Below are 72,089 nucleotides of genomic sequence, written 5' to 3'. Positions count from 1 at the left end.
AAAGTGCATGAACCATTATATGACCCCTTTAAAGCAACATTAAGGAACTTTCCTCTTCAGTCCTCTTCCTCTTTGGTCCTCCTACAGTTTGGAAGCGGAATTGTCCATTACTGCTGTCGTAAATAATTTCTCTGCCTGCAGCCGACCGTCGCACGTGCACTGTTTATCCATCACCGGAATGAACGATGTCCACAGACAAGGTAGAGTATGTTGCAGGATTTCATGAAAGCATGATGTATTGTGACATCAGAAACAAAGAAAAACTAAATAATGACTATTGTAACGCTTGGCGTAAAGCAAGTCAAATTTGTAGTTTTCTTTTACTTTTTCTTATGTCTCATTAGAACTACAGAAACGCGACCCGATCTGGCAAACTTGCATAGTGTGGTTATAGCCGATATTGAGCTGCAAAGCGGATCCAGAAGTGCCGTTCACCCTGTTACAACTTGATGAACCACTGATACGATTTTGGAAACATTATTTTAAGGTAAAAAATGTTCCTTAGTGTTGCTTTAAGAGATATAATACATTCATTGTATAGTCAAGAAATGAAGAATATTTTGCTAGTTTGATGAAATGAACGGCTGCGTTCTAAAAAGAAAAAGAAAAAAAAAACATGAGATTTGTGCATCATTTCTACACAGTTTCTATTTTATCTCTTTATAGACCATCTCTTACCTCAAATCTGCTATGGGCTGAAATATGTGCCACCAGAAACTGAATTTGAATAAATTATATTTGAATTTGAATTGCTAAACTTGTACAAGTTTATTTGCGCTCGATTGCTCTTCCTTCATCCTCCAACTACCCGGATGTCTGTCACAGTAACTTGAAATTAAATTTGGTGATCTGAATCTGAATTGTGAGAACTGAATGTGAGGATATATAGAGAGTTGAATTTTCAGTGAGGATTAAATTGTATTGGACTTCAGTTCCAAACAAATAAATTCAATTTCAAATTATACAATTCAAATTCAGTTTTTCAATGCAATTATTCAAATTAAACAATACAATTTCAAATTATGTGATTCATATTCATTTTTTCAAGGCAATTATTCAAGTTTAGCAATTCAAATTCAAATATAATTTATTCAAATTCAGTTTCTGGTGGCACATATTTCAGCCCATACCAGCGCAGCCAATGTTTACAGCCTTGTCAGGGGTTTTCCTGCATTGATTTTTTTTTTGGCGGCCGCCAAAGCAAATTTTTTGTCCCGCCAAAGCCTTATTTGATCGGTGAGTTATGTAGAATAGAATGAATGACTGCTGAGCCTGACAGGGCGATAACGAGCAGCAGAGAGAGCCCCGGCCGCGCGCGCGCACTCTCACGTCTTCAAACAACACGAGCGCTGTCTTGCTCCCTCTCCCTCGCGCATATTAATCAGTCAGCTGACACGATAGTAAAAGGTCGGAAGACCGCAGTTTCACATGGAGCATTTGGAGATTTTTTCTAGTGAATTACCGCGGGGTGTGAATTGTGCTAAAAAATTGTTTGCCTTATCTTCTCTAAAAAGCGTTCCGCCCATTCAGCTGACATAAACCACAATTTCAGTAAATGAAAAAACCTATCCAGTGATGAAATGTTTTCTGTGTTGGCACAAATCTTGTGCGATGTCCTAAACACCCAAGATAATCAGTGTGCCGTATATGCAAACGAATGATCCTTTGAACCATTCACTTTAATGAATGGTTCAAACAACTGATCTGTCCAACACTGAATTGGTGTTAAAAAAAAAAAAATCGGTCACATTTTACAATAATGTTCCCTTTATTAAAGGTGCTCTAAGCGATGTCTAAGCGTTTTTTAGGCCCAAACTTTTTTTTTCACATACAGCAAACATCTCCTCACCATCCGCTCGCTGTCTGTCCCCTGAACACACTGTAAAAAAATGCGGTCTCTGTAGACACCACAGGCTCCACAAACGGCAAGAAAAACCAATTGGGCTAACCCGCACCACGAAACATAACTGCTCCAGCCAATAACCGACAAGAAGGATTTGGGGGTGGGGTTTGGGGGGTTAGTGCCATAGACAGTATATAAACTGGACACAGCGACCCCATTGGATTCAACGGAGACAAGTGAAGTCAATTAGAAGCTCTCACTTCCTGATGGCTGAGCGACTGCGCAGAAACTGAGCTTGACGACGTAGATGTGATGTGAGCAACCCGTCTGTCTTCTAGTAGCTGTGACGAGAGAAATCTGAATCATTCCCTTCCGAATCTCACAGAGACGGAGAGTGTGAGTAGGAGCTGTCCATGAGCTAGCAGCAGGAGCAACTTTTGCTAAGTATTCCGATCGCCCTCGAGCTTCTCCTCCTGTCCATACGGTAATCTCTCTACTGTGCGACAGAGAGTCGCTTGGTTATGACGCAATCGTCTACGGGGCCATAACGTAAGATACAAGGTAATAGAGCTTTTTATACATTGTCGTGTTTCTTTAGAAATAAATAATGGACAAATGGAGTCTTTAAACGCCTCAGATGTAAAGTTATTCGCTGTCAAAGTGACGCCAAAATGAATGGGAGTCAATGGGATGCTAACAGCAGGTGATGGTCCGCTAATCAATGGCGGCGCCCGGGGAAACTTCAAAATAATATGAAACATTGCCCCCCTGGTTGGTGCGCAGATGAGGAGGAGGGAGGGTCTAGCTAGCCTCCATTTTGTTTGACAATACTTTAAACGCCAACAAGAAGTGACGTCACCCAACATCACTTAGAGCAGCTTTAAACTATAGTTAACTACATTAGTTAACATACTATTAATAAACTGCACTTCTACAGCATTGTTAATATTCATTTTAATATTTAGCCTACATTATTGAAATCAAAAGTTGTATTTGTTAACATAGTTAATGCAGAGGGGGGGGCATCTATAGATCATCTCGTCCCAGGCAAGACTGTCAGCTGGCCTGGTATTACTGTAATTATTTCAGCAACAACAGTGATTTGAAACATGTATCTTGCATTGTTTGCTGTTGAATGAGCTGATTGTTAAAAGTACTAAACTGAAAGAAGGTCATACTGTTGTGTTTCTGTGATTAAACCAAATGTTCTCATTACATATTACAATAATCTTGTGTTTGAAACAATGATTATGTGGACTGAAAAGTGTATAACTGTAATAAAAGCATGAGATCAGGTTTTGAAAGAATGACTAGCTGCGTTACAAGTGTGATCAGTTTGGATTTTTGTACTAAGAGTTTTGAAAATTTACACCTTACTTGTGAAAATAGTACCACAGCGAATAAAAAAAACCCTGTAATTTTGTATCACGTCACATGTATTGGGGTGTACAATAGTGATGATGATGTGATGTGGAGTACCATTCATTCACATTAATAATTGCATGACAATTTGTAATATTCTTATTATTATTATGATTTTATTATTAATGACGCTTATTGTTATTTAGAAAATGAATGTCGTTATTATTATTAGTATTATTATTATTATTATTTAAGAGAAGAAGAATGTCATTTTTATTATTTTATCAGTCTGAATTATTTTTTGGTCATTGAAAGCCTTTCATTACTGAACCCAGTCCGTGCGCACCTGCCGGGCCTAACCCTGAAACTTCAGGTAAAGTGCACAGGCTCGCAACTGAAGGAATACATATGCCTACAAATCAAATGCTTTGGTAAAGTCACACAAATTAAACATTGAAGTCCATGTTGCACAAAAATAAACACTGAAGTTTATAATTACTATGCTGCTGTTGTTTTACAGTGGGTCATAATATATCATATCTTTTAGTTTGTCAGTGCGTTTTGTGGTGTTAGGAATTGTTTTTCTGCGCATTTCCACACTAACTCAAAACGCGCGTACATGTACACCACCTCCTGAGCTGGCGTAGGATTTGAGCGTGCCGTACGCCAACGTCCATATTGATAAATCTCAAAGTCACCGTGGTTTTGGGTGTACGCCAGGTGTACGCTGGAAATTTGGTGTACGCACTTTTGACAAATAAGGGCCACTGTCTCTCCGTGTTTATCTCTCTGTGTCTCTCAGTTTCTCTGGAACCAAAAGCGGAAAGTGAGCAGGACTAAAGTTTCAGTTGTGTGTGTGGAAACTGAAGCTCATCTTGTGTTCGAGTTTGGTGGGTGGAAACTGAAGCTCATCTTCCAGATTACTGACTTTAACCCTCGCCTGCCTCGTGTTGTTGCTCTGTATGTTGTTGCAGAGATGATATTGTGAAACACTTTAAAGTTACGGGTAATTGTAGCTTACTGAACTTTACCTCACTGTTGTTGTCGCCACTGTGTGTTTAAATGCACTGGATGCCGTTTTATTTCTGTAAAACCCCTTTCTCCTGTTTTTGGCTGTTTAGGGAGTTAGTGAACATTTCTGTTGTTCATTTCTTTTCTCTGACTAGACAGAGTATTTTTACTTTGTAACAAAGTAGTCCAGAGAACTTTTGCTGTTTCGGCCTTTCCTCCTCCTGAAGAATATTTTACTTTCTTTTGAGTTGCTTCATTTATACTTTTTTAATAAACCTTGTTGAACTGGGGTTTACTGTCAGTCGTTCGGGACAGAGGAACGGCACACTAACTCAACTCAAATCTTTTTACTTTTTCACTGTTTCTCCTTCACCTCAGGCAAACATTACATCTGGCGTATAACAACAGTATATAACTATACATAATAAAACTCTTTAATTAGCATCTTTTGCAGCGATTTTTGTGTGAGCATCAGTGAACACCCCTGACCACTCGTGAGTTTCACGTCGTTGTAAACTAAAGTTGAATGCGTTTTAGGAAGGATTGACTTTAGGAATTTGACTTTAAAAAATATGCAGAAACCCTGTGTGTTGTAGTTGTGTTGTAGTTGTGTTTAACTCTAGTTGTGTTGTAGTCGTGTTTACTGTTTTGCAGCACAAGTGCATTGCAGTGCAAAATTTAGTGAGTGAGAATGTTTGCAGAGTTTTGCAAAAAGAGTGCATGAGCTGGAGCGTATATACAGAAACCAGACCGGAGGTGTTTTTGTTTCATCTCTTGTTGTCAGCTGTGTTTGCAGTGTGTTAGTGAGTTCATCCTGTGGTTGACAAAACACTAGCACTAGTTTTCTATCCAACATGAACATATGGTCATAACGCAATGACTGGTTAGTATTTTAACAGTCATTGTGCTATGAATATATGTTTATGTTGGATAGAAAATGTCTCAGGTTACCACTGTAAAGCTGGTTCCCTGAGAGGGAACTCGAGCTGCGTCGAGACGCTGTGGGAACGCCCCTGCGTGATTGCGTCGTGAAGAACGTGTATAATCAGTCCAATGGAGAAGCACACCGGAAAACAGACCGAATAGGCCCGAAGCAAGTCGATCACAGGCATGCAGGGAGTATGGCAGGGCGACACAGTGTCTCGTTCCCTAGTATCTTGGTCTGACGCCTCACTGTGCCACGAAGGAAACGTTACTAAAGGGTGTCTCCCCAAGATAAGTTGTACCTCTTAAAGGGATGTGGTAAGCAGCTACGGCTTTTTTTTTTGTTCCAAAGAAGGATGGAGGCTTACATTCAAACAGTTTGTGTCACAAATTCAGTCAGAGGACTGGTTCGATAGATTTGAAGGATGCGTCCTTCCATGTAGCCATCCGTCTAGTGTAGTCACGACACTAGAATTTCACGAGTTCACACTTACATATAATTTGAATGGGTAAGTTTAATGCGTATATGGCGTGCTGTCCGGAGGGAGGGCTCCGAGCTCGGAGTTCAGCCCGAACCCAGAGTACTCCCCCCGTATGTAAGTGTTTAGTACTAGAAGTGTGGAGAAGGGGTGGTGGAGGGATGCTGCAAAAACTGTTAATGGAATGAGGTGAGACTGCTGAGTATTTATACCTCTCACCATGATTGCTGAGTGCTTTCCACTTGTGTTAATTATCTGAAAGTGCTCCTCCCGAACCTTGTTAATAAAACATCATTTCGAACTTCGATACGATACCTTGAAAAATTTCGATATTCAATACCATTTTCACTTCCTGGTGTGGAGAGCACCAGCTGGACCCAGTTATCTGCCCTGTCGTTGCAGTGCTGGAGTTTCTGCAGGAGTGTTTCTCTGCATTGAGAAGCTGCTTTAAAAGACAGATCTGAGGACAGTCGTTATCTCTAAGAAGGCTTCGACTAAGTCCTGACTCCTTCTCCTCGGTGCCCTGAAGCGGTAAACTGTCAGGGAACAATCAAACTGGCAGCGCTGCGACCCTCCTCAGTCGCTTCCCACAGGGCACCGAGGAGAAGGAGGCAGGACTTAGTCGAAGCCTTCTTAGAGATAACGACTGTCCTCAGATCTGTCTTTTAAAGCAGCTTCTAAAGGCACTTTACACAATAAAAAATAAATAAAAAGAATACACAGATAGAAATGCAAAGCGTATAAAAAACAAAAGAATACACTGGAATATAAAATAATTAAAACCATTAGAAAAAAGCTAACCTAAAAAGTGAGTTTTTAGATTGATTTAAAAATACTTCGATTTTGTCACGGTTCATGAATTCACTGTCTCTCTCTCGTCTAACGTGCTGTTGTGTGTGTGTGTGTGTGTGTGTGTCTGTGGGCGTGGTCACTGATCATCAGTGATCAGTAGCGCCAGCTGGTTTCAATTGTGTGTCCCTTTATAAGCTCAGTAACTGGTGTCTCATGTTGTCAGATCGTTGTGGTTTTCCTGGTGTGTTTCCCGTGCCTGTTCCTGTGTTCCCGGTGCCGTTTTGGATCTTCCTGTCTTTGTTGTGTCTTCCTGGATTTCTGCACTCTTCACGGAATCATCAAGCACTTCACGAGGGATCACCACTGGATTACAGCACCAGCACCAGTTGCCCACCGAGGTCCCTGCGTCACCACACCACCAGCGTTTGTGTCCGCCCATCTGTCCCGCTGTGTTGGCGTTCATCTGTGTGCTGAGTTTCTGACCATCTGTGTGTTTTCAATAAAGAGTGTTCTGGACAGTATAAACGACAGTATAAAGAGCGTTGTTGCATATACATCCTGTCTGTCATCCGTTACAGATTTTGCACGTTTATTATGATAAGGAAGTGTGTTCCAGTAAGACAGAGCCAATCTTCGATCTGACACACACATAAAAACAAACTCAGCAGTCAGAGAGACAAGATCTAAACCAGATTAAATCAGTCTCAGAAACCCCAAAGACAGTTTCCAGTTGGTTGAGTAAGATGTGTCAAATTGACGGTGTCAAAAGATCAAGAAGGATAAAGATGGAGAGAGAACCAGAATCTGAAGCTATTAGCAGATCAACTGTGAAGTTAATGAAAACCAGACTGAAGCGGCTCGAAAAGATTATTAACAGTAAGATGATTGTGTAGCTGCAAAGCCACAACTCGTTCTAGTGTTTTTGCCAGAAAGGGGAGGTTTGATATGGGGCGATAATTATTTAAATTGTCCAAATCAACATCATGCTTTTTTTGAAAGGGTCGAACTCGCACTCTGTCGATGACGCAATGGGGAACTTCTCCACATGAACCGGTGTCTGAAAAGCTATCCCATCACGACAATTTATATTGACCGGCGACAGTCTATGACATCATCATTAGTGCGACCCGGAAGTGAAAGAGTGAATCTCCGGGGACTGTTTTGTCTTTACGCTTCAAGCTGAAACTTCAAAAGGTAATCATGGCTTGTGAAAAACTCTTCAGGAAGTGTGTGGATCTGTGTCTAAGATATTTGACACCTGATGACACACACAACTTGTGTTTTTACTGTTTGGGCTCAGATCACGTATGATCAGTTCTTGAGGGAGCTGATGTGCCACCGTGAGTTTTTCCCTTGAGAAAACTCCGCTCTGGTCTGCTGTCTTCTCGAGGGAACAGGACAGAGTCCAGGACATCTGTACCAGTCGGTTCAGGTCCCGCTCGCGCTGAGCAGAGACTGGAACCGTGGGGTTTCAGAGGGAGCTCGCCGAGGAGTTTGAGAGAGTTGTTAATATCTCACGCCACTCAGAGACTCACGAGTTTGAGCTGCTGGATGAGCATGTGTTGTCACTAACATCCTCTGATCTGACAGCGAGTGCTCTACTGGATATAAACACAACCAGTCCAAGAGAAATGGAGATGATGATGAGGGTGAAGAGGATTTATAACCCGAACCCCCTCAGTCTCCCTGCCCTGCGGATGATGAGTTGTGAGTGTTATGTAACGCGCTCAGCGAGGCTTCAGCTGCTGTAGGAGTGTGTGAGGGAAGAGACCGCTCATGGCAGACTTGACAATCGGTTTATTTTCAGCCTTAACGCTCCAGCTCCCGTGAGTCTTCCATTAACATTGATCTCGCTTGCTGATTTTTATCAAGAATCAAGTGCAATAAAATATTAACACACTAAACTAACAGTTTAGGTAATTTTTGTATTTATTATTTTTTACAAGAAGCTTGGAACATGTTTACAAATCTGTCCAACTCCAGGAGAGAATAAAGTAAATCCAAACATGTACTATATAAATAAAAAATCCATTCATTCACTTTCATCTTATATACAGTAACAGTGCATGTCTTGTTAAAACTTATTATTTGTTGAAAAAGGAACATGATGGAGAATATTTATCAGGCTAGATGAATCACACTGCTGCTTTCTGAAAGGAGAAACACAGAAATATAACACAAAGATCAATATAACGTCAGATTTCTGCTTCAGTTTTCACTCTATTTCTCTGTATTTGTGTGTGTCTCACCTTTTCTGTGACTCTAAAACATCACAATGAATCGGTGAAACATGAGAAACTGTGAATGAAGAACACAAACATCAGATTATAGCAATTCCTGCTCAAACAGTGACAATTAATAAATCAGTGTCACTGATGGAAAGAGGCTGTGGGGGGTATTGTGGGGGTGGGGTAATGTGGGCTGGTGTGGCTATAGTGCCAGGGCTGTATTAAATAAAATTAATATTAAAGGGGGGGTGAAATGCTATTTCATACATACCGAGTTTTTTACACTGTTAAAGAGTTGGATTCCCATGCTAAACATGGACAAAGTTTCAAAAATTAAATTGTACGTTTGAAGGAGTATTTCTGTGCCAAAAATGCTCCTTCCGGTTTGTCACAAGTTTCGGAAAGTTTTTTTCTCGAGTATGGGCATGTGTGACGTCAGACAGGGCGGAATTTCCTTATATGGGTCCTGAGGGCACTTCTATCGGAAGAGCGCGGGCGCGCGCGCAATCGTAGACCAGAGCAAGAGAGCGGAAAGCAGTTCGCCCATCATCACAGCGCCAAAGCCCAGTTCGACGCCGGATTTGCAGATCGTCTAATACTTAAGGATGCAGTCCCAATGATAAAGGTTCACGGTCGTGCGTTGGAACCATGAGTAAAACTGCTTGTCTGCTTCAAATGTCTGTGTGTTGTTAGCTATCGGCGCGTAAGCACAGCCCACACGGCACGCCTCCAGCCGCTCGTTTTTTTCTGGAAAGACTCGGAACTGCCTATCTTTCTTTTATAAATATAATAAAACTAAAGACTTTTTGGAGATATGAAGGATGCAGTACTACTCTACAGGTACTCAAGATTAACATGAGATTGACTGAAAATGAGTGTTTCACCCCCCCTTTAAATAAAATAAAAAATAAATACATTTTCCAGGAAAACAGATCAAAACAGGGCAATAATTAAGGTGAATTAGCCAATATGACTAAAATGTCCAGGTGGACACTGTCAAACGGCAATCAAGAAATGAACTGATGACTTTAACCCTCGGAAGTACACACTGCAGAACATAACGCAGAATTTAGCAGTCAAACTCATTCATCGTTGATTCAAACCTTTTTCAGCAGCTGTCAGGGTCGAGTAGAGTGCAGTCTGGACAGTGTAAAGTCTGGTTAGGCTAGTGTGGACACGACCATGGACACGAGTCGTCCCATATTCGATTTCAATTCAAGTCATTCAACTGTGCTCTCCTCTCAGTTATATTCACCATCGAGTTAATCTCCCACCACATGTGTACGTTTTTAGAGTTGCTCACTATCTCACTCTTTACTGTAGATACAACTTACTGTTTATTAGGCAATATCACTTTGCATTAGCATCACTTAAATATACAGCTAGCTACAGCTTATCATGTGTGCTAAAAGTGTGTGCTCGTCAGTGATGTCATGATGACCGATTTTATGGACTGCATGCACACTTTAGTTTAGTTTTTTTTAACCAATTAGACTTTAAAATATAGATGTTTGAAAACCGCCGAACTGACTTCAAACCAGCCCAGATTTTGTCCACCCGCCCAAACCCTTTTTTACCTGCACAATCAAATTCAAAACCGCCCAATCTGGCAACACTGAACACTGTAGATGTAGATGAATCAAAATAGAACCATGATCAAGTAAATTAGTATTGTGATACTTGGTGCCACAGTGACACTCTTGTTTCAAAAAGTATTGCTCTACCACAACACTCAATATGCGGTCCCACGGTGAGTCATTTTCCCTGTTGCCCCTACACAAATATGAGGGTTCCCCGACCTGACTTATCCCACTTTAACCACAAATAAACAAAATATAAACTTCTGACCACAAAGTTGCTTGTTGCTTTTCCTATATATACTGTATAGTGAATGAAAAGTAATAGTTTAGAATTGATGTGACACATTCAGACACCAGAGAAGATGAAACTCTGAAGATGATGAAATATGAAAGTTTGATATTAAACATCATAAATACTCACAGTTTGGTTTTCCGCTATTAATGCTGCTTTTTCTGACTAGACTCGGCGTGTTTTTCTGTTTTGGTTCATTAGATTGTAACGTTTTGTCATTTTTATTCCCCATTCTTCTCTTTCTCTCTTATCACGTTTCATTATCCTGTAGTGTGTGAAGCTCCACACATGTTCTCCATGCTGTAATTCCTCATATATTCTGACTTTGGTAATTTCTGTTCAAGAGAATACAGTAGTTCAGTTCAGAGTGAAGTTTGACATCAGTTAATGATTGTTGAGCAATACAGGTTTACATTTCAGTTTCACTATAATAGAGACATTAATGTCTGGATATCTTTGTCTATGGAAAAATCGGTAACACTTTATTTTAGAGTGTCCTTGTTACATATATGGCATGTACTTACCATAGTAATAACAGTAAATTATGCATAATTACATGCAACTAACCCTCAACCAAACCCTAACCCTATAGTAGGTATACATGTAGTTGCTTAATATTACACAGCACTTAAAAAGATCTAAAACTACAGATTGGTGTCTACTGGTGAATTTAAAGGCATCATAAAGACAGTGGTAATGAAGGCTTGTGATGTTTTTTGTTGAGAGGATACTATGTTCTAATATAGTATTATTATTATTATTATTATTATTATTATTATTATTATTAATGTTGTCTTCCTGTATGGCTGCTACCTTGGCCAGGTCTCTCTTGTAAAATATTACTATATTACTTCCTGGTAAATTAAAGGTAAATCAAATAATAAAATATATAATTACACGGTAACAATGACACCTTAAAATAGAGTAACCGAAAAATCTCTTTAGAGAACAATTAAAGACGAAGTGTTTTAATCACCTTGTGATGAGCAGAAGAGAGGAGACATCCAGTGCAGATCTGAGATCAGACATCAGCTTTTAGCGGGAAGGTTAAACCGCTCCTCTGGTAATACTGATCAAACTGATCAGTTTCAAAATTATGCACCCACAGTCACACAGTCAGTTACTGAAACATAACACAAACATCTCAATACTTCCTGTTAACTGATTTGACTTAGCAGAATTTCTCAGTGAAATGAACTTCCCACCACATCTCCTGAGATCATCATCACAACTTTTGAATTCCAGGAAATGCTGAAGACGCTCTTTACTGAACAACACCACATTAAACCAAAAAGGCTCACATTTAAAATCTATATAAAATCTCTCTATATTTCTCCTCTGCTCTTGCTGGTCTCCTAATCTAGCTTTCTAATAAACCTGATATTATATTATATTAATATTGTGGCAAATTACTTGTGATATTCCTCATTTGTAAGTGGATAAAAGCATCTGCTAAATTAATAAATGTATATCTTAAAGTACTGTATATTTGCAGTATTTTGTCTGTGCTGTGTTTTTATTTAGTATTTTGTTGTATTTATTTTATTGATATAAATACAGTGTGTTTGTAGTTGTGTGTATCATGACTAACTGATCTACAGTAAATATTGATTTATTTCTCCTGTTTTAAGATATAATGGATATAGCAACAGAATGTCGAGTCCCATTTGCTTATAGAGTCAATAATGTGACTCGAACTCTCAAGTTATTTTATTCCATATGATTTCATAGTTCAGATCATTATCATGTCAAATACATACATTTAAGTTATAAACTGCAAATAAAATAAAAAATAATGCTTATAAATGTTGAAATGTGAGGTACTCAGATATGATCAAATGAAATAAATGTCCATTGTTTTTTTAAAATGATCAGTGCAGGAGTTTAGATTCAGTCTTAATTTTATCTAAAGCTCATCAAGTCCTTTATGGCTTATTTGAAAACGACAGCCGAGTTTAACAGTCCTGATCAGTGATGAATTTTTTTTTTTTTTTTTAATAGATAAAATGTAAATTCATGTCCCAGTTATACCTAATGTTGTTACAGTTTTCTGGTTTGATAAACATTTACTTTACATTAAAAATATCTAAATTAAAAAAAAAAAACAATTTAGTATTTTTACATTAACTGTTAAATGCAATTACTGTTCTATTTATTAAAATCAAGTATAAATTTAATCAAGTTAGTGCTTGTAAGCTTTTTTACATTTATTCCAAAATAATAACTAAACGCAGCAACAATTTAAAAAATATATTTTTTTTATTTGTGAATCAATATAGCCTACAGCGGTTCTTTTTAATAGTCAACTTATTTCAGATAATCAGTCATAAAGCTGAGTAAACTCTTATCACAGACACGAAGATGAGCCTTTAATTTCCCCGAGCTGATTCTGAGAATCGCCTCAGTCATCCTGTTCTCAGGCCAGTTCAAGCTTGACATACAGCAGTGATATATCAGTGGCTGAGATGTTTACTTATTTTTAATTAGTCTTCCCATTAAATGCAAAATTTTCTTCATTCACGAACGCACATGAAAACAAAAGGTGGGATTTATCGCATTGAGGTTAGACTTAAACTAGTGCTCAAAACATTTTTGTAAACTGAAATAAAATTTCAACATAAATAATAATACATTTTATTTATAATGCGCTTTTCTCACACCCAAAGCGTAAAAAGTAATAGAAAAAAACAACACACAAACACATAATATAATAAGTAGCTAATTGTAATATGTGCTGAAAATGTTTGTCTTTTATGGGTGGTTTGGCTTTTAGCAGTGTTCATCGCCATAGTAACTAACATCCGCGGCTAACCTGGTCCGGGTCAGGTGATGTTCCAGGTGAGAGATCTCAAACCGAACTTAGACCAATCAGCTGTGAGCAAAGTGTCACATGTCTGATGCGATTAAGTCACTCCACTTGTTTCTACTCCAAATTACAGTAAAGGTCAGTACATAGCAAATGATTTTTAAAGGCTTTTAGTGACGCTTATTTAGAATAATTTTGTATGATTTAGATATTATGTAATTATTATACCCTTAATTGATCACACATTTACAGTTTTAGTTTATCAATTATTATTATTACTCACAGTTTAATTGAATAAATATATAAAGGTAATATAAATACACTTTAGAATCAATAGATAAAGCTATAAAATGACCACATGTGAGCTTAAATGTTCAATTCTCTCTATACTGTAACTAACTTTACAACTTTTACTTCCACTGATATAGCAAGACATTTTCTTTCAATTGTCCTCTTTCATAGACAGCTATTTTCTTCTTTCTCTGTAAATTTGTTTAAATTCATAATATTTTTCAATCTAGTAATATTCAGCAGAAGAGAGAAGTGAATCGCGCTGCTTCTCTCGCGAGAAATGAATCTCAGTTTCTCTCTTTCTCAGCCTGTGATTGGCTGATAGCTGCTGATGTCACTCCTAAACTACTAAACTCAGGATCAAAGCCTTGTTGACAGAGAGAGTTGATGATCAGCATCATGGTACCAACAAAGCCTGGTTGGATTGGTTTGGTTTTGTCAACTCAAACTAATTCTGTAACCGTGAGTGTGTTCAACTTCCATCATGGTACAGGCCCCTGGTGTAAATGCCCGACGGGGATTTACGGGGATTATCCGTCGAGATGGATTTAAAATGACTACATTTTCAAGTCAATCTGTGTTCATTTTGACCACGAAACATGCGCTGTCACTTTAATTCAGCTTTTGCAGCACAGCAGAAATAGACTCGTGTGGAAACGATCTCTGCACTGCTGTATACGCAACATGGGTACGGAAAAAAATACGCACCGCATACGGAGTATAGTACTCAATATGTTTAGACTGGACCACATGTATTTTTAAAGGGAACTGTGAACATTGTTCGCCTCAGAGCTAGAAAATGTGCTAAACTAGTGAAAGGTCAAAAGGGTATTTTGAATATATTTTTTTCTGTAAGTTTATGCTAATAAAGGACGAGGATACGTCCAAAGTTTGACCTTAGCTATATTAGAATGACAGCCCATAGTTATAGGGCGGGTGAATTTCGGGTGAAGACTTTTACGTGTTATTTTTGCCTTTGGACTTACCGTATGTTGTATCAGTTTGGTTATTTAAGAAATTCATAATAAATAATAATAAAAAAGATACCCTATTGAAATATGTGTGTTGTGTGGTTTATTTAAACTGCAAAGGTAAAGTATAAATTAAAATGATTGTGACCGATGTGAAGGGGGAGGAGAATTGATACGTGCGTCAGGTTTAGTCGATAAAACTCTTACACCCGTGTATCCTCGCTCATGACTCCTCAGGAAGCCTCCTGGATCCTCGACTCCTCGCGGTGCAGTTAGAGAATTGCAGTAATGGAGATTGCTTGGGTGCGGCCGCCCCAGGGCCCCGTGCCAATTAGGGGCCCCTCAAACCCCGCCGATCTTGCGTCACTGGACAGGAACGGGGCCCTGGCAAAGTAACATATTGCAGATTATCAGCTGAAAAAACCTAATTACTGCATTAGCTAATGTTGAGATAATCCAGCTCTTGTTATGAAACGTAACAGTCAGGCATGAGGTGCGAATGTATAATGTAGAGAATAGTTACGAATAGTTACAAAAATGGAGAGAAAATATAAATGGGGCACATTAAAAAGAAGAGAACGAGAAGAACGAGATAGTAGGAAAAGTGTGGTAGCATCGTGTGCTCCTCTCACATCGTACTTATCATCATCATCATCATCCACAACTCAAGACTGTTAGATTTATTTGTTCTGGAGGATCGTTAAGCAGACAACAAAATGGTAAGAAAAAAATCATCTTAAAACATTTATATGTTAGTTATGAATAAGTCACTCACTCAGAATGTTATAAACCAGTTGTTTTTCTTAAAGTTTTCATCCCAGTTAAGTTTTCATGTAAGGCAAGGCAAGGCAAGGCAAGTTTATTTATATAGCACATTTCATACACAATGGCAATTCAAAGTGCTTTACATAGAAGAAAAAAAAAAAAAAAAATAAGAATAATTAAAACAGTTTAGAAAAAAATTAAAATAAAATACAGTACAGTACAAACAGTCGGACGAACATTGGCACAGTGCTCATTCAGTAAATGCATAGCTAAACAGAAGTGTTTTGAGTCTGGATTTGAATGTGACTATTGTAGGAGCACGTCTGATCTCCTCTGGAAGCTGTTCCAGCATAATAGCTAAAAGCAGACTCGCCATGCTTAGAGTGAACCCTTGGTATTTCTAGCTGATATGATCCTAGTGATCTGAGTGATCTGTTGGGTTTATATTCAGTGAGCATATCTGCAATGTATTGAGGTCCTAGGCCATTGAATGATTTATATACTAGTAATGATACTTTAAAATCAATCCTAAATCTAACTGGGAGCCAGTGTAAAGACCTGAGGACTGGTGTGATATGTTCATATTTTCAGGTTCTGCTCAGAATCCTGGCGGCAGCGTTCTGTATGAGCTGACACTGTCTTATGGTCTTTTTGGGAAGGCCAGTGAGGAGTCCATTACAATAATCCACCCTGCTGGTGATGAAAGCATGCACAAGTTTCTCTAAGTCTTGTCTGGAAACAAAGCATCTAATTCTTGCAATATTTTTTAGATGATAGTATGCTGATTTAGTTATTGCTTTGACATGACTACTGAAACTAAGGTCTGACTCTAGTGTCACACCAAGATTCCTGACTTGATGTTTAGTTGTTAGACCCCTAGAGTGAAGGTATGCGTTCACCTTGAGAACTTCATCTTTGTTTCCAAATGCAATGACTTCAGTTTTGTCTTTGTTTAACTGAAGAAAGTTTTGACACATCCAACTGTTGACTTCATCAATGCATTGGCACAGGGAGTCAATGGGGCTGTAATCGTTAGGCGATAGGGCTAAGTAGAGCTGTGTGTCGTCTGCATAGCTGTGGTAAGCAATTTGGTTCTTTCTCATTATTTGGCTCATTGGGAGCATATACAGGTTGAACAGGAGTGGCGCAAGAATTGAGCCTTGAGGGACTCCGCATGTCATGGATGTCCACTCAGACTTATGATCTCCTATACTCACATAATAACCTCTCCCATCTAAGTATGACCTGAACCATTTTAGGACTATCCCAGAAAGCCCCACCCAGTTTTCCAGCCTGTCCAGAAGTATGTTATGATCGACAGTGTCAAATGCAGCACTGAGGTCGAGTAGTACCAGCACTGATAATTTGCCTGAATCAGTATTTAAGCGAATATCGTTTATTATCTTTATGAGCGCTGTCTCTGTGCTGTGGTGCGGTCGGAAACCAGATTGAAAATTGTCAAAGTATCCATTCGAGCATAAGAATTTGTTCAGCTGATTGAAGACAACTTTTTCAACGATCTTGCCTATGAAAGGAAGATTTGAGATCGGCCTATAGTTGCTTAACCCCCTGAGGTCGGCGCGATAGGCTCGTTTTTTTCCGTATGAGTGCAAAAAAAAAAAAAAAAAAAAAAATTAATTTTTATCTTATATGCTTGTGTTATACATCAATCTATCCTGTTAAGTGTGTATTATTTTTGTGTACACTCACAATAAAAACAAAGTGTTGTGCTTTTCGCCAAATAAAGAAAAATAAACATGATGCGAGTTCTGCCTCCTCTCTGTCAGTGTAGTCCATTCTGAAACGCGTCCGAAAATGAACCATAACTCAGCGAATACTCAGTCAAACAGGCATACAGACACACAGGCATGAAGCTTGAATTCTCTCCTTTTAAATGAAGTAATATATATAAAAAACAAATATTCTCAGCTTGTGAAATCTGTATTAAAAGAGAGCGATTCCAGTCGAGCTAATTAGATCTCATTCACATGTAATGTGACCCCGCCCCGGAGCGCGCGCGCTATTCAAACGCAAATGTCTGAGGCAATCCTGCAAACTGTGAACGCCCCCATATCAGCTCGAGGAAACACATCAGATCATTGTACTTGTTTACACAGTCTCGCAGCGCTGTGAGGAATAATACTATAATGGTAAATTTACCTTAGATGTACGAGGAGCAACAGATCCGAGGCTATGGAATAATGTAGTAAGTTTTTTTTTTCATTCTCAAGTGCGGCGCGTATCTGTGCATGAATGAATGAATGAACGGCAGAGATGCCGCTGTTTACCACAACTGGCAAAAGACGGTTTAAATTTGAATCGTTTCTGTCTGTAAATGTTTCGCTTTTAGCAAACTGTATTGCTATAGGCAACTGAGTAAAATTCGAGTGAAATATGTTGAAATAAAATGCATTTGTATAAGCAACGTATTAAACTGCAAATTAACATTTATATTTCTTATTATAAAAACGAAAGTTACTATGTTACAGACATATGAAAGACAACATTTCATTGATTAGTTTTGAATAGATTATACATTTTCACTGTAAAATATCTGCCACCTCAAATAAGCTTTTGTTTGACAATTTTTGCTCATATGTTAAATATAGTATGTTTTGTCAAAAATAAAGTAATCAAATAATATGTTATAGTGTTTATTCCAATGTAGCCTAGGCTATATTCAAGTAATGAATCCTTAACTTTGAAATATGTATGATAAATGTATACTTTAGTTTTTACAAATAAATATTACACTTGAATTGTTGTTGTAATTGTAACCTTTTTAATAAATAAAAAAAATACAAGGTAGATGTAAACAAACTAATAAAAGGTAAATATAAGCCTTTTCTTTAAAATAATATTTTATTTTGTTTTATTAGTGACAAATTTGGGGAGAGGATAAATATTCCAAAACTGAAAATACAGTATGAGAATTAACTGCACAATTACTAGACATGTTTTCCTTTTCATATTATAGCCCAATACTAGATGCTTCCAACTGTTGCTCTTGCATTCTTTCTTGTGACACACCTGAATGAATGCCTCATTAAGTATGCGGCCCCATTGTCTCCAGGTGCAAACCACTAAGCATGATCGTTGACGCCCACTCCGCATATTGACTTTCCAGACAGAAAGTGTTTTGTAAAATTTAAATCAATGTATTGTGTTATGTGAATGATTAGGCAGGATAATTTTCACATACTTTTGAAGAAAAAACACATGGCAACGACATCCATTAGTCAAAAGTCTTATTGACACATATTTACTATGTGTTTTGTGGCCTTATTTCAGAAACTTTAGTTTTTAGTTTTTAAAAAAACCATGCATAAACATTATTCTCTCAAAAATACAAACATGTACATGCAAGTTGTTCACATATTATGGTAGCCCTGTTTGTGCTAAATAGAGTGAATTTACACCTTTGCCATTAATATGTTTATAAGCAACTGAAAAAAGCACAAATGTCAGGGCATGTCAGAACATCTCAAGGACCCCAAAAACCCCTCAGACCCCAGAGGGTTAATATGGTCTTATCCAGATTGTTCTTTTTCAGGAGGGGCTTGACAACTGCAGTTTTCAGGGAGTTTGGAAAACTCCCAGAGCGAAGTGAGACATTTACCACTTCTAGAAGATCTGCTTCTAAACTGTTTAACACACTTTTGAAAAATGATGTGGGAAGTGTGTCAAGAGCACAGGTTGATGTTTTAAGGTGCTGTACGGTTTCTTCCAAAATTTTGCCATCAATTTCTTTGAAGTCAGACATAGTAACTACTTTCTCAGGTGGTTTGATGGTCTGTCTAACCCCAGGGCAACTCAAGGATGTACTGATCACCTTTCTGATATTACTGATTTTCTCAGAGAAGTAAGAGGCAAACTCACTGCACTTGTTCTCTGAGAGCATTTCACTGGGAATCTGGCTTGGGGGGTTTGTCAGTCTCTCTACAGTAGCAAAAAGAGTGCGTGTGTTGTTTAAATTACTGTTTATAATATTTGAGAAGAAAGTCTGTCTAGCTTTGCCTAGTTCCATATTAAAAGCATGGATGCAGTCTTTGTAGATGTTATAATGGACTACAAGTTTTGTCTTCCGCCACATGCGCTCTACTTTTCTGCATTGTCTTTTCATATTTTGCACTGCTGTTGAGTTTCTCCAAGGTGCTTTTTGTCTGCCACTCTTCTTCCTGACTTTAACAGGAGCAATATCATCAATTACAGTTTTAACTTTTGAGTTAAAGGAATCAAGGAGAAAATCAACAGAGTCTGCAGATATGCTTGGTGTTAAGGATATAGCCTTCATAAATAGTACACTAGTGTTCTCGTTTAAGCATCTCTTCTTGACAGACACAGATCTAGCTTCAGTGGCAGGAGAGATCAATATATCAAAGAAAATACAGAAATGATCAGACAGTGCTACATCCTTAATAACAATCGATGAAATGTTTAGACCCTTACTGATAAGTAAATCTAGAGTGTGTCCACGATTGTGTGTGGGTCCATGTACATGCTGAGTCAGATCAAAAGTTTTTAAAACAGTATTGATTTCTTTTGCCATATTGGTTTCTGCATTATCTATGTGGATGTTAAAATCGCCAGCAATGGCAAAACAGTCAAACTCTGAGGTAATTGTTGATAACAGTTCTGTAAAGTCCTCAGCAAAGGCTGGAGAGTATTTTGGAGGCCTGTAAATAATGATAAGTATAATGCGTGGAGCACCTTTTAACACAATACCCAGATATTCAAAAGACAAGTAATTCCCAAATGATATTTGCTTACATTGATAGATATCTTTAAAAAGAGCAGCTAGACCCCCACCTCTCTTAACAGCTCTGCAGACACTCATAAAAGTAAAGTTAGGAGGGGCTGCTTCATTGAGGATTGTTGCACTGCAGCTGTCTTCTAGCCAGGTTTCATTCAGAAGCATAAAATCCAGATTGTTTGTGGTTATTAAGTCGTTGACTAGAAGTGATTTATTTTTAAGTGAGCGGATGTTAAGGAGTGCTAACTTAACAGTCTTACTTTTCCCCACAGCAATATTAGTTTGACGTGTAATAGGCACCAGATTAGTTAGGTTTGCTGTACGGCTATTGAAGGCCTTAGACTTTCTATCTTGTAATAGAACAGCAATAGAGGAAGATACAGGCACACTGGGTTCCCGTTTGTTCTGTAAACATTTGAGAAAGTTACTGTTATCAAAACGGGGACCCGACACATATCACTGAGAGCTGGTATCAGTTGTTTTTGGTTCACCTCGAGCAGATGGAGGAGGGTGTGGGCCCTGGCGTTGTGGCAGAGGCCGAAGAGCTCTCACAGGAGGAGGGGGAGGGCGAGCTGGGCCCGCAGGCTTGGGTGGTTGCGGTGCCTGTCTTTTTTTGGTTGGTATCTGGGGGCTTGCAGCAAAAAAGTGGGATAGTCTGGTTCCAGCATGCACTAGTTCTTCCATTTTCTGTGAGAAGCACAGAAGTGGCGATGCTGGGGAGAGAGAGAAAGTGTCTGGTGAAAGGGGCTGTTGCTCTGGTGTTATCGGAGGTTGTGATATGCTGTCCTGGCTTCCCTGGCTGTTTTCCAGGAAGTCGTCCTTGGGTGATGAATCTTCAAGCAGTTCTGATATGTCTGTCTGTGGTGAGCTCTGTTGGCAGAGCTCAGCTGAGATTGTGTCCGTGAGCAGAGGTTGTTGTGGCGGAGTGGTGTTATCATGTCCATTTTGCTGCTGAAGTGAAGTCCTGTGGTCATTAATACTGTGTCCAGGTGTGTGTGTGCCGTTCAGATTGAGTGGATTGGCACACACTGCTGAAGGATGATTGAGGGAGAAGTAGATATTGTCCTTTAACACTCTTGAACCAAGTTTGTTTGGGTGATGGCCATCCCGATGAAAAAGTTGTCTCTGACTCCAGAAAAGATTGAAATTGTCAATGAAGTTTACTCCTTTTATATTGCAGTTTTTTTGCAGCCATGTATTAAGCCCAAGCAACCGTGAAAACCTGTTTGTTCCTCTTGCTGGGAGTGGTCCACTGATGAATGTTTGAACTTTCAGTCTTTTAAGTGTTTCAAAAAGTTCTTAAGGAGTTCTGACTGCTCTTTATGAATATCATTCTTCCCCACATGAATGATGAGTCGATTTGCAGTCTTATGTTTCATCAGAATGTTCTGAAGTTCCCTGTTTACATCAGAAGTTGTTGCTTGTGGAAGGCAGCACATAGTTGTATCCCTGCTGCTAATGTTTCTGATTATGGAGTCCCCCACTATCAGAGTCCTGGGCTCGGCTGCGCTCTGAGCTGAGTGCCGCTGTCTGCTCGACCTTGAGCGCCAGTTAGCATCAGTGTTAGCTACTGGCCCATTCAGTCTGTGTTCGATCACATTCATCACGTTTGGGGATTCCTCATTTACATCCATTAATACTTCAAATCTGTTCTCAAGATGTATAGGCGGTGGTAGAAGACCGGTGTTTGCAATCCTTGTCAGAGCTGTATCTGGGGTAGAGGATGCTACTGCGGCAATATGTGATGCTCGTGACAATCTGATGTCTCGAGTGCCTTTGGGTCTCGCTCCCTGTTTGTGCCATCGATTAGTAAGTCGATCGGCTTGTTTCTCTACCTGTCGAGGAGCACTAGTTTCATGGGACTCACCGGTATGCTGAGGGTGTCCATGACGAAGCTCTGTTGTGTGCTCCGTCTGGTTTGGTGGTCCCGTAAGTAACTTTGTTTCAAGAACTGCAATCCTTTGTAAAAGTCTGTGGCAGTTGGTGCAGCAAGTAGATTCCAGAAGAGGCATTTTCTCTTATCCTTGAGGCAGTTGTGCTTTCCTTTCCCGGAATGTAAGCTGGTCGGGTAAAAGAATTCTGCGTTTTTGTAGTAATCCAAACTTTGTCGTCTAATCACTGTGCTGATTTGCTGAAGTTAAAATTAGATGATAAAAGGAAATAAAAAAAAGGAAATAAAATAGGAGATAAAATGTAAAAGCGATAGAGCAAAGCGCGGAGCAGTAAGCAAGAGCGTCCGAACAGTAGCTGAGCAGGAAGTAGAGAGAAGTATTCTCTCTACTTGTAGCACCTGTAGCCTACCTATGGAGTTGTAAACAAACTTTGTGTTCAATATATATAATAGTCCCATGTCAATCAAATAATGTGGCACTGATTGAGCGCACTTGGCCTGTTCATGAAACATTTTTACTTGACTGGCAAACTGTTTTCTTTGTTCGTCAATACAAACTTGTCAAAAAATGAAAAAAAAACTTTTCTTTGTGTTTTATTTAGCATATAAGCTTACTTGGCTCAACAAGTGACCCATTATTACATATGCATTCATCAGATATTTTACTTTTTTTTTACGGTTTTAATTTTAAAATGACTTAGCAGAGGGCCCCGTGATGTCCTTCAAGATGGCTGAGCTCCATCGGTTTCCAGGTCATAGGATGGAGGACGGAGGAGACGAAGGCTGGGTCCCAGTCCACTTTTAGACACGCACTTGCGAACTTCCCTAAGCACTTCCCCTCGGGGGAATCCCTGCCGCCATTTTGAAGTGCGTTCCACTTCGTGAAGTGGACGAGGGAAGTTTATATGGACAGACCCTCGTTCCCTCGATTTTGACCGAAGGGAGCAAGTCTACTTCAAATGTACACTTCAGGCACCTATATGTCCCACAATGCAGTACGATTGTGACGTCACCACATATCTCGTCTAATCACCACCACAGCAAACAAATCTATGATATATTCATTCTAATTTTTTTTTATTTAAAACAACCCAAACACACCTATAAACATTTGGATGCTGCATTAAATTCTTAAAAGGTAAAAAATAAATAAATAATAAATCAACTCCACAGCTGATCCAAGTGATCAAGGGCTTAGGACGTTCAGTTCAGTCCGCCACAGTTTCCGCCAGTAGTGGGCACTCGTGCAACGTAAGCAATGACCAGGGGGGCAGGGTTTCATATTATTTTAAAGCTTCCCCGGGCGCCGCCATTGATTAGCAGACCATCACCTGCTGTTAGCATCCCATTGACTCCCATTCATTTTGGCATCACTTTGACAGCGAATAACTTTACATCTGAGGCGTTTAAAGACTCCATTTGTCCATTATTTATTTCTAAAGAAACACGAAAATGTATAAAAGGCTCCATTACCTTGTAGCTTCCGTTATGGCCCCGTAGAAGCAGTTTTTGTAAAAGTAGGCTAACGATTGCGTCATAATCACGCGACTCTCTGTCGCACAGTAGAGAGATTACTGTATGGACAGGAGGAGAAGCTCACGGGCGATCGGGGGGGACGTGGAGGCAAAGTGACAAAATAATTAATCAGAATACTTAGCAAAAGTGTCTCCTGCTCCTAGCTCATGGACAGTTCGATCTCCGTCTCTGTGAGTTTTGGAAGGGAATGATTCAGATTTCTCTCGGCACAGCTACTGGAAGACAGACGGGTTGCTCACGTCACATCTACGTCGTCAAGCTCAGTTTGAGTCTGCGCAGTCGCTCAGCCATCAGGAAGTGAGAGCTTCTAATTGACTTCACTTTTCTCCGTTGAATCCAATGGGGTCGCTGTGTCCAGTTTATACGTCTATGGCAATGACGTACATCCGAGTGAACGAGGCGGAGGGAAGTTAGCGAGTGAAGGGCAGGACAATTCTGGACTGGAACGCAGCAGAGGAGGGATATTGAGAAGCACCCAAAGTTTCTTCGCACTGCAGATGTCACGTGGTTTTGTGTCATGTTCATAGGCTTGTCTTGAACCGGCGCTGCACAGACCGATCGGCTTATGACATCAAGGTCCACAAGTACGATTCAAAAGCATTCAAAGCGTCTGCTCTCTAATCACTCTTGCCGTACTTTGATGTCATAAACCGATCGGTCTGTGCAGCGTGCACAATTATCATGCCCTTCACTCACTAACTTCCCTCTGTCTCGTTCACTCGGATAACGTCTCCTTCAATTGAAATTTGAAATGATTTTTTCGCTGAACACATCATCTCTTGCTTATTGTAAACATGTTTCTTTTACTTTGTGTATGAGGTGCTGGGACTGAGAAAGGTTCAAATCTTCTGTCTTGTTACTCTTATTTTATTTAAAAATGTCTCTTCTATGAAAGAAGGAAATCCCTAGAAATCTTATGAAAATAAAGATCATAAAACTGGCCAGGTAATTTCCTGAGTCATGACAGATACACACAGTAGCCTATTGTTCAGTCAAAAAAGTACAATAAGCTACAATAAAAAGTAAAACAAAGTTTATAATAGGTTTATTCAGTTGTACAGATTTGTTACAGTAAAGTTATTTTCATTCCAAAACATTTTATTAAGTAGCTATTCTGTATATAAAGCAAAAACACATGATTACGTCAATGATTACTGTAAAACACAGATTCAGATTAGATTCATTCACTGTATTCATGAAATCCAAATGTGTACTATAGAAATACCGGCGTGATGAATCCGATTTTCAACCAGATGGAACTGAATTAAATAATTTTAATGTTCTGAATCTGATTTCTGACCTGTAATGCCTGAATCACAATCATAATCATACACTGTTGGTTCATTGGCCAGAGGAGAATTGAGAGACTTAGTCTGGTTTCTCACGAGGATTTCTCCATTCTGTCACTGACGGAGATTCGGTTCCTGTCGCCTTTGGCTTTTGTCTTGTTTAGTTGGAGACATTTAATTTAATATTCAACAATATTATTGATCTCCTGCATTGACAGCATTATATGAGAACTGAACTGAGCTGGACGATGACATCACAGTTTACTCCAGAGCGGATATATATATATATATATATATATATATATATATATATATATATATATATATATATATATATATATGTATATATATATATATATATATATATATATATATATATATATTTACTTAATAAGTAATTAAATAAACCATCACTGAACTTACTTCAGCTGGACTATGACACTATTTTCTTCTAGATCTGCTGTACAGCAGAAACAAACTTTGTTGCATTATTTTCCTATTATCACTGAAAAGCAAGAAAGAGGAAATCCTCCCCTGTCTGGGCTCAACAAAAGCATCAGTGTCCTCATTTATACCAGCTGGCACTGGCATGTTTATGTTCCCCTGCATCCTCTGTGGCTGGAGAGGCTTTGTCCAAGAAGAGGAATCGTCTAAACCGCAATACACTTGAAAGAATTACCCAGTCGCATTAGTACAACACTGCACTAAAACTAGTAACAGTTTATTGCACAATAACCCCCAGAAACAATTCTTAACTTTTTCCACCCCCGACTATTCTTTTGCAGTTTACTTTATTACACTCCCTCTAACATAAGCACTGCACTCAACAGTGTCACTGTTGTTTTTCATACTGTCACTATCCAAACAATTTATGAATAATTAATTAACTGTGTGTGTGACAGTTGTCTCTGCACAAGTAAATTCAGACAGAGAAAGATACATATTTTATTTTATACCCAGGCAATAGACAAATGTCTGCTCAGGTCATTGGTTCAAAATAATTAATTTGTCTGCTATTTCTTGGCACAGTAGCTAGGTGTCACTAGTGAGCAATGCTGAATGAAGCTTTGAGTAATGTACCTTTAGCTGAAGCAATAGGCTGCGAGGTCTCAGTGGTTCAGGAAGCCTCATTTTGCCATCACTAAGTGACTAACAGCACTCTGAGAAATCACAGTCTAACACAGTTGTTCCCAAACCTGTCCTGGAGTACCCCCAACACTGCACGTTTTCTTTGTCTCCCTAATCAAACACACCTGATTAAACTCATCAGCTCATTAACCCATGTGATAATGAGCTGATGATTTGAATCAGGTGTGTTTGATTAGGGAGCATAGGCGCCGATACCATGGGTGCTCCGGGGCTCGAGCATCCACGGAAAATACCGAGCACCCACGTGTGCCAGACTGCCAGTAGGCTAACGCTCTGGCTACATTCATTTAAAATTAATCATTGCAGTTGGTGATATGTGAAGCGCCTGTCACACTGTGATTGGTTATGTCGCTGTCAGTCGAGTAGTATCGCCCATAGATATCTATGGTATCGCCTGCTCCATATCCTACCCACCAATCATAGCGTTTCTCGGATGAAAACGCCTCTTTAGTGACCCTGCTCTGTACGCGAGCTTCTGTTCCTTCTGAAGAATTAACCGCAATGGTGAGTCAACAAATGTAATTTTTACTGTGTGGACTTGTGTGACAGAGTCCTGCGCAGGTTCGGGTAGCCTACCTGCAAATTTTGCTCAAACGGGTGCGGGTCGGGTCGGACACGGGGGAAACACGGGTCTAAACACAGGTTTAAAACAATCACGTGCAAATGTAAAAATATATGCACATATGCCCGTATTTCAAGTTAATAAAATAATTTAAAATCCACATCAGTTTATTTGTGCCCACGCCCTCCCAGGAGACTCTAGTCTATACCTAGCCTAGAAATCTAGACGCACCCTAGCGGCAGCAAAATGTATTTTGCAGCCAGGGTAGTCTAGCAACTCTCCATTGTCTTTCGAGCTGCAAAAGCCTAAATTAGGTCAGGCCAATCACGTCGCGTATAGAGTAGGCGGGGCGGGCTTAACATGATGACGACAGAGTTGCGACGGTTCCCTGCTACTTGAAAACAAAGAATGGCGGCTGCTGGAGAACAGTCTTTTGAATCGGCTTTGGCCGCGACTCTGGAGGACTTGGAGTTAGGTTTTTCTTTGAGAAAAGAGCAAAGAACGGCACTTAAGTCAAAAAAAGGAAGCAACATAGACGCACTGCGCAAAAACACTACGTGAAAAGACTCGAGGCCAAGAGAGAAGTAAATGTAAAGTGGAATAAAGTTGTTATTTTTGTTTGTTTTTGCGCACAAAAAGTATTCTCGTCGCTTTATAAACTTAAGATTGAGCCAATGGAGTCACTTGGACTATATTAACGATCTCTTTAATACATTTTCTGGGCCAGCAAGTTATAATGTCCATAAGCCTATGGAGGAGTGATCCAGCACTCAGATTTAATCAAAAATATCTTAATTTGTGTTCCGAAGATGAACGAAGGTCTTACGGGGTTGGAACAACATGAGGGTGAGTAATTACTGACATAATCTTCATTTTTGAGTGTACTAACACTTTCATTCTCGCCTGAAAAACTCTTAAAACTACATTTCGTGACACAATTACAGCAGTATTTTTGAATTACGCGGGGTTTCTCCTCTGCTATTGACGCTTGCTGGTTGGTGTGAGATGCATTCTGGGATACCTGGCTGTCTCAAGTCCGCACAAGTCACCTCTCGATGCATCCTCGGTAAAAGGGGCGGATCAAGAACACATCCGGGGATCTGAACTGGACTTGGCTAGATGTGAACTTTGAATTGGAACAGTACTTGGGCAGCGACTGATGACGTTTCACAAGTCCACAAGAACACAAGTACTGACAAGAATGCATATTGAGAAACAGTGAAAGAGTCAGAGAGCTGAAGGAATTCTGGGACATTTATGGTCTGGATCTCTTCTTTGGTCCAATCACCAACAGCCTCTTGTTACAAGCAGGACCAATCATAAAGGAGGATAAAGAGACAGCAGGAACAACAACAACACAGCTCAATCTGTCGTAACTTAAACTAAAGCAGAAACAAAATTCAAAAAGATGAAGAACTGTTTTGAAAGGGAAACAAGTTCACGTTCACAAGATTGCGTGACATGATGGTTCAAAATGGAAACATTTTTAGGTGCGTCAATGGAAAAGAGATTGAGGCTGGTAACACTAGATAAGATAAAGACCCAGTGAACAGATCTGTGTGTGATTGACCAGAAACACAGAACAGTGCTTTCGGGGAATGTGAAAAATAGCAATAAAAATAATCACAGTTATTGGAGAATACTGAAAATGGTGTGAAAGTGAGTGAGTGAAGAGGTTTGCTTGTGCCATGTAAACATTTTACTGCGATGAAGTCCTGGTTATAACTTTATAATGAAAATGTTCCCTATTTCAGCTGTGGCTTCACTAAGTTCAAGAATTACAGGAAATACTGGAGACTCCACAACTGTATAAAACTGTGAATATTGTGGCTCTGTGACAAATTGCTGGTCATATTTTCTCATTTGTAAGTGGATGAAAGCATCTGCTAAATTATTGTAAATGTAAATCTTTTAGATTTATATTTTATGTGCTATATGTTTTATATAGTGTTTCATTGTTTTACTGTTATTAATATCCATGTTTACTATTTACTCAGTTGTTAAAGTTAGTTTTGTGTATTATGTCTAGCTGAAGTAATAACTGATCTACAGGAAATATTGATCTAGTTCTTCTGTTTTAAGACACAATCAGATGCCAGATCAACAGAGGATGTCGAGTCATTTGCTCACAGTCAGTAATGTGACACAAACTGTCGTCATTTTATTCCATCTGATTTAAAGCTGCTTCATAGATCATTTCAAGGACGTTGCATTCAGTTATCAATTCACAAATAAAAAAATATTTTGCATTTTTAATCTAATTTTGTTTATAGACTTCTGCATTCTGATCAAACAACCAGAGTCAAGAAGGTGTTATATAAGTTGTAAAGATAATATTTAGATCAAGTTCGAAGACAGAAAGAGTTCTGAAATATTGTGTTTAGATCAAGAATGTCAAACCATATAGTGTTTAATTACTGTTTTTATTATTTAAGAATGATTTTTTCACTAACGTATCTTCTGATCAGGATTACAAATCTGCCTGTTTGTTATTGAAATTGAACTTTTGAAAGTGAAATTGTATTTTATTTCGAGCAATGTAGTGACATAACAAAGGCAATAAAGAAGCATTTGATTCGATCTATACAACAATAATTTGTTCGTTACATTTATATAGCGCTTTATCTGAGACCTCAAAGCGCTTTACATAGAAGGGGGAATCTCCTCAACCACCACCAATGTGCAGCTCCACTTGGATGATGCGACGGCAGCCATATTGCGCCAGAACGCCCACCACACACCAGCTTACTGGTGGAGAGGAGACAGTGATGAAGCCAATCAGTATATATGGGGATGATTAGGAGGCCATGATGGACAGAGGCCAAGGGGCAAATTTGGCCAGGATGCTGGGGTTACACCCCTACTCTTTTTCGAAGGACATCCTGGGATTTTTAATGACCACAGAGAGTCAGCCTCGGTTTAACGTCTCATCCGAAGGACGGGGTAAATTCAAGGTAAATTCACCTCACTTTAACAACATAAATCAATCAATTGCTCGAAACGGAGTGGGAAGAAGTCAGACTTATTTTGATGAAGAGAGACTGCAGATAAACACACATCTGCTCATATTCATCGTTCAAAGAAGATCAAGAATTGTTTTAAATGGCATTCATAATAGTACCATCAAAATCATTTTAATAAAAGTTATAAAATATGTTCTCACTTTTGGACAAACAATGTCTCTCTGTGTGAAACTGTGTTTTTCAGATTATCTCTTTGAATCACATGATGCTTTACAGACAAACAGTCTTTCAGTTTCTGTAGAACAATAGCCATGCAGTAAACAGGAAACAAAACAGGAAACAGGAAACTGGAAACATTTAAACAGGAAACAGGAAACTGTGTGTGACAGGACACACAGGAAAAGTGTGTGGCCAAATAAATGGTATGTCAACAGTTCCTTGACCTCTCTGAACTATAAACCAGTGATTATGGAGACACAGATTTGCTCTCATATTCTTCATATTTCTCTTTAGGTTTCTGTGGTGAACGCTTCTCCAGAGCGTAAAGTGTGTGTGTGTGTGTGTGTGTGTGTGTGTGTGTGTGTGTCAGTCAATGGCTCAGTATATTTCAGTTCCTCAAATAGCATCGTTCCAACATGCCTGAACACACACTTGGCTGGTTCTCAGACCAGCAGCCCATGGAGAACAGATGGCGCAAATGCATTCGCTATTTAATGCGTACTTCATACTCTATAATTTAGTATTTATTAAAGTGCTCTTCTCCCAGTTGAACTAATATTTTTATACATTTTCAAACTGTTTAAATTAATATTCTATGTTGCTGTGAAATAATTTGATTGACTTATTCCCAGTAACTTAATTAATTACTTAAAACTTTTCACAAACTGATACCCAGTCAGAAAGCAAGCTGATGGTAGAAGCATAACAACCTCAGTCAATGTTCATCCAAACTTTTCTCTTTTTTCTGTGAAATGTAATTCGATGTAAATGCACTTCTACTGTAAGTTTTGACATTTGTACATAATTGGATGATTTGTTAAATGTTACAGTATACTTATTCTGATCTGTTGATCTGTAAATGCATGCATCGGATGCTGTTTTCCATTTTTCTATCCATGCAGATGTGAAAATGTGTGTATGATCTGATTTTGAGCACAGATAAAATGGTTTTGAGGCAATTGTTTGACTTTGCCAATAGAGTCAGAGGTTCTCTGAATGTAGTTTGAAGATTTGGTTTTGTGTTTACGGTTTTGAGAAAGTGGGTGATGGTTTTGAGATGCTTCATCAATTCAGAAAACTGTAAAATAATAAATATACAATACATCATAGTGCCCTAACTTTATTTCATACAATTGATATTCTAAACCATATTGACCAAAATCTACTGCAAACTCTTAACAATACAATGTTATTATTTGTATAACTATTATTATGTATTTTATTTTTATTTATTTGTATTAAATTGTGTATTTGAAAGACATTTGGATTTGGATTACAGAGGCAAAAAAAAACATTGCTGTCAAAAATATAGAATGTTAATGAAGCGGAAAATGGGATGGAGATGTGTGTGTGTGTGTGTATATATATCCATCCTATTTTCCTCTTCCTTAACTTTTTTTTATACTGTGTGTGTGTGTGTGTGTGTGTGTGTGTGCGCGTGAGAACATCATTTACAGAAATAATTAGATTCTTTATTGTCAATGTACAAACATCCAAAAATCACAATAAAAAAACACAATTTAAAAAAAAATAATAATAATACAGAACAGAAATGAAAGGGAAAAAATGTGTAGTTCTCTTACGAGAGGTTCTCTCGTACTGCGTAATATCTTACGCTATGGGGAAATCTCTTTTCTGCGAGATACTGAAGCCAGAAATTATCCTTAATTCTGGAATAATGTAAAACGCGTTGCGGCAGCACGCAGAGATAGGCAAGACGACTCGCGTGCCTATTGGCTGCCCTGCGGCAACTGCAGCAGCCAATCGAGAGAGGCCCCGTCATGACGCCGCCGCAACACACACTCTCATTGCCTAAAAGAGCCGGCCGTCTTTTTCAAGATGCCCTTTTCCTGCCTGGGTGAGGATCCCGCAGCTCTCACGCTCGCTGACGGCGGCTGCCTTCGCTGCGAGCTACTGCTTACGGCGACTCTGAGGACTCGCCTGGCATCCTTCTCTGAGCCTGCACCTCCGCCCGCCGCGGGGCCGCGCCGTAAAAGCGCCATGCTCAACGGGTCCCGGAACCTCCCCCAACCCGCAATAGCTTGCCGGTGTGCCTGCCTGTTTCACCTGCTTCGCTAGAGTCTCTTCCTGATGTACAGCAGCCGCTGTCTGCCGCCGCTTCCGTCGTGGATATCGACCAAGAAGCTGCGTCTGTGGGGGATGATACCTGCTCTCCCTCTGTTCAAGAGAGGGAGGTCAGGAGCGGACGGTCCCGGGGCTAGTTTTCTTTACGTTACAAGAAAGCTACCCCGCCCCTGCACCCCATTCACGCGTCACTCACCGGTGAAAGGAGAAAAGAGAGTGTTTTTAAAAGAGAGTAACCTCCATTTCTCACACATTTCTCAGTCCCCTCTGAAGTTCAGGCCACTGGAAATATCAATATTGCAGCGAACGAGCCTGTTATAATACACGCACGCATTCGTTCGTTCATTTATTTATTTATATAGCACCTTACAGACTACCACCGTAGTTCCAAAGTGCTGTACATTGCGATAAAACCAACAGGACAGGAAAACAAGACATACAACATCCATGTACAAAAGTGCTAAAAAGCCAAAGAATACAGATAAGGTTTTAAACGGTCCTTAAAAACATTAAGATTCAAGGAGGATCTAACATCCAGTGGTAGATTATTCCACAATCTAGGACCAGCAACAGCGAAAGCACGATCACCTTTCATTTTAAGACGCACACGGGGAATGGTTAAGAGAAACTTGTTTGCTGATCTTAGTCTTACACCTGCGCTATAGGGCTTGATGAGCTCAGCCAAGTATTCTGGCACCATTCCATGTAGTGCTTTAATCTTATACTGTATCCTAAATTGTATTGGTAGCCAACCTAACACAGATAGAAGAGGAGTAACATGGTCTGTTTTCCCAGCATTCATCAACAGCCTTGCAGCAGCATTTTGTACTAGCTGCAAGCGGGCAATGTGCGTTTGACAGGTACCAACATAAAGTGCACTACAATAATCTAGACGTGAAAAAATATACGAAAAAATACACGCCTGCAAACAAACGCCGAAGCAAAATATGATGACGCTCTCTCTCCCTTTGCTCGTGCCGCGCAAACTGCGCCGTTCGCAAGGGATGTCAGAACGGACGGTCACTGGGCTAGTTTTCTTTACGTTACAAGAAAGCTACCTCGCCCTCGCGCCCCATTCGCTTGCGTCGCCGGCGAAAGGAGGAAAGAGAGTTTTTAGTCCCGCCGAGGCCAAACACCGTTTCTAAAAAAACAAAAAGTTTTCCTAGCCCGCCTAGGAAGGCGACAGTGTTCAAGTCCCGCTGTGGCCAGACTTCCACCAAAACTTCTCGCTCGTTCAGTTCCAGGAAAGGTGACTGTTCCAGTGTATTTTGCAGTAAACAAGCCGGAACCACAGCCCGCTTGCCTGCACACAAACGCCGCTTCTACGGCGACCCAGATAAATCACATAAAGGGTGTATTTCCTGGTATTCCGGCCACAGCCGATGGTGTTATGAATGTAGTAAAAATGCCCACAGCCCAGTGCTCATTCCTACACACAAGCACAGCCCGCCACGCAGGGCTCGCGCTCATAAAATCGACCCATGTCGATTGTGCATTAAATTCTGCATCTCACGGTTTCTGTAAAAGCAAAACCAGCACACATTCAATCTGCCCAGGCAGACGGTGTTTTCAGTGTAGTAAATGTGCCCGATGTCCCTCGCCCACATTCACTCACAGACATGACAAGCCCCACGAAGCTCGCCCCGCTCGCTCTCTCTCAGCAAGCCGCCATAAGAGAGTTGAGCGCGGGCAGACTGCCCGCTGTGATATGTTACAGCACACCAAAGCTCTCCGGCCGCCACTATGTCACGGCCAGAGCCCAGATCTCATTTAACCCCTAGCTATTCATGCACATGCGTGGGCAGCGCTTCCCGGGGTATCAGAGTGGGTGCTGAACATTATAAAAAGAGGCTATTCGCTACAGTTCGCTCGAGGCCCCGCTGTTGTGTGGCGGCGCGTATCGAAAGTACGGTAGAAAAGGAAGTAGCACATCTACTTTGAACCGAAATTGCGAAACTGTTGAGCAAAGGGGCCATAGAGCTTTTATCTCAAGCTCAGAGCAAAGGGGGGCTGTACAGCAGACATTTTCTGGTACCGGAAAAAGACAGGGGTCTCAGACCCATACTAGATCTAAGACAGCTGAACAAAGCGCTTGTGAAACACCAGTTCAGAATGCTCACAACCAGAAAAATCCTCACGCAGATTCGCAGAGGAGACTGGTTTATGTCGATAGATCTGAAGGACGCTATTTCCAAATACAAATAGTGTCACGTCACAGGTGACATTTGAGATTCGCCTTCGAGGGCCAGGCTTATCAATACACAGTCCTGCCGTTCGGCTTGTCCCTGGCACCCCGTACATTCACGATGTGCATGGACGCAGCGCTCGCACCCCTGTAACTTCAGTATCTCGCGGAAAAGAGATTTCCCAATAGCGTAAGTAAGATATTACGCAGTACTCGTTCCCTCTCTAGAGAGAACAGAGGTTTTGTTAGTAACCGAGTATGTTTTCTTATGTCTCATTAGAACTACAGAAACGCGACCCGATCTGGCAAACTTGCATAGTGTGGTTATAGCCGATATTGAGCTGCAAAGTGAATCCAGAAGTGCCTTTCACCCTGTTACAACTTGATGAACCACTGATACGATTTTGGAAACATTATTTTAAGGTAAAAAATGTTCCTTAGTGTTGCTTTAAGAGATATAATACATTCATTGTATAGTCAAGAAATGAAGAATATGTTGCTAGTTTGATGAAATGAACGGCTGCGTTCTAAAAAGAAACAGAAAAGACATGAGATTTGTGCATCATTTCTACACAGTTTCTATTTAATCTCTTTATAGACCATCTCTTACCTCAAATCTGCCCTCATCATTAGAAACTGAGAAAGACAAACACAAATATCTGATTAAAGTCATATGAAATGAGTTTTAAATTAACTTTACACATTCACACAGAATATGAACTCTGCAATATAAAATACATATTTGATATTGAACATCATAATATACTCACAGTTGGGTTTCCCACTGTTAATGCTTTTCCGTCTCACTAGTGTCTCTTTAATCTTTGGTTGATTCGGTTGTATCATATTCTCTTTGCTTAACATTTTTCTCTTTCTTTCTTGTTTTGTCCTTCTTTTGCAGTTTGTGATGGTCCGGATATAATCCTGCCATGCATTAAATGTGTTTGTTTTTCCAAACATCTATTGAAAACAATATAGATAATGTGAGTAAAATGTTACATTTGTTAGTGATCATTCTTATACAATAGAGATTTATCTTTCAGTTTCACTATAATTCTTAATACTGTATAGACCCCTTCAATGTTTGTAAACATCGAACGTCTAGGTTGGGTGCGCGCGCAGCATGGGGTCAGAAAAATGGTGCGGCTAATAGACTGGCATATTGTGTCAAAGGTATGCACTGTTGCCATCACAGGAACGGGAACAGAACCATAATAAACTTGTTTTAGCTAATGGCGATTGTCTGCCTGATTAGAGTCCTGCACGGGTTTGGTTCAAATTCACTCAAACGGGTGAAAAATATCCAACTGTGTCGGGTCGGCCACGGGGGAAACACGGGTCTAAACACGGGTTTAAAACAATCACATGCAAACGTAAAAATATATTCATATTTTTAGGAACACGTCTACAAAAATATGCCTGTATTTCAAGTTGATAAAATAATTTAAAATCCACATCAGTTTATTTGCCCATGCGCCACGCCCTCCCAGGATCTTTCACTTTTAAAAATGCATCATAACCGCGCGCGCGATCTGCTTGCAGTCGTCGAGATGGATGCTGAGGAGTTGAAGAATAGCTAGTGGAGATTTTAAAGTTGTCGACAGTCATCAAAAATCAAGTCCAGTGTGTTTTTTTATATAATAAACGGGCAGACTGGGACAATGCTACGATCAAAGATGCTCGTGTTTAGTGTTATTGACAGTTATTGTGACAACAACGGTATAGTTAAGCCCTGGTAAGTAAACAAATGTTTTCTGTAAACTGAAGACTGGTTTAATAGTTAGGTGAAGTTCGATATCTGCATTAATTGTGACCTGTGTCATGCTACTTAGCAGATAGCAGTATCTATCTGAACCATAGACTGTAAAAAAATAGATCTGAACAGATGTCGTCTATTTTTTTTTTTAAACGGATGAGATCCTGCAGGAACCCTGAAAAACTTGACTCCACAACTGGTGTGATTTTCACAGTCCACGACGCAACAAGTAGGCATTTTTTCTTGACGAGAAATTCTCTGGTTAACACGCAATTCAATGGGATGGAATGAACTTTCTGACCCCGACATGCGCACTGCGAACTTAGAATTTTCCAGTGACGTCGACCGTGAAGGGGTCTATACAGTCACTAACATCACAGCTCAAAATTAGATAGACGTGTGCAATTACCTTGAGATGAGCTGAAAGAGAGAATCTCCACTGCTTACTGTGACTCTGGAGGTTGAGATATGTGATATTTATAGTCCACACTTCACTGTTGGCGCTGAATATGACCAACATGCTTTACATTCATAACCTTTTAAACAAACTGACATGCAGAAGCTCACGCCTCTTTTGGCACGGAGTGTGAGGTTGGACAGACTGGTTCCTGTTTGCACAATGGTTTTATAAAAAATAAAAAAATTCACAAAAATGTGTATTGTTCCCTAAGTACATACTGACATTGTCTATATTGTGAATGGCCAAATTTCATAAATTGCTTCTTATACAGTCACTATTTACACTACAATCACCTTCTGCTTCTCGTTTTTATATTGTCTCTGCAGTATTTTATTATTTGGATTCAGCTCCTGAATCTGTGCCGCTGCGCCCTCAATCCACTGCTCGTTTTTCTCTTATCAGCTCGCGCACCACCACAGCTGTTTCTATATTTCATTTAATATTCCACTAATAAGATACATTTACTTCATAGACAGCCTTCTTTTTTATCCAAATTATACTTTCTGTATAATTTTCCATGTTTCTTTGTCTGGACACAAGTGTAAACGCTGCCTGGTGTCAGTTGTTGGTATCAGAGCATTTTTACGAGTATGAGTACGAGTACATGAGCTCAGTATTGGTATCGGTGCATCCCTAACTATAGTTGTTGCGTATCCTCAGGCTTTTTTAAGTGGGTATGCAGAAATCCTTGGCCTTTCCTAGTGGGTATACAGCATATACCTGCGTATCACGTAGACTACACCACTGCTAACCATCATTATTGCTCTAGAAAGTTTCCTTTTTATTGTTCATGGATGGATGTGTTTGAGATATAAAATGCAGAATAAAAACAACACTGTCTGTTGGATATCAGATGTTAAATATAGCCAAAGTTCATCGGAGTTGTAGAAACTTGATGGCGTGTCTGATTAAAACACGAGACAAATACCAGTCCTTTGCTCTCTTTTATTTTCAGTTCAAGATGATTAAGTCTTGGGTAATTCACATGAAGTTCATGGATTCACATGGAGCAGATTCACACGTTGTAAATGGACAGATGTTAACAGATGGACAGGATGGATTGGATGTACAAGATGGTTTTAAGTCATTAACGCATCTTAAGGAAAGGACTCAAAGGACATGGTCGGGTCTCCATTCCAACACCCACACCTCACCAATGAAAAGAAACAAAGGAAGGAAGTGACCTTAACCAGGGGGTGTATGGGTAATGTAGGGTACTAGATTTAGTTGTGTAGTTTACTTGGAATTGTGGGATATGTAGTACATATATATATGGGGGGAAAAAAGAAATAAAATTAAAGAAAATGGCCAAATTCACAACACTGTCTGGAAGCCGAGTCCTGTTTATGAGTAAATGTCACGCACTCCTCTGGTTATTTCTATAGCACTTTATTTGTACAGCAACAACATTTTCCACGAACAATGAACAGATGCAGAGAACAGGCCATGACATGCTGCATATTTCATGGTAAGGAAAACACGATTCATGGAACATAAAGTCATAAATGCAAGTATCTATTTTCTTAGGAGATCGTGGAAATTTGCTTCATATGAGACATCCGCTTACTTTTCTACTAACCGAAGAAACATGACAGATTTCTGGGCCTCTGGTAAGAACTTATGCACTTCAAATTTGACAGTTTTGTTTCTAAATGTATCAAACACAATGAAATGCATTAGAAAAAAGCAGGGTTTACAAAGTTGAATTGACTTGCAATAAAAGCTACACACCCATGAGTACACAAAACCAAAACTAGGATGTTCAAACCTTTAATAAAATATTAAAATCTTTCATAAATATGAAAGCAGCTGCTGGGCTGAAGCAGCAGGACTTGACTTTCATAATGCTTTCTAAAAAATAATAGCAAAATATTTTTGGATGATTACTATGAAACACTCAGATAATGTTATGGATCTTGAGCTCATATATTTTTGTCATAATACAGACAGACAACAATATGAAATTGAATATGATTAATGTAATGAAAAAATATGCACGTTGCTACTGTCTGCACTATTTCTGTCACACAGGTTGAAGCAGAGAGGATGCAGGATCTACTTGCAGCAGCTAAACTTTATTTTCAAAGAACATAAAAGAAACCAAACACTCAGAAAATACACTCTTGACATGAAACAGAACAGCCTAACATAGCGCAACGACGACAGACACCAGACAGGACAAAACAAAGGGCTAACAGAGACTTAAAGAAACAAGACTAACAAGAAAATGAATTAACACAGCTGAACTGAAACAGACACAATCAGAAACCATAACAAAGGAGTGGCGGGAAACACAACAAATGAAATCAGGAGCCAATCAAAATACAAACTGAAGCCATAACAAACAAACTCAAATCGTGACAGGTTTGCCTATTATAGTCTCAGCCAAACAATTGTTGAAAGGTCAGAAATGTTTTGATCTGTTATGTTTTTCATGCTTAAAGACACGCCTACTGTAATTGTGCTCAGCAGTTTCATAATGGTTATACAATAGGCTACTCTCTTGATTTTCCAGTTCCTGTTATTCATGCTTTATTTCCTGTTATAAGATACACTGTAACTGAGATTTACATGCAAAAGAGTTTTGTGTGAACTGAACTAAAAATAAATGTTTTTGTAATATCTGTTGAGTAACAAATGAACTCAAACCACACTAAAACCATAATAACTCTTTGTGTTTCATAATCGTTTTGCTTTAGAAACTTCATTGAAAAACTTTTGAAACCCTAAAACAAATTAAATACAAACATTATGAGAAGGATATTTTTGGACAGTATTTCATAAATCAGGGTCAATGAACAGGCGGTTTCAGCATCAATTATTTCAAAACTAAATTGAATGCAAATACTATCGACGATTAACAACCTCGTAGCTCACAGTAGGATTGTGTTTCTAAGTTATCATTAAAGTGGAGAATATTCAGTTACTGACGTCACCGTGACGTGAGCAGCAGATCCTCAGATCCTACAGAGCTTCAGGAGCTTCAGGTTGTGAGGTGGAGCTGTGGATCAAACCTGATGTCCAGCACTTCTTACAGATGCTCAGTTAGACTGAGATCTGAGGTATTCAGAGGCCAGAGCAACAGCATTGTGTGAAGTGGATCTTTCAGCATAGAGATAAACATAGAGACATCTGATAAAGCACCACACACACACACACACACACACACACACACACTGATCAGCAACATGATGAAGAGTTCAAAGTGTTTCCCCGGCCTCCTAAATTCACTAGATTCCTCATCTTCATGTCAGGTCTATATTTCTCCTCTGTCTCTGATCTGAACTGAAGCTTTTGAGTTTGCAGTGAAAATCTAGTTGCAGCATCTAGTGGTCAAACACAGTAACACACTTTCATCTTCCATGTCTCGAATTACAGTTTTTAGTTACTTTTTATACAATCGCTTGAACACATTTCTCAGTACTTTGGTCAGTCAGTCTCTGTGAGCTAAACTGAGGATCATTTATTATCGCTTTGGCACAAAATCATTTAAATTACATTCTTAATATAATGGATAAGACAAATTTGCCATGTTTTCACAGTAAAAAAAAAGCATGTTTTTTTTCTAAATATAGTACAGTAAATATCAGTATAATGCAAAAATGTTTTAAAATGTAAAAATAAATTATTATGTTTTATATATTGTGATGAGTGTTCAAAAAAAAGTAAATGCAAGAAAAACCCTTTATCCTTACAGGCTTCATTTTATAATGCAACATATTAATCTTTTTTATTATTTATTTCTTTAGGGGTAAATTATAACTTGGACATGGTCTTAAGAGGTTTTTTTTTATTATTATTCATTCACAAACTAGTCATTGTTTCAGTTGCAAACTTGCATTTCTTGTTTTTCATAACATAAATCTATTTGATATATGATGCTACATTAATATTAACCAGTATACGCAGTCATTGACTATCTATATGAACAAAAAAAAACGTATGTTTATGCTTTAGTTAATAATGTGTGAAATCAGTTTCTCTGATAAAAACCACATCTCTTCATCTCTTTATAGGCGCTAATAATTAATCTAAGGAAATTTTTAGTAATGTTTTAATTTCATCACAATATTGAGGCTGATCAGAATGTAAATTTGCTCCGGGAACTCACTATATGTAAAAGTTGCAGTGAAGTAAAGTGTAAAGCAGACATGTCTAAAGTGTGATATGATGATCATATGTTGCTGTAATACTGAATATCTCCAGTAGAGAGAGACACTGATCCACTGAACTGTGTGTCTCTAAACCTCTAAAGCTCCACTTCTCCTGTCTTCATGTGTTTGTTCAGTCAGAGCTCAGATGCTCATCTCTCATAATATCTCAGATATCATCCTCTTCTTCTGGACAGGACATTTGTGGAAGAGAGTTTGTCTGAGATCATACATGCACAGGTTTAAGACTAGAGAGACACGCTGGACTTTAGTGCAAATGCTTGGGAGTTTCAGAGTGAAATTTTCTTATTGTTCCATAAATAAACACCTATTTCATTAAAATGTCAATGAATATGGGTAATGAAACACTAATCTTTACTGACTGGTGATTTTTCAGAACAACCCAGTAAAATGTCTTCTATAATCGTTCTCGATATCATCAGAGAGCTTGTGTCAGTCATAACAGATTCATACAGGAGTGTGTTTGTGTGTTATGTGCTGCTGAAATTTAGCCTGAACATGTTCCTCTTTTCACTCTTTACTCACTCTGACTCATCTTTGTCCATCAAGAGTGAGTGCAACATGAAAATAAACTCAAACAAGCGTTTGTCACGAAACTGCTCCAAGACACGGACGTGAGATCCAAATGCAGCTTTATTTTAAGGCGTAATCCAGAATCGTAATCAAACACAAGCAGAGGGTCAAGCACAGGAAGGCAGTCCAAACAAACAAACAAATAAATAAGCAAACAAACAAAACAGGCAGGGGTCAGAGGCACAAGAGTAATCCGCGGAACAGGCGAGTAATCCACGGAACAGGCAAGAAATATTAATGCATTAATGCAATTATCTAATCAACCAATCACATGGCAGTTGCTTCAATGCATTTAGGGGTGTGGTCCTGGTCAAGACAATCTCCTGAACTCCAAACTGAATGTCAGAATGGGAAAGAAAGGTGATTTAAGCAATTTTGAGCGTGGCATGGTTGTTGGTGCCAGACGGGCCGGTCTGAGTATTTCACAATCTGCTCAGTTACTGGGATTTTCACACACAACCATTTTTAGGGTTTACAAAGAATGGTGTGAAAGGGAAAAACATCCAGTATGCGGCAGTCCTGTGGGCGAAAATGCCTTGACCTAGAGGTCAGAGGAGAATGGGCCGACTGATTCAAGCTGATAGAAGAGCAACTTTGACTGAAATAACCACTCGTTACAACCGAGGTATGCAGCAAAGCATTTGTGAAGCCACAACACACACAACCTTGAGGCGGATGGGCTACAACAGCAGAAGACCCCACCGGGTACCACTCATCTCCACTACAAATAGGAAAAAGAGGCTACAATTTGCACGAGCTCACCAAAATTGGACAGTTGAAGACTGGAAAAATGTTGCCTGGTCTGATGAGTCTCGATTTCTGTTGAGACATTCAGATGGTAGAGTCAGAATTTGGCGTAAACAGAATGAGAACATGGATCCATCATGCCTTGTTACCACTGTGCAGGCTGGTGGTGGTGGTGTAATGGTGTGGGGGATGTTTTCTTGGCACACTTTAGGCCCCTTAGTGCCAATTGGGCATCGTTTAAATGCCACGGCCTACCTGAGCATTGTTTCTGACCATGTCCATCCCTTTATGACCACCATGTACCCATCCTCTGATGGCTACTTCCAGCAGGATAATGCACCATGTCACAAAGCTCGAATCATTTCAAATTGGTTTCTTGAACATGACATTGAGTTCACTGTACTAAAATGGCCCCCACAGTCACCAGATCTCAACCCAATAGAGCATCTTTGGGATGTGGTGGAACGGGAGCTTCGTGCCCTGGATGTGCATCCCACAAATCTCCATCAACTGCAAGATGCTATCCTATCAATATGGGCCAACATTTCTAAAGAATGCTTTCAGCACCTTGTTGAATCAATGCCACGTAGAATTAAGGCAGTTCTGAAGGCGAAAGGGGGTCAAACACATTATTAGTATGGTGTTCCTAATAATCCTTTAGGTGAGTGTATATATATATATATATATATATATATAATTTTTGAAATTCAAAATTCAAAAATTAATCTCTGAGAATTATTGTGAATGTGCAACACAGATTTTCAATACAGTTTCATTATAATCCAAACGTCAATGTTTGTCAATGTCAAAAAAAAAAAAAGTACAATACAAAATTGTATAATTGTATAGAGAAATAGGGATTTATATAGGCTACCTACTGTATTTATGAGATCAGGCTCATTTATGAGAAACAGCGCATGGGGAATTCCAGCCGTTTCAGTTTCATTACCAGCGTTTTGGCAGATTTGTCACAAAATCCGCTTGTCTTCCCAAACGTAGATAATAATAAAATGACTCAAATGTAGGGTGACCAAACGTCCTGTTTTCCCAGGACATGTCCTATTTTCACGTCCTGTCCTGGCCGTCCTGGCTGTTTTTTATAAAGTGATGAATGTCCTGGTTTTCATTATTTGGTTGAATAATTACTTGGTATTCATCATTGGTCTGTCACTGCTCGTCAATGTGAGAATATTTGAAATGACCAATCAAATAAAAGTAGGCGGACTTTACGTTCACAGAATTTTAGCAGCGTGACTCAACGCTTCAGGTTACGGTCAAGTGCGAGTTAAGATGTAAGTAGCTAACAGCGAAAAAAAAAGCTGAAATGTAAATTCACAGATGATTTACAGAGAAAATTCCCGTGTTTTCGTTTCGGTCGGGATCGTGTAAAGCAGAATGCATGAACGGCAAAGCTGGCACGTACGTGTCAGTGTCAAATAAAGGTGCTCGCGACCTAGAAGCCCACATAAAGAAAGTTTAGGCTACAAGAGAACATCAGGAGGATTGACATTGTTTTTTTTTTACTGAAATAATAGATTTTTTATTTTAGTAGTAGATTTTTAACCTATGGCCATGAAAAGAAATAGTGTCATGTAAAAGGTGTAACAAGCTAAACTTTTTTTTTTTAATAGTGTTACGTCTTCCCCTTAATCTAGGGGTAAATAGGGAACGACGAACAAAAAAAGTGGAGAGACTTTGAGAATCTCCTGCTCTCCAGTCCCAGAGTCACAGAAAAATGAATAAAACAAGTTTATTTTCTCATGGCGTGTCTGCCTTTTTATTTAACGTCAGCAGGCGTTATAAGAAGAAAAATATTAAGTAGAGAAACATATTACAAAATGAATCCAAACAAAAGTATTACCTCGGGAGGAGGGCCCAAGTCAAAAGTAAACAAAACAATACCTCTAACTAAAAAGGGAATAACATTAACTTACCTATTCAAAAAAAAAAAATCAAAACAAAACAACATATCTTCCCTCACAAAGTTAAGGGTATCCTCCACCCTACGTTACCCATAAAAACTTAACTAATCATAAATAACAAAAGCTACAGAGGCACGTTCTCACACACATTGTGAACATACACCACAGAGAGCAAACAGCTCGTCTGGACTTGGAGAGCGGAACAATCTCAAACGCCGCGCTCTCTCTCTCCTTCCTCAGCGCTCTCTCTGCTGTTTTATATTAGACTCCTCAGGACATGCACCAATCAGTGCGCGGGCAGCGCTCACAGGTAACGAGCACAGGTGGTAGCCCTTAATCCTATTAATCAGAGACTCATAAGAAGAGAGACAGAGAGAGAGAGAGAGAGAGAGAAGAAACATATGCACATAACACTCTTGACATAATAGTCACACAATGAATACGTCCTTGGACGTAACAATAGTATTCTATTGTTGCGGGCCAAACGTTGAATGGAAAAGATGTATTATTTTATGTATTAAAGTACAATAACATAGTTGCAAGGTTGTGAATGCATTTGTCAAGTATTTTTTGATGCACTCACCCCCCCCCCCCCCCCCCCCCAAACCACGCACCCACCCCTTAACCGCGCCTCGCCAAACCACGCCCCCGTCCATCAACCACACCCCCATCCTCTTTTCTGAAAACTAAAATATGGTCACCCTACTCAAATGAGTGAGTAGTTACACTGTGTTTACAAGGTTGGCTATACAATGTAACGAGTGGAAATAAGGTTTGGCTCCTTTAAGAGCTGCACGCTCCCTGTTAAAGGAACACTCTACCGTTTTTTTGAAATAGGGCTTTCAGGTGTTGTGTGATATCTCTGCGCCCAAGTAGCAGTGCTTCACCTGTGCTTCCCCCTAATATAGTCCCAAGTCAATCTCTGCCTAGGAAATAACCTAGTGTTAATCTGCATCGCTATTTGTACTGGTTGTGAATACGCAGGCCACAAGAAGTAATTAGGTGGGTTTTTTAAAAAAAAAAATGTTTTATCCCTTTTACTCAGGACATGCTAGCTGGCAACAAAGGATTCCATTCATTGTGCTAAGCTAAGCTAGCGCCGACCCTGTCAAACTAAAACAATGCATGCACTGAGACAAAAATGCATTTGCCCACCTATCTAAATGTAGGAAAGAAGGTGAATAAGCCCTATTTCAAAAAACGGTGGAGTGTTCCTTTAAACTGTGTGCGCGCCTCAAGCACACAATGTATGTGGGTTATTTCTGTTTGATGCTCAGTTTTTATTTATATTGTTGATTCAGTAACGCTGTGAACGGTAGAGTGTGTGACAGACAGTTCCTCGAGTTCCACTGGAGATTAAAGTGTGTGTTGTGAAAAGCCAATCGCCTCTGAGAGTTTGTCTGGCCTCTGATAACTCAAATACTGAGCTATCTTTCCATATTTCCCTCCAGACACAGCGCGTTACAACAAGTTAACAGTTCATTCCTTTACAGTAACTTACATCTGAAAGTGTGTGTGTGTCTGTTTCAGCTGTTGCTCTACTGAAGTTACTTGTTTAACCTGCAGTGGCGGAGCCAGAGGGGGGTCCGGGGTGGCACTGGACACCCCTGACATGCGATTGGCCACCCCGGGTGCCACCCCAAAATTTTATTTGCTACTGGCAGTTGCTGATGCTGATTTAAAAAAATAAAATAAAATAAAAATTACGTTCGCCGGCAGCGCGGCGCGCGCGCAGTTTTCAAACGGACGAGCAGAGTTGCAAGATACTGAACTTCACTGAATAAGAAAACATCATATTTGAAGTAAGTTTTTAAGGTTTAGCATCAGGGGGGTTTGCTCCGAATACATTAGGCCTAATACACGCATACAGTAGGCTACCTTGCCGTGTGTACGTTACAGTATACAAATGTTCTAGCTAATGTGAGGATAGGAGATCAAAACGCAGGCAAAGAAGAGCAGAAACAAGCGATATCATAATGCGATAGGACTGAAGCTTTATGGGTGTAGGGTGTTGATGGACTCGATCTAACGTTACGATGTTTTGATCATCATTAAATCTGATCTAGATGTAGTCTTTGATAAAAATGCGATTTTTTTTATAAAAAAGACGCACGAAGCTAGAATAAAACAGTTTTTTTTTTTTTTTTTTAAAGCACTGTTCGTTCTTTTGGTATGTTCAGATATTCATACAACAAAATATTCTGGGGTGCCATGAAATTGTGAAAATTAACAAAAACACCTCTTTTTATATACTGGAAAGAGTTAAGATAAAAATATTTTTAATAAGCACAAACATAGTCCAGTCATTTTATGAAAAAAGGTTGAACAAATTGCAACAGAAGCAAACTCAAATAATTTTGTATCCTCAATATGTCCTGAGTAAGGAAAAAAAGTCCAGAAGAATCCCATTAGGGGAAAGTTTTGAAAACTGTTTCTGGGGGTTCACTTTTTATTTTACCTGCCTTTTGTCTTCTGCATTCTCCTTACCATTGTCTCCTGTTCTTCCCTCAGACTCGTCCCCCAGAAACAGTCCCACAGACCCAGCCTCAAACCCATTCTCTTAATAATTAATAAAGGCTGGTTTCTAAAGTACTTCTTCCTGCCTCTATGTATTAATGTTCATGAGTAGCCTGTTCCATTCAGACCTTAACATTAAGTATTTTACTGTTATGTGTCAACAAGATTCAACAAGACATTTTCACCCGGCTAGACCCAATGTTTAGATCTGTTGTGGTATTTATGCAAATTAGCACATACATAATTAGATTATGCACCATTTGTCCATGTTAACAAACAATTAAAAAAAAACTTGTAATACATTTTTTGTTTGTCTTGATGTAAGTAATCAACTCAGTAATTTTCATGGTGATATCTAAAGGTTACAATTTTTACCCTATTCATGTGAGAGAAAGAATGAATAGGCGTATTAATAGGCTATATTTGGGTCTTTTTCGAAACTTTCCCCTAATGGGATTCTTCGGGACTTGTTTTTCCTTACTCAGGACATATTGAGGATACAAAATCAGTTGAGTTTGCTTCTGTTGCAATTTGTTCAAGGTTGACCCCCATTTTGGCTTAAAATGACTGGACTAACAGGCAGATCAGATGCAAACAGACCCCAGCCCTTGCATCACCACTGGCTAGTCAGAGTCAGTGTGGTCAGACTTCAGGACCAGCAACAGCTCAGAGCATCTACCAGACACAGGCAGTCAATCACATACCCAATTCAGGAATTTAAGTTGAGAAGATTTTGCCAGATTAAAAGGATGAAAAAATGAACACAAAAAAATAATTATAAATTAAATAATTATAATTAGAAAGATGTTCAACACTTATAGACACAAACAGAGTGACCCAATTCCTTCCATAAGCTTTTCCACTGTCTGTCTGTCTGTCTGTGTGTGTGTGTGTGCGCGTGTGTGTGTGTGTGTGTGTGTACTGTGTACCCCCGCAAGTAGCAGTGGCCACCCCCTGGCCACCCCATGTATAAAACTCTAGTTCCGCCACTGTTAACCTGTGATTCTTTTCTTCCCGGTCTCTTTATCTTTTCTTCTTTTACTTTATTAATGATCATGTATTATGTGTAAACTATTCTAGATTCATTATGTTGGATGTGTGTGTGTGTGTGTGTGTCAGTGTGTCACATCAAAATTGCAGGCTTTCTAATAAAAATCAGTGTTTTTTGTTATTGTTGCTGATCATTGACTGTTGAAGATCTATTTCTGTTATGTATTTTAAGTGAAAAGGATTTGATGGATAAAGATTCAGACGAACACTGATCACAGATCACTCCTCACACACCATTGATCTGCTATAAGAGAGTCCGCATTCAGCTCTAGGATCAGAGATATGAACATTCATAATAACATGTATGAGGATCTGTATCATATTCCTGTAGTTCTGATCAACGTCAGTGTATCGACCTTTCAACTCAAACTCATTTTCATTTCCACTCTAAATCCTCTGCTGTGTTGAGTGTGAGAGTGTGTTTAGTTGCACAGAGACACATCTGAGAATGGTTTCATAGATTTTATTTGAATAACAAGTGTTTCTGCATCTCCAGGATTCAGTTTTAATGCAAACTGTGAGGAAACAGAACATTTAAACAGTTTAACAGTAAATCCTTTTCATTTTCAAAACATGTACATTTATAACACTATACTTTATTAAATTTGCATCAAATTACAAGAAACTAGTTAACGTTGGGAGGGTATTTCTTTCTACTGACTGGCTTTATCAATCTCTCTCTATTAATATATATATATTTTTTTTTAATTATATTTCTGAAAGCTGTGAAAACACTATTGTGGAGTTTCTTTTGCTATTTGAGCAAATCAGAATACAACAAAAAATAAAAATTAAATGTAGTATTTACAGAAGCTTACCCAACTATAACGACTTATGCTTCTGAGAAATGTGGAAGTGTAACAAAAAGGGTCAATGGTGTGTATAATTATGAACCGGTCACACTAAATGCGTCTCTATAGCACACATTGTTTATTGTGCTATTTATACACGAAAATTAGTTTGAATGTGTCTTATACGTTTGGTTAGGATTAGTGATTTGTGGGGTGCGTGTGTATTACATGCAATAAAGTACATATCATATGCGCGCGAAAAACAAATTCATGCTTTTGTAGTTTACATGGAGACAATAATGGAATCATTATCAAAAACTTGCTCTTTGAAACCTGTTTTTAAAAGTTTACATTTTCATTTTGTCATTTTTAAGTGTGTACCTACCAAAAGAGTTTACAAGAAATGATTTTATTTTTAGTGTAATCAGTGAATGTTCAAACATGAGGAGAAATGTGAATAAGGTAAATATTTCTCTGAAACTTTGACAAGTTAATTTGACTTGTCAGAACAACTTCCAGTTAAATGTATCATGTAAAAGCATGTTATGAGTGATGAGTCGAAATGAATTTCACCATATTCTGGTTACTTTTGATTACGTACTTTTTTTCTACGTAAAGCCCGTAAAGCAGTGTCTGATGCTGTGGGTGTTTAATCCATCAGGGCGACACACAGCAATCCCGGTAAATTACTGTTGCAATAAAATAAAATAATAAAAGCTGCAAGACGTGTCTTAAATGTCAAAATGATCATCTAGCGCATATTTAAACAGATAAACTAGCTTACTGTAAACAGTACAGAGTAATCTCGTCATCTCCATAAGAACTTTATGATTACATCAGCGCGATCTGATTCATACGTGATCATACCGGTAATCTACAGAGCACTGGCAATTAACCGGTAATGTTACAACTTCCCTTACTGGTACACACTTGATCTCCTAGTGGTAATTTACCATAAAGACTGTGTGTGTGAAGGGGTTAAAGTGACGTGTTTTCACACTCAGATTCAACAGCTCTGTGTGTTTGTGACTGTGAATGTTCTGCTGGTGCCATCAGTGTCATGTTGATGTCAGTCTTCATTAAATATAGCTCACATCCTCAGACCGCACAGATTTGATCAAAGGAGCTTTTGATGTTCATAACCATTACTGAGTTGCAACCTTACAAATTCAACAATGTCAGTGGAAAAAATGAGTGAATATCTCAGCATATTTTCATATTTCCATAAACTGCACAGACATGAGAAGTGTGTCGGTCAGCGGTGTCCAGTTCTGCTGATGAAGGATCAGTCATGCAGTGTTCATCTCCACACCTCAACACACGGGTTTCTCATTATGAAGAGCTTGATTCGCTGGTTTAGGTGTGTTTGATTAGGATTGGTTAAGCTGTGTTTTGAAAATGTGTCTTTTCTAGTTCTTAGGAATTAGATGTGGAGAGATGTGAATATATAACTTTTAGTATTATATAATAATATAATAACAGTGCCTTGAACTTGATCTTTCTTGATATTACATTATTATTATAATATCCCTATGCAGAGATGGGCATAAATACATGGAAATGCATTTAAAATACAAATACAAAATACTGTAGGAAAAAATGTATTTAAATACAAATACAGTATTTTGAAAATACACAAAATACATGTGAAATTGACCATCCAGTGCAGTATAGGTCACAGTGAATGAAGAAACTACACAGGCCTACTGACTTATCATTCCTTATCACATCTTTCTTTCTTTCTTTCTTTCTTTCTTTCTTTCTTTCTTTCTTTCTTTCTTTCTTTCTTTCTTTCTTTCTTTCTTTCTTTCTTTCTTCCTTCCTTCCTTCCTTCCTTCCTTCCTTTCTTTCTTCCTTTCTTTCTTTCTTTCTGGCAATTACAAATAAACTTATCCATCTCTTATTTGCTGCCCTCACCATATGGATTTAAGTAGGGCTTAATCTCCCTGTGATTGTTTTGGGCTATTGAGCCTGGTTTAGGGGAAACTTTTGGGCAAACCACAATTCACCAAATTGCACAATAAATCAAACAGTGGAGAAAACAGTGATGTCATCACCTCAATCCGGGTCTCATCCAATAGTATAATAAGCTCTGAATATACAAGTATACTATACAAAACATTTCAACATTTCTGTTGTGCTGCATTATTCAGTCGAAACTCATTTACCTCGCTTGCTGATTTTGATAAAATATATTCAAATTTACACATTTGGCAGACACTTTTATCCAAAGCGACTTACATTGCATTTCAATCTACACATTTACATTCTTATCAGTTCTTGCTATCCCTGAGAATTGAACCCATGAAACCCATCGTACCACTCTACTGTTTGAGCTACAGGAAAGCTTATTAACACACACAACCAGCAGTTTCTGTCAGGTTACAATCAAGATTACTGTAAAACTCAGATTCAGGTCAGATGTGTTCAGGAAAGGCTGTCCTATATTCATGCAGTCCAAACATGTACTATATAAATATAAAATCCATTCATACACATTCATCTTATATACAGTAACAGTGCATGTCTTATGAACTTATTATTTGTTGAAAAAGGAACATGATGGAGAATATTTATCAGGCTAGATGAATCACACTGCTGCTTTCTGAAAGGAGAAACACAGAAATATAACACAAAGATCAATATAACATCAGATTTCTGCTTCAGTTTCTCTCTATTTCTCTGTATTTGTGTGTGTCTTACCATTTCTGTGACTAAAACATCACAATGAATCGGTGAATCATGAGAAACTGTGAATGAAGAACACAAACATCAGATTATAGCAATTCCTCAAACAGCGACAATTAATAAATCAGTGTCACTGATGGAAAGATCTGCCAAAAGCTTACAGTTGTGGATATACATCTACTTACAAGTTGTAGAATCTCAAAATGTGAGTATTTTTAATGAAATTAATAAGAATAAGCTTAACAGACCTTAACTTAATTTCACGTGTGCTGCTAAAAGATGGTTTAATATATATGGTGAAATAAACAAAATAACTATATAAACTCATGACCACAACTGTAATTTGCTTCTTGCTTTTCCAATATAGAGTTAATGAAAATTCATAGTTTAGAATTGATTTTACACATTTTAGACACCCAGAGAAAATTAAAACTGTTGATGATGAAATATGACAGTTTGATATTAAACATCATAAATACTCACAGTTTGGTTTTCCGCTATTAATGCTGCTTTGTCTGACTAGACTCGGCGTCTTTTTCTGTTTTGGCTCATTAGATTGTAACGTTTTGTCCTTTTGGTTCCCCATTCTTCTCTTTCTCTGTTGTCATGTGTAATTATTCTGTAGTTTGTGAAGCTCCATACATGTCCTCCCATGCTGTAATTTCTCATATATTTTGAGAATATTATTATCTGTTCAAAAGAATACAGTAGTTCAGTTCAGAGTGAAGTTTGACATTATTTAAAGCTGCAGTCCGTAGTTTTTCCTCTGTCGCCATCTCTGTTCGAAATCTGCAATTGCAGTTATTTGCGGAATTATGAACTTTACGAGCGTTGTGCATCGGCATGAAACAGCGCGGATGAATCCAATGTTTTGAGGAGAATGAGCGGCTGTCAGTCGCCGCGCCGGTGTGGATACGGGCATTCACAATCACAGAATATACTTTTTGGAAGTATGACCAATATTAGAATTTTCAACGGAAAATGACGTCTGAACAAGCATAACATCCACTTTTGGGGGAAAAAAAGCATTGCAGTAAATCGTGCTGATTAAATCTAACGATCGCTTATCATATCATGTCAAACCGTGCATATCATAGAAGAGCAGTTATTTGGTGCAATCATAGTGCTATGAAATAAACGGTGTATGAACTGTTATGCATAATATATATATATATATATCACATACATATACATTCTTTCACTTTCTTTCTGGCAATTACAAATAAACTTATGCATCTCTTATTTGCTGCCCTCCCCAATTATTTATAGGGGTTTAAGTAGGACTTAATCTCCCTGTGATTGATTTGGGCTGTAGAGCCTGGTTTAGGAGAAACTTTTGGCCAAACCACAATGCACCAATGTTCTCATTTACCACCATTAATATAATATACACTGCTCAAAAAAATAAAGGGAACACTTTTTAATCAGAGAATAGCATCAAGTCAGTTAAACTCCTGGGATATTGATCTGGTCAGTTAAGTAACAGAGGGGGTTGGTAATCAGTTTCAGCTGCTTTAGTGTTAATGAAATAAACAGCAGGTGCACTAGATGGGCAACAGTGAGACAACCCCCAAAACAGGAATGGTTTTACAGGTGGAGGCCACTGACATTTTTTCCCTACTCATCTTTTTGGACTGTTTTTCACCAGTTTTGCATTTGGCTAGGGTCAGTGTCACTACTGGTAGCATGAGGCGATACCTGGACCCTACAGAGGTTGCGCAGGCAGTCCAGCTCCTTCAGGATGGCTCCTCAATACGTGCCATTGCCAGAAGGTTTGCTGTGTCTCCCAGCACAGTCTCAAGAGCATGGAGGAGATTCCAGGAAGACAGACAGCTACTCTAGGAGAGCTGGACAGGGCCGTAGAAGGTCCTTAACCCATCAGCAGGACCGGTATCTGCTCCTTTGTGCGAGGAGGAACATGATGAGCACTGCCAGAACCCTACAAAATGACCTCCAGCAGGCCACTGGTGTGAATGTCTCTGACCAAACAATCAGAAACAGACTACATGAGGGTGGCCTGAGGGCCCGACGTCTTCTAGTGGGCCCTGTGCTCACTGCCCAGCACCAGGGAGCTCGATTGGCATTTCCCATTGAACACCAGAATTGGCAGGTCCGCCACTGGTGCCCTGTGGTTTTCACAAATGAGAGCAGGTTCACCCTGAGCACGTGACAGACAGGAAAGGGTCTGGAGAAGCCGTGGAGAATGTTATGCTGCCTGTAACATCGTTCAGCATGACCGGTTTGGTGGTGGGTCAGTGAGGGTCTGGGGAGGCATATCCATGGAGGGACGCACAGACCTCTGCAGGCTAGACAATGGCACCCTGACTGCCATTAGGTATCGGGATGAAATCCTTGGATCCATTGTCAGACCCTATGCTGGTGCAGTGGGTCCTGGGTTCCTCCAGGTGCACAACAATGCCCGGCCTCATGTGGCGAGAGCATGCAGGCAGTTCCTGGAGGATGAAGGAATGATACCATTGAAGGGCCACCACGCTCACCTGACCTACATCCAATAGAACACCTCAGGGACATTGTGTTTCGGTCCATCTGACATCACCTGGTTGCACCTCAGACTGTCCAGGAGCTCAGTGATGCGCTGGTCCAGATCTGGGAGGAAATACCCCAGGACACCATCCGTCGTCTCAGTAGGAGCATGTCCCGACGTTGTCAGGCATGCATACAAGCACGTGGGGGCCATACAAACTACTGAGTACCATTCTGAGTTGCTGCAATGAAATTTCAGCAAAATTGACAAGCCTGCTGCATAATTTTTTCACTTAGATTTCCGGGGTGTCTTTGAATTCAATCCTCTGTAGGTTGATTATTTTCATTTCCATCAAACAATGTGGCATCCTTTCGTTCATAACACATTACCCAGTCCATATTAGTATAGATATCCAGCATGATTTTTTTCCCCATTGAGATCTGATGTGTTTTCAAAGTGTTCCTTTAATTTTTTTGAGCAGTGTATATATATGTATACATAATATACATAATATAACATAATATAAACATCTTATGACAGGAACATTTTCACTTTACCGATCTGATTCAGATCCAACACTTGACAACGGAGGAGGCGGGTTTGATTTTCTTGGAGTAGAGGTGCATTGCTCTCTCTCATAGCTAGCACAAAATAATATATTTATTTATATTTATTTATACATATTTACCATAATAGCAAAACGAGAAAGGCACAACAAAGGAAACTCCATAACTGTGTAAATTAAGCGAACAAGTGCTCTACTGTTACGTAATTAAACTATTGAAATGTCTTACCTATCTAGTAAAAATAAGCCGTATCTGCGTCCGTTGTGAACCCCTTTAAAACACGAGTTCAGTGACACTGGTGGATTTCCATCTTTCAAAAGCCCTGCCGATGTTGATCCTTGTGTTCGCATGGGCCGGTTGCAGTCTCTTTTTTCTCTAGCCACTCCGAAGTCTTTTGGGTTTTACAACGGGTGAATCTCCAGTTTGTCACTGGTGATTGTCGTTTGAAACATTCTGGATCCGCCATAAGTTTAATTATTTCAAGTGTTGTGAGAAAAGGTTATGAATCTCCACCTCGAACATCCTCACACTCATAGTCTACTAGCCGAGACTCTTCTTTATGTGTACAGATGTGACGTAATGACGCAAAGACACGCTCGAATTTCCCTCAGAAATCCACCAGTACCACTGGAATTAAAAACATTATTACAAGCTTACCGTTTTGAATCGAGCTACGGCAAGCAGAGAGTTTTGAACACTGGCTGGTTATGTTTTTTATTATTATTATTATTTTGGATAATTTTTAACACAGAAAAGTTAAGGACTGCAGCTTTAATGATTGTTGAGCAATGCAGGTTTACATTTCAGTTTCACTATAATAGAGGATTTAAATTAATTAATTAATAAAAATCTCTTTACAAAACAATTAAAGATAAAGTGTTTTAGTTACCTTGTGATGAGCAGAAGAGAGGAGACATCAGTGCAGATCTGAGATCACACAGCTCAGCTTTTATAGTGTGAAGGTTACACTCCTCTTCTGGTGATATAGACTCTCAAGCAGTTTCACTTTCAGTATCAGCATGAGCTATTATAAACACTGGAATGTTTGGGAACTCATGCACAGTCACAGTCATATGTCAAAGTTATTCAAGCCACACACTCTCACCTCAATACTTTCTGTTTTATGCTATACTTTATATTTCTATTCTAAAAGAACATAATCTCTTTTTCTTATCTGAAGTTCCTCCACAGAATATCACTAAAAAAAATTAGTTTCATATCTGTCCATCACAACCTTCATGAAGTCCAGAAAATGATACTTGTTGTATCCAAAATGGTCAATGTTTATGATAATATCTTTATTCATATAATTTATTTTATTAGTTATACCTTATATATTATTATTGTTTTAGATATTGATTTCTTTTATCATATATTGTCTACTATATGCTGTGATATGTTTGATTATTTCTTCTGTGCTGTAAGATTGATGTGTATTTTAATTGACTACGTGGTGCACCTGTATCAAAATATGTCTGTTTCCATCTCTACATAATGGATAAATCTGTTTGACCTTTTCTTATTAGACCAAAAACACAAGCGTTACGTCCCATGTGATTTGTGTTTTGGAGTTCCCTTTCGAACTCACACTCCTCGATGACTCTTTGGGGAACGCCTCGCGTGAACCGGTGTCTGAAACGCTTATCTAATCACGACTAATCCTATAGGCCGGCGACAGCCTATGACGTCATCATCACTAGTGCGACCTGGAAGTATATAAGGGGAGTCTGGTTTTGTCTTTGCGCTTCAACCTGAAACTTTAAATGGTATTCATGGCTATATGAAAAACGTGTGTGGATTTGTGTCTAAGATATTTGACACCTGATGACACACACAGCTTGTGCGTTTACTGTTTGGGCTCAGAGCACGTACGATCAGATCTCGGGGAGCTGATGTGTCACTGTGGGTTTTTCCCTTGAGAAAACTCCGCTCTCGTCTGCTCTCTTCTCGAGGGAACAGGACAGACCAGTCTGTACCAGTCGATTCAGGTCCCGCTCGCACTGAGCAGAGACTGGAGCCGTGGGGTTTCAGAGGGAGCTCGCCGAAGAGTTTGAGAGAGTTGTTAATCTCTCACACCACTCGGAGACTCTCGAGTTTGAGCTGCCGGATGAGCATGTGTTGACACTAACATCCTCTGATCTGACAGCGAGTGCTCTGCTGGATATAAACACAACCAGTCCAAGAGAAAAGGAGATGATGATGAGGATGAAGAGGATTTATAACCCGAACCCCCACAGCCTCCCTGCCCATGGCAGACTTGTTTCTTTCCAGCCATAACGCTCCAGCCCTCATGAGCCTTCCATTCCATTCCTGCCCGATCTATACAATCAGATCGAAAAGGCATGGAAGAACCCATATTCAGCGAGCAAACTACGCTGTGTCGATGCCCCAGTTGACAAGATGTTCACAAACTATCTTTCCATCTTGCATTAGTGCAGAGTTGTAACTAAACCTTGACTGAGAGACTAGATAATCACACTATAATGAGGAGTGCCATCACGGCCTTATTGTACTGGTCTCCACAGATGTTTCTGCTGGAAAGTGCGCGTTTCATTTCGTGCATGTGCATATGAATGCATGTTAATGCGCGACGCGGTTCTTTCCCGAGCTGCAGTTTATAAACAAACACCGTTGTCCTTTGTCGTTTATCAAACATAAATATTCTATAGTTGTATACCATTCTCAATTTTTTGTCAGGCACAAAGTCACAGAGCACATCCCTGGAAGTGGCCGGAGTTAGCAAGCAAGACACAGACAGACTAGAGAGAGATGCACATCAACTTAACTTCACTGTTCTTTGCTGACATCAAACTTTGAGAGGAGAGAACACAAGTCTGCCTGATCACTGTTCCCGCAATGAACTATTATGGTGTTTTTTTTCTCTCTCTCTTTTCGTGACCAGAAGGATAGTTCGGCTTCATTTTCTCATCGATATTGTAAACATTGATTGACGCGCTTTGACATGACGGGGAGGCGGGGCCTTGAGTTAGTAGAGTGCGTATAGGGCTGATCGCCTGTTTCCCCTTTGCCCTGATCCTCTTGCTATTTAGATCTCGTGTTCTTCTCCCATCTGTCGGTTTATTGTTTGTTCGTTCATGCCCGTTACAGACGCCTCTTCATTGTGATTTACCACTGCTTATACCATGGTCTGGGTGAATACTCGATTCTGATTGGCTGCAGGGTGTCCATTAAAAAGTGATAATGTACACCTAGGAAAGGCGTCCCGTCAATTTGCCTGATGACAGTTCTAAATGATTGCGCTGGCTCAAACTCACTGATCAACTGCTGCGGTCGGGTCGCTGTAGCCACGCTTGGCAACGCCTGTATACGGGAGATATTAAATAGTGCGCTCGACTTAATAAATAAAAACCCTCACGATTTTTACTCTAAAACACATTAAAGTATTATTAATTGATTAAATATTTCTTTATTTCGTAAGTGACCATCGTAAGTGACCGTAAGTGATCGTAAGTGACCTTCGAGGTGTCCATTAACAGAAATGAATGGACTCCGCTTCGCGTCGGACGGTTCACGCCTCCGCGTCGTCCATTAATTTCTGTTAATGGACACCTCGTCGGGCATAATCCCTTACTTAATCTTGTCCTGTGTGTGTATGTCAGACGAGAGATATCACCTGTTATCCTGGGTCAAGCCTGCTAGTGTGTGCTGCTGTTTCTGCCAAGTGGAGTCAGTGCTTGTCGTTACCAGTGTACCAGTGTGCACTTTCTGAAAGCAACTACCTGTGCCTTTCACCCCGCCTGTTGCAGCCTGGTCCATCTGAGTTTCTTTATCTGGTTCTGCGTCCGCCTTGACGGCTGGTGACCGGCAGACAGCCTATTTGGAACTTTATCTGCTTTTCAATAAACCTCTGTAACCAGCTTTCACTTTTGGTTCCTTACAAAGGAAAGTAAATATTTGAAAAGGAACTTCCGGTGTATTCCTTAGATTTCCATAATCATTAATGTGGGGGTTTCCTTGCTAAAATACCAAAAGGTTCAACAGGGTTTCCCCAAAGAGTCACACTGCAAACATTTCAGATGATTCATTTCTAAAGTGGTTTCACTCCTTGTTTGGAAAGCAGTGTCAATAGAGTTTGAAGACATATCGCTAAAGATAAACATAATCTTCTTACTTAACTACAAGAGATACACTGCAGAAGCCAGATCAAATCAGGCAAAAACTTCTCCCAATAATAGCAACGATAAAAAATATGACAAAAATACATTAAAAAGATAGAAGAATATAATGATAAAGTCACAATTCACTTAAAACCAATGCCACAAAAATGATCAAACTGTCTTATTAATTGCTTAAAAGTTCATGAGGAATCCATTTAATTTTTATTTGATTATTGGGGTTTATATCACTCTAAAGGTGTCACGGCTCCACCAGATCTACAGACTCCACCCACTCGTTCACTCTCCCCTGATTACTAATCACCGCACCTGTACCTCGTCACCTGTTCACTATATACATTCACTTGCACCACTCTTCATGGTCTGATCTCGTCTCTCCATGGACACACAGACTCTACCTCGATCCTTACCTGTTCCACTTACCTGCCATCCTTATGTCTCCTATCCCGTTCCACGAACCTGCTATTAGTGATGGTGAAATGAAGGTTTGTGAAGCACTGGGGCTTTCCCCCTCGACTGTATCATAAAATGGTTCATTATTCGAAGCTTTTCAACACATTGCACACTAATGACATCTTGTGGTCAAAAGGTGGAAAAGCTGCCTTTCTGTCCCAGAAGACCTTTTTTTTTTTTTTTTTTTTTTTTTTTTTTTTTTTATAAATAACTTTCTGCTCTGTAAACCACAAAGCAATACAATTAATCCTCATAATTCAAGTGTTAGTGTTGATGTAGTTCTTATACAATGTATGAACAAACAACTGTATGAATTAACCCTTTCATGCATGAATTATGATAACCTCAGTCAGGATTTTTTTTCCTATGTGTTTTTATTGCTCTTAGGGCATGAAAAACAAGAATTGATTTTTATTTTATTTTTTTTACAAATTTTTCAAAGAGATCTTCAGATGTCCACTTGAGTGGACAGCATGCGGTTGGTTTAAACTGAAGATATACTGTATTAAATATAAGACAATAATCAAACAGATAAAGTATGTGAATTTAACAAACTAATCAATGCAGTTATATCAAATAATGTGAAAACTATAAAATATAAAAAAAAAATATAAATTCAAAATATTGCAATGGCTTCATACAACTTCATACAAGTTGCACTTCGCGTATCTATGATATCAGAACATGAGGACGTGATTCCATCAGAATTTTCTACAGCCTGTCAAGCTACAACTGTGGAAACCACTCAGATGCTCCCTCCAGTGCACCAGAGTATGGAGATTTACCCTTATTAGCTGATAATTCTGATTATGTTCAAGATGGACATGCACATTTCTATCATAGCCCTCCTCTGAGAAAACCTAGCGATACATTTTTTCAATCTCATCTGAAATGATCAGTGTTGGATGTAATGCATTACAAGTAACATGCATAACCCATTCAGATTACTTTTTTGATGTTACAAGTAAAGTAATGTGTTACAAGTAACATGCATTACCTAATCAGATTACTTTTTGATCTAACAAGTAATTAACTACAAGTAATGTGCATTACCTAATCAGATTACTTTTTGATGTAACGAGTAAAGAAACGCATTACAAGTAACATGCATTACGTAATCAGATTACTTTTCGATGTTATGAGTAAAAAAACGCATTACAAGTAACATGCATTATGTAATCAGATTACTTTTTGATGTTATGAGTAAAAAAACGCATTACAAGTAACATGCATTATGTAATCAGATTACTTTTTGATGTTATGAGTAAAAAAACGCATTACAAGTAACATGCATTATGTAATCAGATTACTTTTTGATGTTATGAGTAAAAAAACGCATTACAAGTAACATGCATTACATAATCAGATTACTTTTCGATGTTATGAGTAAAAAAACGCATTACAAGTAACATGCATTATGTAATCAGATTACTTTTTGATGTTATGAGTAAAAAAACGCATTACAAGTAACATGCATTACGTAATCAGATTACTTTTTGATGTTATTAGTAAAAAAACGCATTACAATAACATGCATTATAAAATCAGATTACTTTTTGATCTAACAAGTAAAGTAATGCATTACAAGTGTCATACATTATGTAATCACATGGCTTTTTTCGATGTCAATGAAAATTACATTCTAATAATACAAATACATTTATTTACAGTAGAAAAAGTCAATGCATATTAAGTTTTTAAGTTTTAAATTTCAAAAACAATATTCACATTATAATTATGAATTGTAGCTGAAATATAGCCATTGCATGCATGACGTCCACTACAGTGGACATGTGATTAATCAGAGTTTTCTCTCAATCTAAAATCAAAACTTGGAAAATTTTACTGTGATATGACTCATTAGATATTGCTTTATGCTGCAATATTTTTTTTACCTACAAGAGTCTCCTAGGATAGAAGGAATGGGTGGATATTCTGGAGCAACTTGGCATGTCTGACTGACCCTGGGCCATCTTGGTTTGGAGGGAGAAAAAATTGAAACACAAAGGCTTGCCACTTGGTTGCAATTTATAGGATGATGCACCAGGGTCCAATGAAGAGATTGATGTGCCACTCTGCCATAAAACCCGTGCAAATTCAAGAAAATGCTTTTTTAATAGCTGTCCACTGTAGTGACCACTATGCGTGAAAGGGTTAATTTATGAAAAAATAATAATAATAATAAATGGGACTTATTCACTTCTGAAACAATTCTTATGAATCTGCTTTGATCTACAAATGCAGCCTTATTCACATAAACTTTAGCCTCAGTCCTAATCCTACGAGTTCATATGCAAGGCTCATGTAGGCATGCATAAAGGCCTAATCAAAAAAAAAAAAAAAAGTGGTGGAATGGTGAAGTGCTTGTGAACTGGGAAGTGAAAGTGCTTGTGAACTGGGAAGTGAAAGTGCTTGTGAACTGGGGAGCTGACATTTTATTTTGTGGGTAATTTAATAAATTAATGTTTTTTATTAAGGAACAGGACTTGTTCAACAGTCCAGAGGGCTAAGTCTATTTCTATTTAAGTGTGAGGGCTAAGTCTATTTCTTTATTTTTTTACTATTTAAGTTCAATCTCCCTTTGTCTTACATGACCTTTCAGTCGTCCGGTGTTAATCCCTTGTACTGGTAACTGGTCCCTTGCACTAAATACGGCACAGAATACAAATGTTGAAGATAGTGTGACATGGTAGACAAAGCGCTGTGATAGTCCATCATAAATTTCTTTTTTAAAATATTTAAACATTTATAAAAATCTCTCTCTTGAGTGTAGAAGTCAACTTCTTCATCAGGGTTATAACATATCAGAGGTGTTACAAGCTGCTCATGTCTGATCTGATCTAGGAATGGCAGAAAGCTCATGTCAGTTTTAAAGGTGCCCTACATCGGTGAAGGAGATTGTGCTATAGTTGCTACAGCTTATTTAATAGAGATAAAAGAGTATTATAATTGCTCAAACAAGAATTGAGGAGAAAATGTTCAATACACTTTCCCTCTCTTGATCTTTATTCATCTGCTTTTAGGTTTATGATCTAGTGGTTTCATTTCAGTTTGTTTTAGAGTTCTATGGAAGAAGGAACTATAACTATCTTAGATAAAAGTTTTTACCATGAACTACACACACACACACACACACACACACACGCACACACACACACACACACACACACACAGATTGTTTTAGCTGTACAGTACACAAGCTCAAAGATGAAAGCTGTTATTCTGCCTCTTCTGAACTGCAGTGCATTTACTGTACAGTGTTTTATACATGTTTTTCCACTATACAGTCTGTCTGTTTAAACATGTAACTTAATATCTTTATCATGTAACTTTGCCTGCAACCCAAATTGGGTTGTTTTTAACCCAGTGTTTTTTAGTGTTCATATAAAAAAAAAAAAAACTGAATTCTGTTTAATGCAGTTGCTATTCTGTAGTCTCGAATTAATACAATCTTCAGAATTGACCAGCATTCGCTAATTATGTTCCAAATACAAACTTAATAATGCAGGTTAATTGGATTTTTTTTTTTTAACCCTAATTAAAACGAAGGCGAAGGGACGTACATCTCCGTTCCCTCCTTCAGGGAACAAGGGTTACATGCGTAACAGAGACGTTCCCTTTCAGTCGTTCACTCTCTACGTATGTCGATGATGACTGAGGGAATCCCTACCAAAGCGCCACAGCTGCTGCCCTCTTCCAGCGCCCGATGCATGTCTTAGCGCAGCAAGCCGACACAAGCCGGGTCCACTCAGTGTCTTCTGCCCGTTTGAGGCGAGATCACAGGAGGAGACCGACTCGACATGTAGGCTATAATATCTAGCGAACGTGTTAGGTGTCGCCCAGCCCACAGCTCTACATATATCTGTCAGAGGATGCAATACTCCTAGTAGAGTGAGTGCACAACCTGAGCGGGCAAGGCACGCCCTGTGCTTGATAAGCCAAGGCGATGGCATCCACTACCCAGATCCACCATCCTCTGCTGGCCTCCGCAACAGACGAAAAGCTGGTCTGAGGTCCTGAGGCTTTGAGTTCTGTCCACGTACAGACGCAGGGTGTGGACGGGACAGAGAAAAGCCAGGGTTGGGTCTGCCTCCTCCATGGGCAGCACTTGCTGGTCCCAATGTCTTTAGAGACATAATTCTCAAGTCTACTGATTCCAAAGGCTCAAATGGGGCATTCTGGAGTGCTCTGAGCACCAGAGACAAATCCCAAGAGGGTGAAGAAGGAGGGCGGTGGATTTAATCTCCTCGCCCCTCTAAGGAACCTGATGACCAGTTCATGCTTTCCAACTGACTTACCCTCCACCAAGTCGTGGTGAGTTGAGATGGCGGCAGCATAGACCTCAGGGCGGAGGGAGACAGCCTTCGCTCCAACCCCTGCTGCAAGAAGGAAAGCACGGCTCTGATCGAGCACAGAGATCCAGGTCTAATATCATCAGAAAAATCTTGTATTAAAATGAAGAATGTTTTCCATGCCATTAATATTCCAACATCATTCTAATATGTCTGTGTAACCCCTCAATGATTCCTTCTGTCGACCCTTCCGGAAACGGCCACACAGAGACGTAGCCTGAGCTCACCCATCGCATGTTTACTGGGAATATGTGAAATGACACCAAACAGACATGAAATACAGCTCATCCGCTCATGTAACTGTCAAAAATAAATATACAGTAAGTTTCTTGTGAAAATAAGCAACGAGAGATACAACGGATACCGTGTGCTCCTAATGTACTCAACAGTGAGTTCGATATAAAACATCAATTATCCATCAACTCTATCTCTCTTATGACTCAAATATGAAATAAAATAATTTTAAAAGAACAATTTTGACCTTAAAGAGAAATAAAATCATCTCTGACAACATTTTATTTCTGTTTGACCGGAGAGAGATTTTCCACCTACCATTCTCCTCGACAGCTTGCCTGAGACTGAGGAGAAATCCCTTTCTTTAGATGCACTTAATACATTATATTTAGTGAATATCTTAGTATTAATCTACAACATGAACAAACATTTTGGCACAATTCATTACAAATTTATTTTACCCGTTACATCTGGATGTTTTACTTGCCTGTTTTTATTTTTGAAAAATATGCATAAACGCAGTACAATAAATAATGCCATGATATAAAAAAAATAAATAAAAAATTACATTAAAAAATAAAATGTAGGGGTCATCACTATGTCATAATGCAAAAAATGCATTTATTATTATTATTATTATAATTATTATTCATTTTGGTTTTTAGGGTAAATTATAACCTGGACACTCTTTCTATTAATTTCTCTCACTCTTTCTATTAATTTTTCTCACTCTTTCTATTAATTTCTTTCTATTAATTTCTCTCACTCTATTAATTTGGGTCTGGATCTGTATATTCAGTTAAGTCTAGTTGGGCTTTTTCTTCAGCGTGGCGTAGTCAACATGTGACGTCTTAGGTTGCATCGCCAATGATTATTTGTGTGTGTTTCAAGGTTCAAGGAGTCTTTATTATCCCCGAAGGTTAATTTGTTATGCAGCAGCATGTGACAAGTAACACACAGATTATACAAAACAGCAACCATACAATCAGTAAAAAACAAAATAAATACATACTACACAGAAGTCCACAACTCACATTGACTTATTAAAACAACTATAGCAGCAGAGTTTTTATGTCTATTTGTCCTGCATTTAGGCAGACTGAATTTGCGGCCCGACGGCAACAAAATGAAGCAGCTGTTCATGGCGAGACTTGGGTCAGCCAGGACTGATTGTGCCTTCCTGAGGGTCCTTGTCTCATATACAGAATTTAAGTCAGTCAGAGAGTTGTGGGAAATTTTGCCACACACATTAACTATATATTGCAGCCTATTCTTGTTCTTAAGCGTAAGGGGCCCAAACCAACTCACAAGGGCAAAAGAAAGAATGGATTCAATAAAACAACAAAACATCCTCATGAAAGTCTTATCGACATTAAAATTGCAAAGTTTACGATAAAAAAACATGCGTTGATGTGATTTCTTGTGGCTCGAAGGTGAGTTTGTCATCGATTATAATACCAAGGTATTTATATTGCTTCACCACCTCTATAGCTTGATCATTAATAAGGGTAGAAGAGAGGGTGGGGGGGGGGGGTTCTTTATAAAAATCGATCAACATTTCTTTCGTTTTTTCCACGTTAATGTTAATAAAAGACGACTTCCACCACTCTGTAAAATCATTTAAAACAGCGCCATGCTCAGGGTCCTTGTGTGTCAGCAGCGACACTATTACCGAGTCGTCAGCAAACTTAATGATATGACGCCTAGTGTGCTGGCTTTGGCATGCTTTGTATATAAAATAAATAAGATCGTGGAGAGGACGCAGCCCTGGGGGGAAACAGTGGAGGAAAAGAGGACATCGGATAAAATATTATTCACTCTCACGCGTTGAGACCAGTTAGTTAAAAACTTCATCAACCAACAGATAAGACAAGGATTGATATTAAGGTACTCTTTAAAATCCCTGCTAAAATATGTGGTTGGATGCAATTAAAAGCTGAAGAAAAGTCAATAAAAAGCAGCCGCACAAAGATGTGTATAGATCAGGTTAAAAAGAGTACATGCTGCGTCTTCCACTCCGCAGTTCGGTCTGTAGGCAAATTGAAACGGATCTAGTAGATCCTGGGCAGAGTTCAAAAGTTCGTCCTTCACAAACTTCTCTAACGTCTTCATAGTGAGGGACGTGAGCGCCACAGGCCTAAAGTCAGGAGCTTTATTTTTAGGCACCGGGACAATAATTGAGTCTTTCCAAATGCGAGGAACAGTGTGGAGATGTATGGACATTTTGGAAATAAAACAAAAAATGTCTACCAGCTGTTCAGCACAGATCTTTAATATACGGCCTCCAATGCCATCTGGGCCGGGACTTTTCCTTTCCTTTATACCTCTGAAGAGTGTCAGGACCTTGTTTCTGTCAACCTGGACTTTACCTTGCCCAGAGGCAACGTTATTAAAAACTGACAGCTCCTCACTAAAATCATGAATATTAAAACAATTATAAAAAGTGTTCAGGTCATTTGAGAGGGCAAGGTCTGACTTGCCATTTAGGGAAATCGGACACTTCTTAGACTGCATCCCCATCATGGCCCATCAGTTACCTGTGCTCAGCATGTTCTCAACTTTGTCCTTATAATTAAGTTTTGCAAGCTTGAGTTCCTTTTTAGCTTGTTTTTGAAGTACTTTGTATTGAGTCATGTTACCTTGATTGAAACTAATATTTCGATGATTAATTATCACACCTGCAAACTTGTCGCTTTTTGGCGACAATCGCCGTTTTCTTGGTCAATTGGGTCATTTACGTGAATCGCGTAGAACCAGAAAGTTTCTGGGGGGGTTACTGTTACTCACAGTAACATGCCATGCAGGCTAGAATTGCGAAACATTATTGGATAATTCTTATAATTTATATTTCTCTGGGCCAATCGGATTCTTAGCACTTTTTCTCTTGGCCAATCGGAATCTTAGCACTTGCATCAGAAGCACACAGCGTCAACTGAGCTCGCCATTGGATGAGACGCCTGGCTACCGTGCGAGTCTAATGGAAACTCACGCATGAATTTTCCTGCATTGAACTTGTTTTAGCGCCTGCCAAAGTTAAATTTTGTCCCGCCAAAGTCTTATTTGATCGGTGAGTAATGTAGATGAACTGCTGCGCTTGTGACAGGGCGCATGTTTAACTGAGAGAGAGAGAGAGAGAGAGAGAGAGAGAGAGAGAGAGAGAGAGAGAGAGAGAGAGAGAGAGAGAGAGAGAGAGAGAGAGAGAGAGAGAGAGAGAGAGAGAGAGAGAGAGAGAGAGAGAGAGAGAGAGAGAGAGAGAGAGAGAGAGAGAGAGAGAGAGAGAGAGAGAGAGAGAGAGAGAGAGAGAGCGCGAGCGCGAGCGCACTCTCTCTCTTCGGAGCCAGGCGAAAGTGTAAACAAGACTTCACCGTCTCCAAACTAAGCGCTGTCTTGCTCTCTCTCCCTCGCACATATTAATCAAAATAAATCGACACGGTGGTAAAAGGTCGGAACACCAAAGTTTCATGTAGAGCATTCGGAGATTTTTTTTCCTGAATTACCGCTGGTGTGAATTGTGCTAAATAAGTTGCCTTATCTTCTCTGAAAAGCGTTCCGGACATTCAGCTGACATAAAACAACACTTTAATTAAACGAAAAAAACTATCCAGTGATGAAATGTTTTCTGTGTTGACACAAATCTTGGATGTCCACATGTCCTAACTGCTGGGATAATCACAACGCGCACGACACGTCCGATTCGCGAACTAATGACTCATTTGAACCGATTAATTTTAATGAATGGTTAAAACAACTGATCTTTCCAGTGAACAGTGAACTCAGGAGACGCCTGAATCGGTGTATAACTAATCAGTAACACTTTACAATAAGGTTCTATTTATTACATAAATTACATAAAAAGTACAGTTTGCTTACTCAAGCTTAAGCTTTAAAATAAATAAAACCACTTGTGTTTTTTGAAAAGTATATGACTACATTCTTCCACACAGTGCTATCAAGAATCTTAGCTGTGCAGAATGTAGGATTTGTAAGCACCTTTGACGGATCCTTAACAGAGGTCCAAACTTTTGGTCCGTTGTGTTGCGCAGGTGACATATTGATAAAAGTTACACAGGGACTTCCCTGGTTTACAGTTATTAAAATCGGCCATGGTGAAATCCCCTGAAGACGCTGCACGCACTTCGCCATTGCCTGAGTTGCTAAATCTGCATTAGCCTTCGGGTGAATGTAAAGAAGTGTGACGAATATCTGTGGGAATTCCCTGAGTAGATAAAAGGGGCGCAAAGACAGACAAAAGTTCTATATCAGAGGTACACAATGTTTCTCTGATGATCACCGTATTTCACCATTTCTTATTTATATAAAGACATAAGCTAGGGTGACCATACCTCCTCTTTAACCAGGACATGTCTGGCCAGGATTTCGAGATTGCCCAAAATGTCCGGGATTATGCTTTTGCTTTCTACAGTCACCATTCATTATGTTTACATTGTTACATTATTTGGCACTGACACATACGTGTCAGCTTTGCAGGTCATGCATTCTGCTTCACACGGATCCCGACCGAGACGAAACGCACATCAACCGATCACTTGTTTAGCGTTCATGTAAACACTACATTCAGATTCACCAATCGGAATTAATTCAGTCCTATTGAATCAAAAGGTGTGCATGTAAACAAAATGAATGGCGATGATAGAAAGCAAAAAATGAATCCCGGATATTTTGGGCGATCTCAAAATCCCGGCCGGACATGTCCTGGAAAAAGAGGACATATGGTCACCCTACATAAGCCTCCACCGAGTGATTTTCCCGTCACTGTGGAGTCTCTGTCAAGATGGACAGGTTCCCCAAACCCAGCTCAAGATCAGATAGTGGATCCTGTTCTTTAAGCCATGTCTCTGTCAAAGCAAGGAGACAGGCATTTCTATATTCCGTAAGGAACTTTACTTTTGCCTGGAGCTCGTCCACTTTATTACGAAGAGACTGGACGTTGGCGAGGATGATTGAAGGAAGAGGTATCCGACGATGGGCTTGTCGCTTCAGTCTTTGCCGTACGCCACCGCGTCTCCCCCTTTTCCTTACTCCAATGATTATCGGTGTGCGTTTACACTTGCTTTAGACACCAGTCATGCTGATGGTGTTCCCCATAGCAAATCATATAGTTGGAAATGATGCAACATTTACTTTAATTACAAGTTTGATTTTTGTATTAAAAAGTTTTGGCGCCTCTGCAGGACAAGACACAGATCGTTTTAAAGCTTCACAGTCATAAACAGCAAAGTAATGATCAGTGATGCAAACACAATTCAAATCTGCTGTAGATCAGCTTTAGACATATACAATATTTTAGTTGAATTCAGTTCAGTGTTGATTCAGTTCGGTTCAATAATGTGTAAAGATCATCAATTATAGTTCAATAGTTCAAATCAGCTCTGGAGAAAACAGTGATGGCATCATCAGCTCAGTCCGGGTCTCGTCCAATAGTGTCATAAGCTCTGAATATACAAGTATACTATACAAAACATTTCAGCATTGCAGATCAAATATATTTACATTTACACATTTGGCAGACACTTTTATCCAAAGTGATTTACATTGCATTTCAATCTACACATTTACATTCTTATCAGTTCTTGCTTTCCCTGGGAATCGAACCCATGACCTTGGCGTTGCAAGCGCTAACACTCTGTTTGAGGAAAGCATATTAACACACACAACCAGCAGTTTCTGTCAGGTTACAATCAAGATTACTGTAAAACACAGATTCAGGTCAGATGTGTTCAGGAAAGCATGTCCTATATTCATGCAGTCCAAACATGTTCTATATAAATATAAAATCCATTCATACACATTCATCTTATATACAGTAACAGTGTCTGAATCATGAACTTATTATTTGTTGAGAAAGGAACATGATGGAGAATATTTATCAGGCTAGATGAATCACACTGCTGCTTTCTGAAAGGAGAAACACAGAAATATAACACAAAGATCAATATAACATCAGATTTCTGCTTCAGTTTCTCTCTATTTCTCTGTATTTGTGTGTGTCTCACCTTTTCTGTGTCTCTAAAACATCACAATGAATTGGTGAAACATGAGAAACTGTGAATGAAGAACACAAACATCAGATTATTCATACTCAAACAGCGATAATTAATAAATCAGTGTCACTGATGGAAAGATCTGCCAAAAGCTTACAGTTGTGGATATACATTTACTTACAAGTTCCAGAATCTACAAAATTTGAGTATTTTTAACAAACTTAATAAGAAATACGCAGGGGTGATTTTATATTTTTGTGTGCCTCAGTCCCCAATGAGGGTAGGCTATGATAAAAAAAAAAAAAAGTAACATTTTAGTTTATGGTCTAATTTTAACCTGCATATTAGCATATGGGAGAGTTTTATAATCCCTGAGGTCCCGAATGTGAGGTAGTCAGGGAGTTAGGGGGTTCCCCAAGAAAATGTAGATTTTTCTGATCTACATATGTGCATTTTAAGATGTTTTTGAAGGCCCCCAAAAACTGGCTAACAATAGCTTTCAAACAAAGATTTAAACCATGTCAGGGGGACGAAGATTATTTCTCTCCGTCACTCTCTTTTTCTCTTTGTTTTTCTCTTGCTCTGTCTCTTCCTCTTAAAGGGATAGTTCACTTTGAAATTAATTTTTGATATGTTTTAGCTTACCTCAAGGGCATCCAAGATGTAGGTGTCTTTGTTTCCACAGTAGTTTCAATTTTGATATTTTTAGGTCAAACCGTTCTTGTCTGTCAGTCATATAATGCAGGTCGATGGTCACTGTCTCAAAGAGCATGCACAAAGTCCAAATTAAAACAATTCCCCATCGTCCAAATGAAACAATTCCCCATCATAAGTACACATTGATGGCCTAAGACACGAAACGAGCGGTTTGTGTGAGAAAACGAACAGTATTTATATCGTTGTTACCTCTTGAACACAGCCGCGTCCAAATGATCTGACGGCGCGGGCGGGTATAGATGTATACACTAGATGTCGCCTTCGCTACTGCAGTTCATTGGAACAAAACCGTAGCCAAGGCGGCATCTATGTATATATATCTATACCCGCCAGCGCCGTCAGATCATTTGGACGTGTGCTGTTATCAAGAGATAACAACGATATAAATACTGTTCGTTTTCTCACACAAACCGCTCGTTTCGTGTCTTAGGCCATCAATGTGTACTTATGATGGGGAATTGTTTCATTTGGACGATGGGGAATTGTTTTAATTTGGACTTTGTGCATGCTCTTTGAGACAGTGACCATAGACCTGCATTATATGACTGACAGACAAGAACGGTTTGACCTAAAAATATCAAAATTGAAACTACTGTGGAAACAAAGACACCTACATCTTGGATGCCCTTGAGGTAAGCTAAAACATATCAAAAATTAATTTCAAAGTGAACTATCCCTTTAAAGCTGAGCTTTTTTAATTTACTGAAGCTACACATTGTATTATATTAATTCTCAATATGTACATATTCACTATTAATCTTCTTATGCCTAAAATGATGAAAATGGCTTTGTTAATGTTTTTTGTCCCTCACAATGACAGTAAACTAATTATTACATTATACGGAGTTCAAAAAAAGTTCAGTTCAAATGGCGAAATTATGACAAATTAAACAAATTTCATATGTTTTAAAGGGTGCTGAAGCGAACATGAATTAGTGTAGCCTACACTTGATCACACATGTTTAAGGGGAGGTAGGCAGAAGATGGACCCTAGAAAGTGCCTTTAGTGACGCCCATGAGAATAAGCATAACAGGCTTGATCTGAATTTCACGTAGGCTAATAAAATATGTTTTCTTAAAGTTTGGTGAAATAGACAAGAAACAAAAATTAACATCTTTTTAATTAAAAAACAAAAACAAAACAACAACACAAAACAAACTTATATGACCACAAAGTTGCTTGTTGATTATATACTGTGTAGTGAATTAAAAATCATAGTTTGAATTGATTTTACACATTCAGACACAGAGAAGATGAAAACTGTTGATGATGAATGATATTAAACATCATAAATACTCACAGTTTGGTTTTCCGCTATTAATGCTGTTTCGTCTGACTAGACTCAGCATCTTTTTCTGTTTTGGTTCATTAGATTGTAACGTTTTGTCATTTTTATTCCCCATTCTTCTCTTTCCCTCTCGTCCACATGTGTAATTATCCTGTAGTTTGTGAAGCTCAACACATGTTCATGCTGTAATTCCTCATATATTCTGACTTTGGTAATTTCTGTTCAAGAGAATACAGTAGTTCAGTTCAGAGTGAAGTTTGACATCAGTTAATGATTGTTGAGCAATACAGGTTTATATTTCAGTTTCACTATAATAGAGACATTAATGTCTGGATTTAAATTAATAAATTTTTTAATTACCATGTGATGAGCAGAAGAGAGGAAGCATATCCGGCAGATCTGAGAGATATAAACCACATATAACCCGTCAACACTGGCTCCTGCTGTAGTCTCTGATGCAGAATCAGTATCAGTCCTGCATGAGCTGATAAACACTGGAATAAATCTGTCACAGTCACAGTTAATCAGGCCACACACGCCCACATCAATACTTCCTGTTTTATAACTGACAGTGCTGAATCTGTTGCTTATTATCCTGCTTCTCTAATCTGTTTGTGAAATGAACTTATCATTATCTGCTCAGGCCATGATCACAAGTAAAATGCTGATCACACTCTTTACTGAACAACACAACATTAAACTAAAAAGGCACTTAAAACAACAAATAAATCTCTATATTTCTCCTCTGCTCTTGCTTGTCTCCTAATAGCTTTCTAATAAACCTGATATTATATTCTATAAATATTGTGGCTTTGTGGCAAATTACTCGTCATATTCTCATTTGTTAGTGGATAAAAGCATCTGCTAAATTAATAAATGTATATCTTATAGTACAGTATATTTACAGTATTATTTCTGTGCTGTGTTTTTATTTAGTATTTTGTTGTTTATTTTATTTGTATTTGTATTTACTCAGTTGTTCATCTTTAGTGTGTTTGTAGTTGTGTGTATCATGACTAACTGATCTACAGTAAATATTGATTTATTTCTCCTTTTTTAAGATATAACCAGATGCTAAAAGAGTCAATAATGTGACACAAATAAGTCATTTTATTCCATACAATTTCATAGTTCAGATCATTATCATATCAAAACACAATTTTTTGTACATTTTTTATTTAATTTTCCTTTTAAATATTGAAA

The 72,089-nt window shown here is 38.9% G+C and overlaps 1 protein-coding gene and 3 long non-coding RNA genes across 4 annotated transcripts; all 4 read right to left on the bottom strand.

Annotated features, from left to right (window-relative positions):
* Window positions 1-8,405: 8,405 nt before the first annotated feature.
* LOC311077279 lies at window positions 8,406-11,890 on the bottom strand. Its single transcript, XR_014604848.1, has 4 exons — window positions 11,488-11,890; window positions 10,641-10,846; window positions 8,661-8,709; window positions 8,406-8,561 (listed from the first exon to the last, which is right to left on the bottom strand). It is a non-coding gene; the product is annotated as an uncharacterized lncRNA (long non-coding RNA).
* A 19,266-nt stretch (window positions 11,891-31,156) lies between these two features.
* On the bottom strand, window positions 31,157-36,283 carry LOC311077270 (uncharacterized protein). Its single transcript, XM_084139104.1, has 4 exons — window positions 36,142-36,283; window positions 34,747-34,936; window positions 34,587-34,612; window positions 31,157-34,503 (listed from the first exon to the last, which is right to left on the bottom strand). The coding sequence occupies exons 1-4, from the start codon at window positions 36,250-36,252 to the stop codon at window positions 34,414-34,416; spliced, it is 417 nt and encodes a 138-aa protein (XP_083995230.1). The 5' UTR covers window positions 36,253-36,283; the 3' UTR covers window positions 31,157-34,413.
* A 13,267-nt stretch (window positions 36,284-49,550) lies between these two features.
* On the bottom strand, window positions 49,551-55,084 carry LOC311077273. Its single transcript, XR_014604845.1, has 4 exons — window positions 54,593-55,084; window positions 51,136-51,342; window positions 50,668-50,714; window positions 49,551-50,569 (listed from the first exon to the last, which is right to left on the bottom strand). It is a non-coding gene; the product is annotated as an uncharacterized lncRNA (long non-coding RNA).
* Window positions 55,085-68,360: 13,276 nt separating this feature from the next.
* On the bottom strand, window positions 68,361-71,382 carry LOC311077268. Its single transcript, XR_014604839.1, has 4 exons — window positions 71,247-71,382; window positions 70,899-71,104; window positions 68,893-68,941; window positions 68,361-68,794 (listed from the first exon to the last, which is right to left on the bottom strand). It is a non-coding gene; the product is annotated as an uncharacterized lncRNA (long non-coding RNA).
* Window positions 71,383-72,089: the final 707 nt, after the last annotated feature.

The sequence above is a fragment of the Abramis brama genome (assembly GCF_963993115.1).
Source record: "Abramis brama genome assembly, contig: SCAFFOLD_47, whole genome shotgun sequence".
NCBI lineage: Eukaryota > Metazoa > Chordata > Actinopteri > Cypriniformes > Leuciscidae > Abramis > Abramis brama.
This window is presented reverse-complemented; position numbering and strand designations above follow the sequence as displayed.

Excerpts from the sequence above, each read along its gene's own strand:
- LOC311077270 (XM_084139104.1), bottom strand. The coding sequence starts at position 36,252 with ATGTTGGTCATATTCAGCGCCAACAGTGAAGTGTGGACTATAAATATC. Across the intron at positions 34,937-36,141 it reads CTCTTTCAGCTCATCTCAAG|ATGTTTGGAAAAACAAACAC; the intron begins GTAATTGCACAC and ends TGTTTTCAATAG. Across the intron at positions 34,504-34,586 it reads ATGATGAGGGCAGATTTGAG|AACGCAGCCGTTCATTTCAT; the intron begins GTAAGAGATGGT and ends GTTTCTTTTTAG.